Raw genomic sequence first — 72,089 nt, 5'->3', positions numbered from 1 at the left:
GAAAGTATGGCATTATGGTGGCAAATCCCGGAAAAAAGCTGGGTCTGAATACTGGTGGTAATACCTGGAATATATAGGCCCTCCATAGCGCAATGGTGCCAAGCTCTGCTGAAGCTGTTCCAAGAAAAAGTGGTACTAATTCTTAGCATGCTGGCAAAATACTAGTCATGCAAATTGGCAGAAATTCTTGGCATACTGGAGGCATACATAACCTAGCGATGTCTCCAGTGGCTAAATGCTGGCCCTGCATTTTAGTAGTAATTCTTGGCACAATGGGGGAATAAATGCCATGATGGCATTATGATGTTCCTGTATAATAGTGGTAATTATTGGCATCTGTGTGGCTTCCACAGCATAGTGGTTTCCATCTCTTGAAAATACTGGCACTGTATAACAACTCTTGACAAAATGGTGACATCCATGGCATGAGGATACTCGCTAACAATTCCTGCTGAAAATCTAGTTTGCTTTTTAGGTGGTAGTCTTTGGCATAGCTGATGTAAGCATAGTATGATTATGCCCACCCGTGGAAAAATGCTAGCCCTATATACTGGAAGCAATTATTTGAATATATAGGGCAGCCAGTGTATGACTGTGTGGATCCTGGCAAAAGGTGATTGAAACATTTCCATTGTATTTTTGGCATATCAGATGCATTCATGGCATGATGGTGCCAACCCTTACAAAATGATGGTCCTGGCATTTTGGTGGTAAATCGTGTTATGTTGTGAGCATCCATGGCCTAATGTTGACCATCCATGTCAAAATGCTGCCCTCCATACTCGTGGTAGTTAGGAAGCAGCCATAGTTTGATGGTCCAAACTCTGTAGAAATGCAAGTCCGTGCATATTTTGGACAAGGAGTAGCATATTGAGAGCACTTATGCCAGACAGTCTCTAATGTACTACCTGCACTTGTGAAAATTCAGAATCCTTCTTTTCCATCTTGCTCCTTCCAATAAAATTCTCAGTCATAACACATGACTGAAAATCAACTTGATAGGGGGCAGGACAAAAAACGGAAACAAAGTAACATGTAGACATGAAGAAAGTGGTTATTGTAAATGAAACGTGAAGCATATTTGATTTTTTAGCAGCCTTTATCACCTATGGCTTTTTAGAATTGTGTTTATGAAAGTGAGTGAAAATGCCCCATTTTGCCATCATTTTTTTAAAACTGCTTTACAGTAAGTGAACCTGAAGCATGTTGCCCTTCCTTGCACACCATGAAAGTAATGGCAATTGTAATGAGTGCCCTTTCATGATCTATTTGTTTTAGCAAATTCATGTCTGTTTTGCATTGCAAAATAGACAGTTTGACCTTATGTTTTTAAGAAATTAAATTGCTTAGGAATAGCCCTCATGAACTCCCCTTGATGATGTCAGTCTTGCTTGCTTTCCTCCCTCTCCTCAAAGTAGATGAGCTAATAGTCCATAAAACTTTTAAAGATCACAAACCATCACTGCTCATCAATGGAGGTGGAAATACCCCAAATTTAATTCCATAAAAATCCAAACAATGTGGTTTTTGCAACGACTGTAAGTTTTTGAATGCTGAACAGTAGAATTAGGGGCTCATTACGAGTTTTGCGGGCCCAACGAGGGACAACCAAACTTGCGGGGAGGATGCCACCGCCGTGGCGGTAGCTCCCCCCACCCTATTAAAAGATTTCCTCCAATCAGACCTGGGTGACCAGCGGAAACATTGAAATAGAGGGTTAACAGTGCTACGAGATAGCACCCGGCTCCCTTAAAGGAGCTGAGTGCTAACTCATAGCACAGAGGGGTCCGACCAGCACCCTTGGAATGTGCACTGTCTGCAAAGCAGACAGTTCGCATTCTGAAGGTGCTGAGCGGGGGGGCTGCACTGCCCATGATATGGTCTTGGGCAGTGCAGGGGCTCTCCTGTGGCTCTCTGCACTACCTTTCTGCCAGCCTTTTCATGGCGGGCTCCCCACCCTGAAGAGGATGGTAGAAAGTGATGCTTTAAACAGCCAGGTGGCGCTGAGTTCAGTGTTGCCATTTCTGATTACAGGCCCGACCTCCTTCATGCCATTGGGAACCATGTTCCCGGTGGGAACAGCGGTCCGTTGGCAGTCTGACTGCCAAAGTTGTAATTTGGCAGTCAGACCGTGAAAGCCGCAGCAGTCTGACTGCGACCGCGAGACTAACGGTCTGAAGACCTGCAGACTCGTAATGAAGCCCTTAGACAATTACATTTTAGTATATATAACTTCTTAAACTAGAAACCTAAGAATTAATGTTTTACCAAACTGTCATAAAACAAAGCATTAAAGGGCAATTACTTTGAAAAGCGGTTATTAATTCCAAAAGTGACATAAAATTAGATGTGTGTAGGAAAGTACCTTCTTGCCTGGTATGTTGCCCCCATATTTCACTGTATATATGTTGTTTTAGTTGTATGTGTCACTGGGACCCTGCCAGCCAGGGCCCCAGTGCTCATAAGTGGGCCCTGTATGTGTTACCTGTGTTATGACTAACTGTCTCACTGAGGCTCTGCTAATCAGAACCTCAGTGGTTATGCTCTCTCATTTCTTTCAAATTGTCACTAACAGGCTAGTGACCAATTTTACCAATTTACATTGGCATACTGGAACACCCTTATAATTCCCTAGTATATGGTACTGAGGTACCCATGGTATTGGGGTTCCAGGAGATCCCTATGAGCAGCAGCATTTCTTTTGCCACCCATAGGGAGCTCTGACAATTCTTACACAGGCCTGCCACTGCAGCCTGAGTGAAATAACATCCACGTTATTTCACAGCCATTTTACACTGCACTTAAGTAACTTATAAGTCACCTATATGTCTAACCTTTACCTGGTAAAGGTTGGGTGCTAAGTTACTTAGTGTGTGGGCACCCTGGCACTAGCCAAGGTGCCCCCAGATTGTTCAGGGCCAATTCCCCGGACGTTTTGAGTGCGGGGACACCATTACACGCGTGCACTACATATAGGTCACTACCTATGTGTAGCTTCACAATGGTAACTCCGAATATGGCCATGTAACATGTCTAAGATCATGGAATTGCACCCTCTATGCCATCCTGGCATTGTTGGTACAATCCCATGATCCCACGGGTCTGTAGCACAGACCCTGGTACTGCCAAACTGCCTTTCCCGGGGTTTCACTGCAGCTGCTGCTGCTGCCAACCCCTCAGACAGGTTTCTGCCCTCCTGGGGTCCAGCCAGGCTTGGCCCAGGAAGGCAGAACAAAGGACTTCCTCAGAGAGAGGGTGTTACACCCTCTCCCTTTGGAAAATGGTGTGAAGGCAGGGGAGGAGTAGCCTCCCCCAGCCTCTGGAAATGCTTTCATGGGCACACATGGTGCCCATTTCTGCATAAGCCAGTCTACACCGGTTCAGGGACCCCTCTGCCCTGCTCTGGCGCGAAACTGGACAAAGGAAAGGGGAGTGACCACTCCCCTGACCTGCACCTCCCCTGGGAGGTGCCCAGAGCTCCTCCAGTGTGCTCCAGACCTCTACCATCTTGGAAACAGAGGTGCTGCTGGCACACTGGACTGCTCTGAGTGGCCAGGGCCAGCAGGTGACGTCAGAGACTCCTTCTGATAGGCTGCTTTAGGTGTTGCTAGCCTATCTTCTCTCCTAAGTAGCCAAACCCTCTTTTCTGGCTATTTAGGGTCTCTGCTTTGGGGAATTCCTTTGATAACGAATGCAAGAGCTCATCAGAGTTCCTCTGCATCTCTCTCTTCACCTTCTGCCAAGGAATCGACTGCTGACCGCGCTGGAAGCCTGCAAAACTGCAACAAAGTAGCAAAGACGACTACTGCAACTCTGTAACGCTGATCCTGCCGCCTTCTCGACTGCTTTCCTGGTGGTGCATGCTGTGGGGGTAGTCTGCCTCCTCTCTGCACTAGAAGCTCCGAAGAAATCTCCCGTGGGTCGACGGAATCGTCCCCCTGCAAATGCAGGCACCAAAGAACTGCATCACCGGTCCCCTGGGTCTCCTCTCAGCACGACGAGCGAGGTCCCTTGAATCCAGCAACTCTGACCAAGTGGCTCCCACAGTCCAGTGACTCTTCAGTCCAAGTTTGGTGGAGGTAAGTCCTTGCCTCCCCATGCCAGACTGCATTGCTGGGAACCGTGACTTTTGCAGCTACTCCGGCCTCTGTGCACTTCCGGCCGGAAATCCTTTGTGCATAGCCAAGCCTGGGTCCACGGCACTCTAACCTGCATTGCACGTCCTCCTGAGTTGTCCTCCGGCGACGTGGGACTCCTTTGTGTAACTTCGGGTGAGCACTGTTTCACTCCTCTTCGTAGTGCCTGTTCCAGCACTTCTGCGGGTGCTGCCTGCTTCTGAGAGGGCTCCTCGTCCTGCTGGGCGCCCCCTCTGTCCTCTGACGCAATTGGCGACATCCTGGTCCCTCCTGGGCCACAGCAGCATCCAAAAACCCTAACCGCACGACTTGCAGCTAGCAAGGCTTGTTTGCGGTCTTTCTTCAGGAAAACACTTCTGCACGACTCTCCACGGCGTGGGGCATCCATCCTCCAAAGGGGAAGTTTCTAGCCCTTGTCGTTCCTGCAGAATCTTCAGCTTCTACTGTCCAGTAGTAGCTTCTTTGCACCCACAGCTGGCATTTCCTGGGCATCCGCCCATCTCCGACTTGCTTGTGACTTTTGGACTTGGTCCCCTTGTTCCACAGGTACCCTCGTTTGGAAATCCATCGTTGTTGCATTGCTGGTTTGTGTCTTTCCTGCAGAATTCCCCTATCACGACTTCTGTGCTCTTTGGGGAACTTTAGTGCACTTTGCACTCACTTTTCAGGGTCTTGGGGTGGGCTATTTTTCCAACCCTCACTGTTTTCTTACAGTCCCAGCGACCCTCTACAAGGTCACATAGGTTTGGGGTCCATTCGTGGTTTGCATTCCACTTTTGGAGTATATGGTTTGTGTTGCCCCTATCCCTATGTGTCCCCATTGCATCCTATTGTAACTATACATTGTTTGCACTGTTTTCTAATACTATACTACATATTTTTGGTATTGTGTACATATATCTTGTGTATATTTGCTATCCTCATACTGAGGGTACTCACTGAGATACTTTTGGCATATTGTCATAAAAATAAAGTACTTTTATTTTTAGTATATCTGTGTATTGTGTTTTCTTATGATATTGTGCATATGACACTAGTGGTACTGTAGGAGCTTCACTCGTCTCCTAGTTCAGCCTAAGCTGCTCTGCTAAGCTACCATTATCTATCAGCCTAAGCTGCTAGACACCTTATACACTAATAAGGGATACCTGGGCCTGGTGGAAGGTGTAAATACCCCTTGGTACTCACTACAAGCCAGTCCAGCCTCCTACATTGGTTGTGCAGCGGTGGGATAAGTACTTTGTAACTACTTACCACTTTTGTTATTGTACTTTTCATAAGAGAAAAATATACAAAACAAGTTCAGTGTATGTACACCTAACCAAAAAGTTTTGCATTTCTTTTCTCACTTCTTTTCTAAAGTGCTGAAAAGTACCTCTAACTTTCTAAAAAGTTCTTTAAAAGTTTTTAAAGTTTTTTTCTGTCTTTCTAAAAGTTCTGAAAAACTTTTTCTTCCTTTTTCTATCACTTAAACACTTTCTAAAATGTCTGGCACAGGCCAAACTGTTGATCTGTCCAAACAAGCTTATGATCACCTTAGCTGGAAAGGAGCAAGGAGTCTCTGCATAGAAAGAGGTTTAAGTGTAAGGAAGAATCCCTCTAGAGAACTGTTGGTTAACATGCTTGTTGAACAAGATAAAGCCAGAGGTGGCACTTCTGGTGAAAAATTAGCTGATGGTTCCCACTCTGATTCTGGGGCACCCCTAGCAAAAGATGTGGGAGGGAAGATTTCTAGCCTGCCCCCTAGCAAGCCACCTAGCATAGCTGGTACTGATGTAGAGTCACACCATACTGATAGTGTTGTCTCACATCACAGTAAGAGTATCCCTTCTCATCATAGTAGAAGTGCTGTTTCTGTTAGCCAAGTTGTTAAGGTGCCCTCTGTTAGGAACAGGTCTCCTTCTGTTCATTCTCATCATACTTCTGTTTCAAGGAATGATCCACCCACCCACCCTGATGACAGAGTGTTAGAAAGGGAGCTCAGTAGATTGAGAGTGGAACAAACCAGACTGAAGCTCAAGAAGCAACAGCTGGATTTGGATAGACAGTCCTTAGAAGTGGAAAGAGAAAGACAGAAATTGGGTTTAGAAACCCATGGTGGCAGCAGCAGTATTCCCCATAGTCATCCTGCAAAAGAGCACGATTCTAGGAATCTGCACAAGATAGTTCCCCCTTATAAGGAGGGGGATGACATTAACAAGTGGTTTGCTGCACTTGAGAGGGCCTGTGTTGTACAGGATGTCCCTCAAAGGCAGTGGGCTGCTATCCTATGGCTATCATTTAGTGGAAAGGGTAGGGATAGGCTCCTTACTGTGAAAGAAAGTGATGCCAATAATTTAGCAGTTCTTAAGAATGCACTCCTAGATGGTTATGGCTTAACCACTGAACAGTACAGGATGAAGTTCAGAGAAACCAAAAAGGAGTCTTCACAAGACTGGGTAGACTTTGTTGACCATTCAGTGAAGGCCTTGGAGGGGTGGTTACATGGCAGTAAAGTTACTGATTATGAAAGCCTGTATAACTTAATCCTGAGAGAGCATATACTTAATAACTGTGTGTCTGATTTGTTGCACCAGTACCTGGTGGACTCTGATCTGACCTCTCCCCAAGAATTGGGAAAGAAGGCAGACAAATGGGTCAGAACAAGGGTGAACAGAAAAGTTCATACAGGGGGTGACAAAGATGGCAAGAAGAAGGATGGTAAGTCTTCTGACAAGGGTGGGGACAAATCTAAAAATGAGTCTTCATCAGGCCCACAAAAACACTCTGGTGGGGGTGGTGGCGCCAAATCCTCTTCAAATCAAAACAAAGAAAAGAAACCATGGTGCTATTTATGTAAAATAAAAGGCCATTGGACAACAGATCCCAGTTGTCCAAAGAAAAGCACCAAGCCTCCTACCACTACAACCCCTACTGCTACACCTAGTGTCCCTACTAATAGCAGTGGTGGTGGGAGCAAACCTACTAATAGCCAATCCAAGGGAGTAGCTGGGCTCACTTTTGGTAACTTAGTTGGGGTTGGTCTTGTTAGGGAGACCACAGAGGCTGTGTTAGTCTCTGAGGGGGCTATTGATTTAGCCACCTTAGTTGCTTGTCCCCTTAACATGGATAAGTACAAGCAACTACCCCTAATAAATGGTGTTGAGGTTCAGGCCTACAGGGACACAGGTGCCAGTGTTACAATGGTAATAGAGAAACTGGTCCACCCTGAACAACACCTACTTGGTCACCAGTACCAAGTAACCGATGCTCACAACAACACACTTAGCCACCCCATGGCTGTTGTAAATCTCAACTGGGGTGGGGGTGGGGGGGTTACTGGTCCAAAGAAAGTTGTGGTTGCCTCAGATTTACCTGTAGACTGTCTACTTGGAAATGATTTAGAGATATCAGCTTGGTCAGATGTGGAGTTGGAGGCCCATGCAGCAATGCTGGGCATCCCAGGGCATATTTTTGCTTTAACCAGGGCTCAGGCCAAAAAGCAAAAAGGACAGGGTGACTTGGATCCTGGAAGAATGGACCAAGTGCTCCCTAAAGCTAGGGCTAGTAGAAGTAAAGCACTACCTACTATCCCTCCCTCTACAGTGGATTCTTCTTCTGAGGAAGAAGAATTTCCACCCTGTGCAGAACCTACACCAGAGGAGCTGGAAGCAGACACTGCTGAGCTTTTGGGTGAAGGGGGGCCTGCCAGGGAGGAGCTGAGTGTGGCACAGCAAACCTATCCCACACTAGAGGGTTTAAGGCAGCAAGCTGTCAAACAAGCTAATGGGGATGTCAGTGACTCTCACAGAGTTTACTGGGAGGACAACCTCTTGTACACTGAAGCAAGGGATCCAAAACCTGGAGCTGCCAGGAGATTGGTGATTCCTCAGGAGTACAGAAAGTTCCTCCTAACTCTAGCCCACGACATTCCCCTGGCTGGGCATTTGGGGCAAATGAAAACTTGGGACAGGCTTGTTCCCTTGTTTCATTGGCCTAGAATGTCAGAGGACACAAAGGAATTTTGTAAGTCCTGGGAAACCTGTCAAGCCAGTGGCAAGACATGTGGCACCCCAAAGGCACCCCTTATCCCACTACCTGTGGTTGGGGTTCCCTTTGAAAGGGTAGGGGTTGACATAGTTGGCCCCCTTGACCCTCCTACTGCTTCAGGCAATAGGTTTATCTTGGTGGTAGTGGACCATGCCACCAGATATCCTGAAGCAATTCCTCTAAGGACCACTACAGCTCCTGCAGTGGCAAAGGCCCTCCTGGGAATCTTTTCCAGGGTGGGCTTCCCAAAAGAGGTGGAATCAGACAGGGGAAGCAATTTCATGTCTGCTTACTTAAAGGCCATGTGGAAGGAGTGTGGTGTTACATACAAGTTCACTACACCCTATCATCCACAAACAAATGGACTGGTGGAGAGATTTAACAAAACTCTCAAAGGCATGATTATGGGACTCCCTGAAAAACTCCGCAGGAGATGGGATATCCTATTACCTTGCCTCCTTTTTGCTTACACGGAGGTACCCCAAAAAGGAGTGGGCTTCAGCCCCTTTGAACTCCTATTTGGACACCCTGTGAAAGGTCCTCTAACACTTGTTAAGGAGGGTTGGGAACAACCTTTAAAAGCTCCAAAGCAAGACATAGTGGACTATGTACTTGGCCTCAGATCAAGGATGGCTGAGTACATGAAAAAGGCCAGTAAAAACCTTCAGGCCAGCCAAGAGCTCCAAAAGCAATGGCATGACCAGAAGGCTGTTTTGGTTCAGTACCAACTAGGGCAGAAAGTGTGGGTCTTGGAGCCTGTGGCCCCAAGAGCACTCCAAGATAAATGGAGTGGACCCCACACAATTGTTGAGAAAAAGGGTGAAGTCACCTACTTAGTTGACTTAGGCACTGCCATGAGTCCCCTTAGGGTGCTCCATGTCAATCGCCTGAAACCCTACTACGACAGGGCTGATCTCACCCTGCTCATGGCAACAGATGAGGGACGGGAAGAAGAGAGTGACCCTCTCCCTGATCTCTTCTCTTCCACAGAACAAGATGCTCTGGTGGAAGGGGTAGTACTGGCAGATTGTCTGACTGCTGAGCAGAAAGACCACTGCATAAATCTCCTGGGTCAGTTTTCTGAACTCTTCTCTACTGTGCCAGGCACCACTTCTTGGTGTGAGCACACTATAGATACTGGAGACAGCTTGCCTGTCAAAAGTAAGATCTATAGGCAGCCTGACCATGTCAGAGACTGCATAAAACAAGAAGTACAGAAAATGTTAGAACTGGGAGTGGTTGAGCACTCTGAAAGTCCATGGGCCTCTCCTGTGGTACTTGTACCAAAACCTCATTCCAAAGATGGAAAGAAGGAAATGTGGTTTTGTGAAGACTATAGAGGTCTCAACCAAGTAACCAAAACTGATGCTCACCCTATACCCAGGGCAGATGAGCTCATAGATACACTGGCATCTGCCAAGTATCTAAGCACTTTTGACTTGACTGAAGGGTATTGGCAGATCAGATTATCAGAAGATGCAAAAGCAAAAACAGCATTTTCAACCATTGGAGGCCATTACCAATTCACAGTAATGCCTTTTGGATTGAAAAATGCACCTGCCACTTTTCAGAGGTTGGTGAACACAGTCCTGCAAGGGCTGGAAGCTTTTAGTGCAGCATATCTAGATTATATAGCTGTCTTTAGCTCCAGCTGGGATGATCACCTGGCCCACCTATGGAAAGTTTTGGAGGCCCTGCAAAAGGCAGGCCTCACTATCAAGGCTTCAAAGTGCCAGATAGGGCAGGGGAAGGTGGTTTATCTGGGACACCTGGTAGGCGGAGAACAGATTGCACCACTTCAGGGGAAAATCCAAACTATTATAGATTGGGTTCCCCCTACAACTCAGACCCAGGTGAGAGCCTTCTTAGGCCTCACTGTGTATTACAGGAGTTTCATTAAGAACTATGGCTCCATTGCAGCCCCTCTTAATGACCTCACATCCAAGAAAATGCCTAAAAAGGTATTGTGGACAGCTAGCTGTCAGAAAGCTTTTGAGGAGCTGAAGCAGGCCATGTGCTCTGCACCTGTCCTGAAAAGCCCCTGTTACTCCAAAAAATTCATTGTCCAAACTGATGCATCTGAATTAGGGGTAGGGGCAGTCCTTTCACAACTTAATTCTGAGGGCCAGGATCAACCTGTTGCTTTTATCAGCAGGAGGTTGACCCCTAGAGAAAAGCGTTGGTCGGCCATAGAGAGGGAGGCCTTTGCTGTGGTCTGGGCACTGAAGAAGTTGAGGCCATACCTGTTTGGCACTCACTTCATTGTTCAGACAGACCACAAACCTCTACTTTGGCTAAAACAAATGAAAGGTGAAAATCCTAAATTGTTGAGGTGGTCTAAATCCCTACAGGGAATGGACTATACATTGGAACATAGACCTGGGAGTACCCACTCCAATGCAGATGGACTCTCCAGATATTTCCACTTAGACAATGAAGACTCATCAGGTCATGGCTAGTCTTATTGTCCTTCGTTTGGGGGGGGGGGGGGTTGTATAGGAAAGTACCATCTTGCCTGCCATGTTACCCCCATATTTCACTGTATATATGTTGTTTTAGTTGTATGTGTCACTGGGACCCTGCCAGCCAGGGCCCCAGTGCTCATAAGTGGGCCCTGTATGTGTTACCTGTGTTATGACTAACTGTCTCACTGAGGCTCTGCTAATCAGAACCTCAGTGGTTATGCTCTCTCATTTCTTTCAAATTGTCACTAACAGGCTAGTGACCAATTTTACCAATTTACATTGGCATACTGGAACACCCCTTATAATTCCCTAGTATATGGTACTGAGGTACCCAGGGTATTGGGGTTCCAGGAGATCCCTATGGGCTGCAGCATTTCTTTTGCCACCCATAGGGAGCTCTGACAATTCTTACACAGGCCTGCCACTGCAGCCTGAGTGAAATAACGTCCACGTTATTTCACAGCCATTTTACACTGCACTTAAGTAACTTATAAGTCACCTATATGTCTAACCTTTACCTGGTAAAGGTTGGGTGCTAGGTTACTTAGTGTGTGGGCAACCTGGCACTAGCCAAGGTGCCCCCACATTGTTCAGGGCCAATTCCCCGGACTTTGTGAGTGCGGGGACACCATTACACGCGTGCACTACATATAGGTCACTACCTATGTGTAGCTTCACAATGGTAACTCCGAATATGGCCATGTAACATGTCTAAGATCATGGAATTGCCCCCTCTATGCCATCCTGGCATTGTTGGTACAATCCCATGATCCCACGGGTCTGTAGCACAGACCCTGGTACTGCCAAACTGGCTTTCCCGGGGTTTCACTGCAGCTGCTGCCAACCCCTCAGACAGGTTTCTGCCCTCCTGGGATCCAGCCAGGCTTGGCCCAGGAAGGCAGAACAAAGGACTTCCTCAGAGAGAGGGTGTTACACCCTCTCCCTTTGGAAAATGGTGTGAAGGCAGGGGAGGAGTAGCCACACCCAGCCTCTGGAAATGCTTTCATGGGCACACATGGTGCCCATTTCTGCATAAGCCAGTCTACACCGGTTCAGGGACCCCTCAGCCCTGCTCTGGCACGAAACTGGACAAAGGAAAGGGGAGTGACCACTCCCCTGACCTGCACCTCCCCTGGGAGGTGCCCAGAGCTCCTCCAGTGTGCTCCAGACCTCTACCATCTTGGAAACAGAGGTGCTGCTGGCACACTGGACTGCTCTGAGTGGCCAGGGCCAGCAGGTGACGTCAGAGACTCCTTCTGATAGGCTCCTTCAGGTGTTGCTAGCCTATCTTCTCTCCTAAGTAGCCAAACCCTCTTTTCTGGCTATTTAGGGTCTCTGCTTTGGGGAATTCCTTAGATAACGAATGCAAGAGCTCATCAGAGTTCCTCTGCATCTCTCTCTTCACCTTCTGCCAAGGAATCGACTGCTGACCGCGCTGGAAGCCTGCAAAACTGCAACAAAGTAGCGAAGACGACTACTGCAACTCTGTAACGCTGATCCTGCCACCTTCTCGACTGCTTTCCTGGTGGTGCATGCTGTGGGGGTAGTCTGCCTCCTCTCTGCACTAGAAGCTCCGAAGAAATCTCCCGTGGGTCGACGGAATCGTCCCCCTGCAACCGCAGGCACCAAAGAACTGCATCACTGGTCCCCTGGGTCTCCTCTCAGCACGACGAGCGAGGTCCCTTGAATCCAGCAACTCTGTCCAAGTGACTCCCACAGTCCAGTGACTCTTCAGTCCAAGTTTGGTGGAGGTAAGTCCTTGCCTCCCCACGCCAGACTGCATTGCTGGGAACCGCGACTTTTGCAGCTACTCCGGCCTCTGTGCACTTCCGGTGGAAATCCTTTGTGCACATCCAAGCCTGGGTCCACGGCACTCTAACCTGCATTGCACGACCTCCTGAGTTGTCCTCCGGCGACGTGGGACTCCTTTGTGTAACTTCAGGTGAGCACCGTTTCATTCCTCTTTGTAGTGCCTGTTCTGGCACTTCTGCGGGTGCTGCCTTCTTCTGAGAGGGCTCCTCGTCCTGCTGGGCGCCTCCTCTGTCCCCTGACGCAATTGGCGACATCCTGGTCCCTCCTGGGCCACAGCAGCATCCAAAAACCCTAACTGCACGACTTGCAGCTAGCAAGGCTTGTTTGCGGTCTTTCTTCAGGAAGACACTTCTGCACAACTCTCCACGGCGTGGGGCATCCATCCTCCAAAGGGGAAGTTTCTAGCTCTTGTCGTTCCTGCAGAATCTTCAGCTTCTACTGTCCAGTAGTAGCTTATTTGCACCCACAGCTGGCATTTCCTGGGCATCTGCCCATCTCCGACTTGCTTGTGACTTTTGGACTTGGTCCCCTTGTTCCACAGGTACCCTCGTTTGGAAATCCATCATTGTTGCATTGCTGGTTTGTGTCTTTCCTGCAGAATTCCCCTATCATGACTTCTGTGCTCTTTGGGGAACTTTAGTGCACTTTGCACTCACTTTTCAGGGTCTTGGGGTGGGCTATTTTTCCAACCCTCACTGTTTTCTTACAGTCCCAGCGACCCTCTACAAGGTCACATAGGTTTGGGGTCCATTCGTGGTTCGCATTCCACTTTTGGAGTATATGGTTTGTGTTGCCCCTATCCCTATGTGTCCCCATTGCATCCTATTGTAACTATACATTGTTTGCACTGTTTTCTAATACTATACTACATATTTTTGGTATTGTGTACATATATCTTGTGTATATTTGCTATCCTCATACTGAGGATACTCACTGAGATACTTTTGGCATATTGTCATAAAAATAAAGTACCTTTATTTTTAGTATATCTGTGTATTGTGTTTTCTTATGATATTGTGCATATGACACTAGTGGTACTGTAGGAGCTTCACTCGTCTCCTAGTTCAGCCTAAGCTGCTCTGCTAAGCTACCATTATCTATCAGCCTAAGCTGCTAGACACCCTATACACTAATAAGGGATACCTGGGCCTGGTGCAAGGTGTAAGTACCCCTTGGTACTCACTACAAGCCAGTCCAGCCTCCTACAATGTGTCATTATTAAAAATGTAAAATATGATAAATGATGTAATAGATTTTAGAAGGTGTCATTTATGAAGACATCAGCAATGTTTTTGGTATTTATGACTGCATGGGACAATGCTTTTCAAATGGCTTTACTTTTGCATTGTGAAGAGTGTTATTATAACTATTTTTTCTTCATTTAATTTCACTCTGTTATAAACATTATAAATAAGGCTCCCAGTTTTTCGTTTTGAGTGATTGTTCCAGATAAGTAGAGACAGAAAACACTGTGCATCCTGTCTGTATTTTATTTAAAAGAGAAAAATACTGAATATTGACTTCTTGTGAGTAACTCTCCATGCGGTCTTTCTCATGTTCCAGCTCAACAGCTGAGCAGATAGACAGCATGGGGAATTTAAAAAATGGGATGCAATTTCCTTAAATACATGGCTTATGTTAACATATATTTGTAGAACAATGCTTATATTTACCTATGACTGTAGTGTTTTGTTATATTTGGCTACTTATTTTGTTAAAAGTGACAGACATTACAGTATGAGTGCCTTTATCAGTTTAATAAATGTGAAAATATACAATTTTACATTTATTCTCAAAACACAAAATAAATATGGATAAATACCAAGAGCCTGGATTCAAAATAAATGTAGATAAATACAGACGGAAATGTAAAAAAAGAACCACCATAAAACCGAGAGGACGAATTATAAAGTTGAGTAGAAGAGAGGGTGAAAGAGGGCTACATATTTTAGGACCCTGCCTCAGTCACCACTCACCCACAATTGCAACAGGCCATCGCAATTGTCAAATAAATGAGAGTAGGTATTGTTTACTTATGCATATATTTTATTGCATATTATTTCACATAGTTTAAATGTTTTGGGTTACGTGATAATTAACATTATATAATTTGTATGTGTATATGGAGTTCCTGGATACAGAAAGCATTCCTAAAAATCGGAAGTGGCACATCCAAATGTTGCTGCCTCCCTTGCCCCTCAACACAACTGCATACCAACCAGGAACCTTCACTCAGACAACACATAGAAAACCCACAAGCAGAGGTTTGAAAATCAGAGACATGGGTGCAGGTCCCTGGACAAATAGGATTTGAAATTCACCAACATTTCACTAAGAATAATCAACAAATCTCATCTGCAGGAAACAAATCTACTAAATTTACCAGATATCAAGTGACTCAAACTAGATAGAATACATTATTTCGTTATGGCCAGAATACGACTTCATATGATAAACCATGTGCAATCTTCACCTACACTCATTTATTAATAAGGGTAAAATATTTTCTTTTTAAAACTTTTATATCATTATATGCATGAGACCTAGCCACTGAGAGGTGGAGTCCTGAATAAAAATGAACTATGAGTGGTGTATAAGTGTTGGGTGTATGTTATTGACATATATTGCTACCACGATAGCACAGTTTCACTGAGAATTTGTGGAGCCAGTTTGGTTCTTTCGAGGGTTCTTGCAAACCTCCCTGTCTTTGTGTAAAGTGATGTTTCTCACGGCATGTAGCACTGGGGATGGCTCCAAACAGAGGTGCCCATAATATGGACACAATAAAGTATGAGATTTCTGCACCTGTGCTGTCATTAATCTTTACAAAGCAGCAATAAGAAAGAGACAAAGGCCAGGCTTGGCCTCAAAACATCCTCTCTTTGAACAACAAAACCTACAGTCCCATCACTCGCCTTTATCATCTATCAAACAGCAAGGTCAGAAAGAAAGTATTTAGCACCCCCTTGCTAACAAATTTAATGGAGTTGTAAAAAGGAGTCTGGCATGCTCCTCATTTCAGTTTCTGGTCTCCATGCTCCATGCACAGAAATGCAGGTAGATCACTTCCACCTTCTAAGGAAGCTATCCTTACCACAATGCCAAACCCAAGGGTATCCAACATGGGTCCCACTTTGCTTTTGTGATTAATACTCTGCACCAAACTTTAAGATTGAACACCAGAAGATATATGTCCCAGGATATAATCATCTATGTTTGCATTATTTACCCTGTATACCCTCGGCTTTGCAGCAATCATGAGTTTGCTGCAGAGCTTGAGAGCAGCAATCTCCATATTTCCCTATACATGGGTCCAAGCGTTACTTTATGCTTTCAATCCTTTGAACTGATCAGCTGTTCTTGCTGGCATTGTGGTCTTTCAAGGGATAAAATGTTTGCCTGATTCTAGTGCCTGTCTGCCATGCAAAAAATTGTGTTTCTTTCCACACCTCTGCATCCTCGAATTGCATGCCACCTAAAAGAAAACCTCCTCTATATGCCCCTGAAAATTGACCTTGACTTAAAACTTCCAATTGTTGCCTCTCCTTATCTTTCAAATGGCCCTCTATTTACTTTGCATCATCTGCATGCCTCCTTTCTATGAGCACAGCTCGGAACACAATTTCATCTTGTTTGCCTGCAGGTTTGCCTTAATCCATAATATGATATTCATGTCAATTGCCCACAACTAATTTCAAAGATCACAACCTATCCTTTAAAACTCGTACCCCTGAAACCTAACAATTACTAATGCCCTGTTTCTCAGCTATTAAGACCATCATTCAGTTACACCAGTCCACATACTCCCTGTGTCCCTAAAAACACATTTAACACCTATACATTTAATCTACCACATAAAAACTGGAGTAAATGCATGTGACGGTTTCTCTAAAAGCACAAGTCTCAAACCAATAACCAACAAAATAATTGAAAAAAAACCATTAACCTTGGGTTTTGGAGCAGGGTGCTGCCTAGTGTTAAAGCACTGTAATTCTTTGTCAAGGGTAGTGTGTTCCACATAAATGCAATTAGCATGCAATACAAAACTTTCCATGCTCGCACCAACATTAATACCATAACACTCAGTGGCTGGGTAGTCAACTGTAGTTCATACAGGCTGCATAATAATTCCCTTATAATGACTGACACTTTCACATCCACATTAGACAAAACTGCTATGGGTCATGTCCATCACCCAGCAGTGTATCAGTCTACAGCAATACACCACTTATTACCAACTGAATAGGCATGGAATAACTGAAGAGATCTGCCACATGTCGCTGACCAATGGAGGATTTTCATTTACTACCAGTGCAGGTCCCGACAAGCTACATACGAGTACCATTTCTTGACATAAAAAAAATCACTTTCAGAAATGAGGTGATATAAACAAAGTTTATCCCAGGAGCTGTCTCCAGAATTTCTCCCGCAAACCTATGCCTGTCCAGGACCATAAACTTTGTACAAAATATCTCAGAATGGATAACTATTGAGCAACCAATTAAGTGGACTATGATGTTAAAATATACAAAAATAGACTTGAGGCCTGTTCAAAGCAGTTACTTTATTGAAAACCATAAACTGCACTCCTCTTTCTCACATTTCTTCATCGATCACACTGCTAAGCGCTGCATCCCTTAATACATAACTGCAGATCAGTGGTCATCACACGCAACAAAGGAACACTATCCACATAGGTTTAAAACACAAACAACACACCAAGGCAGTAGCCAGAAAAATAAACTTTAAACCAAAGCTCTAACAACACTAATTGAGAGAAATATTAAATCTGATGTTTCTTAGATTCGTTCTGTTTACTTGTACATCCCCTGATCTATTCATTCATCCTCCCCCCTCTTCTATCCATCCATTATTTGTCCTTTACTCCATCATTTCATTTTTCCAACACTCAATTGACATTCCTTCCATCCATTGGACCACTCATTCATCCTCTCACTCATTCCTCCACCCTTTCAACCATCAATCCATCCATCCTTTCATCAGTCCATCCATTCAGTGACCATTCCCTTCACACATTCATCAACTATCCTTTTACAATTCCATCATTTCATTCAATCCTTCATCCACCAATCCATCTTTAATCCTTCCTTCCAAACTTTCAAAAATTGACCCTTTCGACCCATCCTTCCAACCATTCAAAGTTACCCACTGTCTTTGTTGTTTCCACCATTGCTTCCTGTCACTTCTCCTTTCACGTATCTTTTCACCATTGACGCGCTCCTCCTTTCCAGTTTCTAGCTACCATATTTTTTTATTTTCCCAAAATATTTTATCAAACTATTTTTTCTGCATGAGGATTAGGTTAATCACAAATTCGATATTTAGTGGGGCCCAGATTTGGAGTTCATTGGGTGCAGTGGCTACCCCCCACTTAAGCTGCCAAAGCAGTGGGTTCCATATGCCACGGCAACACACTTCTGAACACACAACGTAAATGATGCAGCATGCTACCCTTGTAAACAAATGTTCCAGCTCCCCAAGTAGGGGGGTAGTAAACGCTATAAAATATGATACCGTACCACCAATGATTCTATCGCTAATGATACATCTCATAATAGCCATAGTCAAAACACAAAGACTCACATTCACTGAAGCTTTGTGCCTATGAAAAGTGAGATAAACTTTTGCAAGGGTATTTACTATTCAACACAAAAGGTGTTTTACATTGGAAAGGTGTATTTTCCTTTATGCAAGAACCCTTTTGTTCTGCCTTTCATGCTTTGCATAAAGGAAGTGTTCCTGGGGTGGATCAGCACATATACTCTGAGGTTTAGATGCAAAACTCAATCTACTAAAATAACCAGATTGGACTTTGTGTCAAAACTAACACCTGTTTGAAGCAGGTATAAACAAAGGGAAATGCGCTTAGTTCTCAAAAAACCACAGATTGCATATGTAATGCTGTGCACAGCACACATCCAATGATTGGCATCCTTCAGAGTTTGTCTAGGAATAGGACGTTGTACTGGAAGCGTGTGCATCCAGTACAAATCCTGTGCTAGACATCCACAATCACTTATACACCATGGTGCAAGGCTGTGGGTTCCATAGGTCAGCTTGGTTGAGCGCCGACAGAGGCAGTACAATGTTTTTTCTCCCTTGCACACCACAGTGCAGTAAATTTGGTTGCTGGGCAATGTGAAATATTAGTAAATAGGACCAAAAATGTTAGGAACCTCAACAAAAACTTACTTATTCAGGTAAAATAGGTTGATGACCTAAAGGCCCAATATTCTGCTCTCTTATCTGTGTGAATGTTGCAACTGATTGTAACGAATCACCGAGGAGAGTTGGACAGATTCCTGGTCATGGTTTGCCAGGATTTATGCTGTGTGATCTTCACTGGGCTCCCTATAAAAACTATTGACAGAATGCAGCTGAAACTGAATCAAGAGACCAAATTTGCTTCAATCAAGAAATAATTGCCCCAATTAGCCTGCCGTAAAAGTCCTCCATTTGGCTTTCTCTTGAATCCATTATCGAATTCAAAGTCATGTGTATCATGGAGAAGGGTTTCTGGAAAGGGGCCAAGGGCACCTATAGAAGTTACCCACAGTACATACCAATTATTCAACCATTGCCCTATTTCTCTAGATGCAGACAGATCGACACTGTGGAACACCTTCAACTTCTCGACACCTACAACCAAGCGACCTCATGTCTGAGAACTAAACTAATAAAACGAATGGCAATTGTAACAACCCCAAAACACAGAAAGTGAGTAAAGAGGTGTAACTTGATTGTGAATGCCTGACTACAAATGTTACCTCCGTTCTGCACTGTGGATCCTCCTTTCATACACATGCTAATTAACACACACTCAAGAACAAAGGCCAATGACCCTCCGCGTCCAGATGCCTAGAATACATGTTGCTTTACCATAAACACACTAATCCTGCACAGGTACCCATATGTTTCACTTGAATCCATCATTTCGGATGTCCAATTGGTTCTGTGCAACAAAACGCTCTGATGATGCTGCAAATGACATATTAGCGATATAGGATCATCACAAATGCCTAGTTTTTTTTGTTTAACAAAAAATATAATTTTTTTGTTTTGTGCAAACATTTGTATTTCCTGTGAATTTAGCTCACACATGGAATAGATCAAAACTATGAGGGGCAACATGGTTCCCCCAAAGCTCTATTCCAGCTAGATTACCATTGTACGCTTGTGTGTGCCTGTGTGTGAAATTTACATTAGCAAAGCCCTCGAAAACTTTTTTCAACGTATTTTTTATTCAAAAGCTAAAATGTAAATCTGTCAGAAATTGTTCCCTGCCATTATGTCACCCCTAACCCATTACCACCCCATACACAACACACACACACTTAAGAAATAGAAATGTTTACAATAAACCACATGATGGATGGTAGATAGGCCATATTAAGCCGACATGAAACCAAAGGTCAGTGGAAATGTGTCTTAATAGAGTGTCTCAAATGAAGTGTGTCTCCTTTGAAAGCAGCTTGCAATTGCTCCAGTCATTACCATAGAGATCTTAACGTGGCATGTTGACGCGCCATAAAACTCCCACTTTCTCCCCATCCCGGCCCCCACCTTCCAGAAAAAGAGACTCTTTGAACAACCCTGGCTTCATTAGACCTTCTCCTTTTCTTTCCCTTAAAATCCGTTTCCTCGCCTTTAGAATCGCGCCATCAAATCAAAATGCCTTCTCTGATCACTGCAGAAAGAAGAAACTAAAGTTAACTGGCGCCTGGATTCAGAAGGCCCTTTCTTCCAGACATTATTATCAATTTTTATTGTGATCTGGGAAAAGTGCCCAATCGCGTGTTTTTTATTTACAGGAAATCTAATGTAAATGATTTAGCTCTTCGCGATAAAAAAAATACATATACTTCTATACAAGGGGGGTGGGGGAGTGGGCCTGTTAGACGTAAATATTATGTAGCTGGTGAAAAGCCTGGAAAGACTCCAGACTTGGGCTTTCGGTATTTAAGTATGACTCGTCTATTGCCATAGAAATCCTAACTTACCATGAAGATGCACCGTTGGGAAGAAATAGGTCTTTGTAGAAGGGCGGCTTTGATGTCTGAGGCACAATATTCAGGCTTTCAGCTGCGGCTGTCTGGAGTACCTTCAGAGCAACGGGGAGGACATCTGTAACAAGCAAATGAAAAATTAAAGGTGATTACCCGCAGAACCAAGCGGGTTTGTAAAAAAAAAAGAAAAAAAGAAAGACCAGAAATAAGAAGAGGAGAAGAGGGGGGTAACAAATTCAAACCTTGATCCATGGGAAATGTCTCCTGCAGATGCCAGACTTGCTTTTTTGGCCCAAGGTAGAATTTTATGCTTCAGACCTAAAAGTCTGGTTCACTAGCCAGTATAATTCTGTTGTACAGAACCGTAGGGGACAGACACCAACTCGACCTTATGCGCTACAGCGTTTTATTTTACATGCGCCTAGAAGTCTTGCAAAGATAGAGGCATGCTTAGGGTGCTAAAGCCTCTTTTGGAAGTTGTTTTCTGGAGAATTTCGGAATGGAATCGGGTTTAGGCAGGATTATATGTATTTTATACAGCTGTGCAGACTTTTTGGGGGCAGCTACGAGCTTAATCCCGCTTTATATTTCTCACAGCGGCTCGATTGTTCGCACAGAGCAGGGCGCACATCTACCGCTGGGATTTGACTGAAAAAAGAGGAAGGGACTTGGAGGCTTCGCCATGAAGTCTGCATCCCAGAGATCTCTGTAAGTGTGAAGGGAAAAACAGCAGTGAAGTTGATTCTCGTACATCAACAAGGAGCTCATTCAAGTATTTCTCTCACAAAATGATCTCAGAGATTACGTGCACTAATTCAGAAAAAACAAGTATTACAATAATGCAAACCTCGGGGTGTTTTATTTACAAATGGAGAAAATAACTTACAAGACATCTGCTCTGCGTTTAGAAAGACTGTTTTACCCATTCCATTGTTAATTCAGAAAAGGTAAAACTTACAAATGCGTTTAAACAGGATTTAAACTGCACAACAATGTAATTAACAACATTCATGAAGATTTTGACCTGGTGACCTCAACGCCAGCTCCGGGTCATCATTTTCTGACACCAAAATATGTTTAAAAATACACGTGAAGGAAGAAACATTACAAGTGTGTAAGGGTAAAATGCAATTAGGCCATGCAATGTCATTGGTTTTACTTTTGTCAAGGATGAGCAAAATATACATACCTGGAATTATAATGAAATTCGGTATTTACAGTACGATAATAAGAGGGTCGTTTCCCTTGTTTCTATACAAATCGGTAACAAATAATTGGTTTAAAAAAATCACATGAAAATTCCAGCTATCAAAATTGTTGGTCAATAAAACACAGCCACTGGATTTCAACAACCAATTAAATCTGTACACTGTTTAAAAATCAGTATTAAAACACTTTGGTTCCTTGATGCAAAAAAAAGTGTATAAGTGGTGATTCGTAAACATATGAGCGAAAGATATGAAGGTCAGTTTATCGCGCCCCTACACAAGATGGTAGGCGAGGAGAAGTGAGTGTGATAATCATGGTTCACATACAAATTATTTTCTAAAAACCACGCCAAGAGGACACAAAGTACTTAGTTCTACCCTTCTCGTGTCGTGCGTCTACACTGGCCGTCCCTTTAAGTGAAGCTTTCCTGTGTACTTTTCCGGTGCGCTACTTCCGGGTCATAGGTCGGTGTCGTCTGCCAGCCACTCCTGGGAGACCTGAGTCCTAGTAGTTGGGCCTAGGCTCGCAGTCTGGGTAGCGGCTGTCCACGGGCTCAGGCGACGGCGTATTGCTAGGCGGAGTGGGCATGCCTGCAGCCCCCGAACCCTGGCACACGTACCACTCACTAAGGTTGGCCGCCCGAGAGGATGGCAAGGGTTCCGAGTGAGAGGAGGAGGCTGGAGGCTCCTGGCCCGAGTCCGAGGAGGGGGACACCAGAGAAGGGATTGACGACTCGTAGCCCGAGCTTGGGGGAGGGGACTTGCAATGCACTTTCATGTGTTTCCGCAAGGAGCTGGGGTGGGTGTACGACTTGTCGCAGCCACGCACTTTGCAGTTGTATGGTTTGTCGCTGGTGTGGACGTGAGAGTGCTTCTTCCGGTCACTGCTGTTGGCAAAGCGTCGGTCGCATCCCTCGAACTCGCATTTGAAGGGTTTTTCGCCTGAAAAGTGCAAAAAACTAACATTACAAACCGGTAGGTTTTCAGCTCTGACAGGTTTGAGCACAAGGACAATTTAAGGCCTTTGCATAGAAGGCCGTTGCTTACGAATGACACTGCACTCACGTCAGCCATCCAAGTACACACACTGTTAATTATAGCATCTGTGTAACCCTACATAACTTGTCAAAAGCCAAGTTTGCAGTCTTGCAGTTTCTACCAGCGAAATATGTACAACTTCTGTGCTTCGGTGATGTGGCCCTGTCCTCATTCTCTGCGTTATACTGATTTAATGATTGTTTAAAAAAGTGTTTCATGGCAAGCCAAAAGCCTACCAAATTGTTTCTTAGCGCTTTATACACGAGACTATATATGCATTTACTCCAAGTGTCTTGAAGTTGCAAATCCAAAATGTACATGGAAATAACTTACAGATCTACATAAGCGTCAGTGAGTGTTTTGATAATTGCAAAAACCTTATACACGGTGTAACAGATTCATTATGTGGCTAAAATAATCATCCCAATTTGAAAGTGTTGGATAAAGCTGTGCAACGACAGAACAGTCTATAACAAACTGAGAGTAATAGAATGGATCTTCCTGATGTTAGGGAGCTTAGTCAGGAAGTGCTATTTAAATCGATTCTTTAAGGAAGGGATGCATGTGTGTGTCAGGTTGGGGAAGTGGGGTTTCTCTCATATGGTGGGGGGTTTCAAAAACTAGGTAGGGTATTGTTGTAATGAAGCCATGTGAAAATAAGGAAACCCCTTCAGAATTAACCAACTGCCATCAATCCTTACTATTATTACCGATCAGTTATTACGATTTTTTTAAATGTTCACACCATTTCTACATTTATTTGAGGTAACCCCCAAATCTCCATATCACATCACCCCCCTAATTCTGTAGGCCACTGTAGGTCTAGGCACCCGCGCGTCAAAATAACGCTTTTGGTTATCTTGGTAATTATTCTCGAGATACAGTGTTTCTTGCTTACCGGGAAGTGTGTTTTTTGCGTGATGCTATTTCAGTAAATCCAATTGAAAAAATAGTCAACCTTCCTGCACCTACTTGATCCAAAGATGCTGAATGGCTGATGTAAGTAGCTGTGCTTATTTGGAAAACAAAAACAATAGTGATTAATGGCAGATTTTCCAGTTTGTGTGTCGTTGCAACTAAATTTTACTCCAAATCACATTTTTCTCTCTCTATTGGCACTGTTAGTTCCAGTTCCTCTGTACTTAGCTGTCGGATAAGGCAAGCCAGTGAGGCCATAATTAGGAAGTGGCATCTATGCTATTGCTCGCGAAATCGCTTAATTAAAATAAAACTACTGTTTCAGATGTCTACAATTACCGTTGCCGTGGAGGGCTCAGTTTTAGGCCACGGTGACGTTTTGCCAGTTAGGACAAGGCTCTAATTATCGCTAACAGTGGTGCCGGGGTGAGGGACAGATGAGAGGGTGTTATTGTTGTTTCTTTTCGGCGCACGCCACACTGAAGTCACTCCAATGCGCGCATTTTTACCATGTGCATCAATCGCGTTTTGGAAATCATCCAGCGCGCCTCTTAGCTAAGCAAAGAACTGGTCCATTGACGATCTGGACTCGGGGCTGAGGTGTAGCGCCCTATAAAGCGTATGTTCCTGAGGGACAAGCTACAAACCAACATAGTGTATGTAACCTTCAGTTGGAAAACAATGTTTTATTATCTCTCTCTCTCAAATTAACTTGAATATAATTCACATTATTCACAAGTGCAAGGTACCTAGTGCCAGAAAACTTACAAGCAGCTAGATTCAAAGTGAATAGTAAAAGATGCCTGAAAACAGAGTAAACGCACGAGAATACTTCAGAGGGCCAAAATAGTTGCGCTCGTTGTCATTACAGGACGATTGCAGTATAAACACGGGTCAATAAAACTCGCATGACGCAAACATATGTAGGATATAAATCAAAGCCAGGTATATTTTGTCTCATCACATACCTGGGCCCAAAGCATGGCGGCACTACTAATGGGTGGACTAGGTTTAACCCTTTTGTGAACCTACTGACTTCGACGCCTCCCCATTAGACATACAGGGGATTATTTTTCAAGGAACATAATTTATTGGGGAGTCGTTGTTTCCCCCTTCCCTTTTCAATTATCTTTATGCAAATTCGGTTGTCAGACTTCTTCGGAAATAACAATGAAAACCCATTGGCCTATCTCCTCTCGCGTTTCCAAATGTAGCTTTCAGGGGAAGCGATGCTGCTATTTAACCTCGATTGGGGGGCACGTTTTGTGGACATATCTTCAGAAGCTACAAGGAGGCGCCTGCTTACCAACAACTGCCCTGCAAGTGCAGCTCTACATAAAAAACAGTTTGACCCCGAGCCTCTGGCGCTGAAACCAGCAATCAGGCATGTTAGTGTAGAACAAGCAAGCAGTAAGTTAAGAGCCCCCAGGGAAGGAGGCGCGCATAAACCCCGCAGCCCTGCAGCACGCCGTGCACTGGGTGAAGGGTGCGCGCAGGCTCAATCTGTCAAGACGCCTCGCGCGACTCCATTCATTCCACACCTTGTTCCCTCTTCAGGAAACGGAGAGGTGTTTTCAGAGGGGGCGCAATCGCCTGCTTTTCTCAGGATTTGTCTGACGGCACGTTTTATTCTGTTTATGGTACACACTTTTTTTTTTTTTTTACTTTTTATCACGCACTCACACGTCCTGAGACTCACACGCGTAATATTTACAACAGACACGCTTCGTCTTGAGTCGCACGCATACTTTAAGTTTTATCCTGTAAACTTGCATGTTTTCTTGTCAGTGACACAGGCGTAGTACCTCTGTTTTACAGGCACATGAACTTAATTTCTTCCACACTACGCACTGTAGGTTTTATGATAACACACTCACACACATGCAGTCACACCCACATTATCTCGTATCTCGCAAAAGTCACATCATTTTTTTCTTATTACATTTGCACACTTCATAATTTGTTATGCCCGCTGTATTTTTTTTACACTGGCGCATGCGCATACGCGTGCAATGCTTAGTAATCACACACCTAGTATATGCATCGAAAGCACTATATGCCTACGTCTCATCCATGCATCCGCACGCACACGTGCGTACTTTGTTTTTTGCCAAATCCTTTATGCTTTTTATCGCTCACATTTCCCGTGTCCCACACAAACACACACCACATTTGTTGTAACACACTCAATATTATATCACAGTTCATATTTGTAAGTTACTCGTCTACCACAAATATACGCACACAGACATACACAGATCTGTAGCAGTTACTCGCCTACCACAAGCACAGCCACGCAATCACACGGACACGCATATCACCGCGCACACAAAAAACAGCACCGTTGTTGTTGCTCTCCCCACATAGTCATGTAAAATATTGCACCGTTGCGGACATGTAAGTGCACAAGAGCCTAATCCGCCATTTTACACCAGTAAGCGTTACAACGGTCCACATGTACCAGTGCAAGGTTCCTCGGTGCAAACTCAACGTTTATGTTCATCATGTGTTTGGGAAAGAGTCGCGTATATTGCTCCACCGAGTGTGTTTGTGAGATCCTGTTATCTACTTTCCGGTGCACCTGTCGAGTTAAACCCTGGTGTGTTTTGTTTTCACAGGACCTACCACTTCATCTAAAAAAAGTAATTCTAGAGAACACACATTCTTCGAGGCCCTCAAACGTTTAGTGACACTTTGATAAATAGTGTATGCGTCTATGTGGGAAAACAAAACAGTGTCCGTGGACCGTACCACTGTTTTATAGGTGGACCAGAGCAGTCGTTAATGTTAAAATTTGAATAAATGTAAAGATAATCGCGTGGGATGATCACAGAGGCTCTAAATGTACCTAACAGAAGGAAGGCAGTTGTGGCCAATATTTCATGGCTCTATTTTCATCGACATCAAAGCCGGGTGTCTTCAAAGGAAACACTAGGTTGTTTATTTAACAGTGCCTTCCTCAAGGGTGGTGTGTGTTAGTTAGGGGTGGGGGTTTCGTGCAGCTTGTAAGACTTCGCCAAGCTGCAAGCCCAATCCAGGCGGTGTACACGGAAATAGGAACAATCAAAGCATATCTACAGCACAAAGCAACGTGTATCAACGAGCTTCATAACACAATCAAACAAAATAGAGGAAATTTACCACAAAGCAGAAAGTAAGCACATCGCAATTTGCAAAAGAATTATTATATTTAAAGTATCAGTCTATCTTGTTAATAATCTGCTGCTCTGTCGTCTGCAGTTATCATTTTTGGGGATGGAAGGATAATTTATTAGCGTACGTGTTTTTGGTTTTGTTTGCTATTTTGTTTCACCATTAGAAAATATTAACACTTTTGAAAACTCCGCTGACGAGTCAAGAAAACACAAATTTTGAAATTGCGGTAACAGATAACAGAACAGGAGTTGAGAGAATAGGTTTTCTCAAGACATGGCATTAATTATACATGGTTCATACGAGGGGTCCTCGGAGCTCCGGTCTGTGCTCACATTTCATCTCCAACCATCATTCAGAAAAGACAGATGTTAGAGTAAGTTTCACTGAACAGATTTCCTGGAATACAATGTTAAACCAATAGCGCAAATTCAAAACTCTACCCAGGCACTACACATTTACGAGCAAGCCACATATTAGTGTGATCTTTAGAGACATTTTGCCAACATTTAGCTAAACAAATCTAAAAATAGTTAAAGGAAATTGAAAAAGGGGAAGAGATATACATGCGCAAATCAGTGATATATCCACCATGATAGAAGTATAAATAATACCATGCAGAACTGAGTAAGAAATAGATTAAAAAAACAAATGGAGATGACTGCTCATACTGTGTGCTTGTAAAAAGAAAGAAAAAATCAGATGATGCAATCTATTGATGGAATAACGATGGCATTACACGGGAGGACGACTATACTGACCTGTGTGAGTTCTTTTGTGAATTTTGAGGTTTTCCGATCTTGCAAAGACTTTGCCGCAGGTGGGGAAGGGGCAGGGGAAGGGCTTCTCGCCCGTGTGCACTCGGATGTGGTTGACCAGTTTGTACTTGGCCTTGAAGGGCTTTCCCTCCCTCGGACACTCTTCCCAGAAGCAGACGTGGTTGGGCTGCTCGGGTCCCCCGACGTGCTCCACCGTGACGTGCGTGACCAGCTCGTGCATGGTGCTGAAAGTCTTGGAGCAGAGGCTTCGGGGCGCCGGGCCCTCCTCGATCCAGCGGCACAGGAGCTCCTGCTTGATGGGCTGCCGCAGGTAGCGGAAGAAGGCGCCGGGGCCGTTGTGCGGGGCCAGGTTGACGCTCAGGCTCATGCCGGGGTAGCTGTGCAGGGCGGCGGGGGCGAGAGGCTCCGTCCCGGCAGCCGGCGCTGGACTGAAGTGCTCCGCCCGCGCGTACATGTCTCCAGGTAGCCCGAGCCGTATTTGTCCGTTCAGGGGGTGACCACCTGGGGCTGCGTGAGCGGGCTGCTGCTGGTGGTGGAGGCCGGAGAAGAGGGGGTGGTGGAAGGCTGCGGCCTCGGAGCGCTGCTGACCATGGTGCCCGCCGGAGCAGCTACCTGTTGTTGAGACAAACATGCCGTGGTGAGTGCGGGGCTCATGCTGCTGCAGCCCGGGGTGCAGGAGCAGCTCCCGGCCGGCGGACAGCACCTGGGCCGGGTGAGGCAGGGAGTAGGGACCGGCTGACTGCGCCGGGAGGAAGGCTCCCGAGTGGCCGGGGACGGCCTCGGCGGGGCCGTGGTGCTGGTGCTGCTGCTGCGGCTGGTGGTGGTGGTGGTGCTGAGGCGGGTGCAGGTGGTGCAGCTGGTGGTGGGCAGGGCTGACTCTGAGGGCCGCGGGGCGCTGCTGCTGCCCCAGGTGCTCGGGCCGGAGCGGGGGAGCCGGCCCCGCGCACTCCCCGGGGTGCGGGGGAGCCATGGCGTGCGGGTAAGCGCCGAACCCCGGGAAGCCTGTCATGCTCTGAGGGGCAGGATGATGATGATGATGGTGGTGGTGGTGGTAGGGGTGAGCCCCCGCTGCCAAGTCAACTAATCTCAGCGCCGGGCTGCGGTCGCAGAGCGCAGGCTCTGTGCCCGGACTCCCCCAGGCGTCAAAACTCATCGCCCCTAATCTAAAGTCACCTGACAGCGGGAAAATAATAAAAAAAAAAACTTTGTTTCAAAGTTCGTCAAGTTTTTTTTTTCTTTTAATGCGTACGTGGGATCCCATACGCTTGAGATGCAGCAGCAGGAGACTTCGAGACCCTGAATAGAGATTCATGGGCGCTTCTACGGCCCAGAGAGTTGAACAATAACGGCGCGCGCTGATTGGCCGGCGCCGGATGATTGACGTCACGGGTGACAGCTCCCGCTGAAGCCTGAAAGGCATTAGCCGAAGGGATGTACGCACTGCGCCTGCGCGCAACCCACACGACGCGGCGCTCAGTCACAACACACTTCTTTTACTACTGTTCTGTGCCTGGTGTTGTTTTTTTTTTTTCCTTCTGCCGCTGATATTTTTGTGGGTCTATTTTAGAAACGAAGAAGCACCAGCATCTGGTATTAGAGGCGAGAGCTCTTTAAACATTTATTTGCGTTTTTATTTTTACAAAAGAGAGGAAAGGGCAATCCTGCAATTCTGCATCACACGCTGATTTCCGTGAAAACGTTCAGTTAACAATAGACTGCAATTAATGAGAATATCACGGTTTCATTATTATATATATATATATACTTTTTTATGCATTTGTCACACATTGGACTGGGACATAAAAATAAAATATATAGTCCCAATATTTCGTTCGACCCCATTCAGTAAGGGAAATAATAAAATTAAAAAAATACACTGGGCAATACTACTACTATAACATTTAACAGTACCTCAAACTACATATGATTAAGTTAAATCCCCCCACCATTCTGCCAAAGAAGCCAACAATATTTTTTTTCGGAATAACTGTATTTTAGCAGGTGCCACACTTAATGTTTTAAAATGTATGGAGATACACATTTCCTCCCAGAGACAGGAGAACCTACACTGTGTTGGAACCCAATGTCTTTGAAATACTTATAGTGTCAGCATCTTTAAGTATCCCTAGCTTTCATTGTCTGCACTAGAAAAAGAAGGACAATGGCGGATTGCCTGTCCTACCATCTGCATACAGAGTCCATTAATTTTATGCAGTTTATCGTCATATCGTAGGCCTGTCTTAGTTTAATAAATTGCTTACTGTGTACATGGGCTATTAAGTAAAATATTAAAGCTACCTCCATGTTTTTCCTAAATGCTTTATTACATTGTAGTAATCTAATTTTTGTCTCTATAGCAACAGCTGACAAGCAATAAAATTCTCAGTTTCTGTGTATGTATATTCCAATTAGGAGCTTCAAAGCTTCTCCTATAAACTTCCACATTACAGAATTTTAACGATTCCGAAAAGCGAAAATCGATTAAGGAACTGTAAAACAAAAATTATCTATGGCTTGTTTAGTGAGATGACATATGGCGACGAAGATGAGTGATGAGGGGCACTTGTTGGAGACGTAGGAGCGAGAAGTTGCATAACGTTGCACATAAATTCTAAAGAATCACATAGGTATTTTATCTGGCAAGACAACAGATCTTATTATCTTGGCACCTGATTTTACGTTTCAACGTAGAGATCATTCCGAGTCGGGACAAAATTGGGTTTTCCCCATCTAGAAAGTGTTTTCGCAAGTTTTATTTGTGTGCAGTCTGACGCTGGAAAGGCATCATTCATTAAAACAAAAAAACAGTGAAAAATCTATGTGATTCTTACAAATTTAATGGCTGGCTAGTGACGGTTTTGTGGGGAAAAAAGTCCTATACTCAAAATGGGATGGTTCGACGTGCTTATATAGTATGCTGTAAATTCAACAAAATTCGAATGGAGATCATTACATTTTTTGTGGCGGAAACAACTGTGGAAACATTTGTAGGAGAGAGCTTTTGTGGTCAAAAGTTCACAACCCTCAACATATGCAGTACGATCGTTTCCGGGGAAACAATTCCACGAGTTTAGTTGTCACTCCAAGTGCTGCGTTGAAATATCTGCTCAAATTTGCGTTTTATTGGTCGGCTGAATGTACAGGGTTCTCATTTACGGATCATTGCTTGTAGGAGAAAAAAAAATCTCACTTTCAGAGCACTCCTATGTTAAATAGATGTCGCTATCTGATCCTTCCTTGTTCATTTAATCCACCGAGCCATACATCTATTTATCTGTCCATCCGGGCAGTGGTCTAAAAAGAAAACCTACACAAACCGTTCGTGCGTCCCTCCGTCCGTCTATCTATCTATCTATCTATCTATCTATCTATCTATCTATCTATCTATCTATCTATCTATACCATATTTCACCTACCCACTGCTATATCACCTCATAAGTCTATAAACCCATACAATCTAGTCATCAATCCTCATTCATAATTCATTCCATCCATTCACTGATCTATCAAATCAGTGTTCTTATCACCTTATAGAATCTATCCATTCATTGATTCCTCCGTCCATCCACGCAAGTACCGAGACATCCATCCGTCCGTCCGTCCTCCCATCCGTCCATCCATCCAACCCACCCACGTCCCTACCCATCCATCCATCCATCCATGTTGTCTTTGCCTCCCTTTTATTCTGCCCGTCTTTTCATCGTCAGGTTTATAGCTTTATGCCTCCCTCGTTACCCTCCAACTTGCCTGTATTCCTGCCTAACCCTTTCTACACACCTAACCTACTCCTCCTACTCGCCTACTCTACTCCTTCCTACACCCCTACCCTACCTCTTTCTACACGCCTAACCTACTCCTATCTACACTCCTAACCTACTCCTTTCTACTCGCCTACCCTACTCCTTCCAACACACCTACCCTACTCCTTTCTACACGCCTACCCTACTCCTTTCTACACACCTACCCTACTCCTTACTGCACACCTACCCTACACGCCGACCCTACTTCTTTCTACATGCCTACCCCACACGCCTACCCTACTCCTTTCTACTCACCTACCCTACTCCTTCTTACATACCTACCCTACTCCTTCATACACACCCACCACCCTACCCCTTTCTACACATCTACCAAACTCCGTCCTACGCATCTACCCTACTCCTTCCTACAGGCCTACCCTACTCCTTTCTACTCGCCTACCCTACTCCTTCCTACACACCTACCCTACCTCTTTCTACATGCCTAACCTACTCCTTTCTACACACCTACCCTACCTCTTTCTACATGCCTAACCTACTTCTTCCAACACACTTACCCTACTCCTTTCTACACGCCTACCCTACTCCTTACTGCACACCTACCCTACACGCCGACCCTACTTCTTTCTACATGCCTACCCCACACGCCTACCCTACTCCTTTCTACTCACCTACCCTACTCCTTCTTACATACCTACCCTACTCCTTCATACACACCCACCACCCTACTCCTTTCTACACACCTACCCTACACGTCGACCCTACTTCTTTCTACATGCCTACCCCACATGCCTAGCCTACTGCTTTCTAATCGCCTACCCTACTCCTTCCTACATACCAACCCTACTCCTTCCCACACACCTACCATACCCCTTCCTACATACCTACCCCACTCCTTCCTAGACACCTACCCTACCCCTTTCTACACACCTACCCTACTCCTTTCTACTCGCCTAACCTACTCCTTTCTACACACCTACCCTACATGCTGACCCTACTTCTTTCTACATGCCTACCCCATGCGCCTACCCTACACCTGTCTACTCGCCTACCCTACTCCTTCCTACACACCTACCCTACTCCTTCCTAGACACCTACCCTACCCCTTTCTACATGCCTAAACTACTCCTTTCTACACGCCAACCCTCCACGCCTACCCTACTTTTTTCTACATGCCTACCCTACACGCCTACCCTACCCATTTCTACAAACCTAACCTACTCATTCCTACACACCTACCCTACTCCTTTCTACACGCCTAGCCTGCTCCTTTCTACAGGCCTACCCTACACGCCACCCTACTCCTTTCCTTCTCGCCCACGCCCCGAGCCCTCTGCCTGGCTGCATCCCCTCAACACTACCCACCACCTCGACACACAGATAAGTCCAGATCTTCCATTCTCCGGGTCTGAGGGTTTGGCTGTGGCTGGTGTATTAGGCTGACCAATATGACCACATTTGGCCCAATTTTGCGCAGCCCACGATAAGAAACAGGCGACTGTGAACTAACTGCAGGCAACGCTACAGCCGAAGCAGGCGTGGGTGAAGGGTGTGTTCACTGCACGTTGTCGCATCGATCCCAGGCCCAGTGTGTGCTCACGTGTTTTCTGTTCGGCAAGGGGCGGCTCCTGACCTTGTCTGAGGCGGACACCTCTTCTCTCGGGATGCAGTGCACGTTGTATATGCAATATTCAATCTTCTACCTCGACATGCACTGTCTGACAGTAAATGTGAACCATGGTTCTATTAACTGCAGCAATTTGTCAACGTCTGTTCGGACACATTGCAAGAATGTGTTCGTGTGAATTTGTACGTGTTTCTGTGCCCATACAATCTGTGCGTCTGTGAAGAAGAGCTGGTTTGTGGAGTTTTGCGCGCGCGTGTATGTGTAAGGGAGGGTGCCGTGTGATTGTTCCTATTAAGGTTATGTGTGAATATGCCTTTTAGTCAATGCCCTACCCACCACGCTCACCCATGCTCGGATCTTTTACAAGTGCCATCGCATAAAAAATAGCGTGTCTGTACGCGCTCACAGATACACACAAGCACGTTCACATGCACACATGCATTTATCGACTTACAGACACCCACGCAGACATAAATGCGCGTTCTCTCTCCATCTGTCTCTCACACACACATACACACAGACACACATATACACAGAGATAGACACATACACACAGGTACAACACACAGACACACTCGAACATATGAACAAAGACCCATAGAGCCACGTACTGATACCAATACTTAGAAAATTCACACTCACACATACGCACAACCATGCACCCACACATACATAAGGGAACAGCACCCAGAAAAAACGCACACGCACATGTGCACAGTGGCATACAGAGTCACGTACGTATTCTTGCCAATACATGTACATTTCCACACAAACACACGGGGGCGTTTGTTCACATACACATAAACACACGTGCGTATACACAAAACACACGTGCAAACACACAGTCACACGCAGAAGCACAAACAAGCGCACTAGCACACACATAAGTGCACTGGACCACACATACAAGCATGCACAACACACACGCATGTGTGCATAGACAATGCAGGATGCGCCCATTTTCTCGCATGTTCAGCACCGAAGGAAGCACACAAGCAACAGAAACGAGGCCATACTTACACATATGTGGACGGGTAAAAAGCCTCCCACGTGGCCCTTGACGCGTGTTACATTCTTCGCATGTCTTTACGCTTGTGGTTGTTTTCAAAGAGCGAAGAACAGCCTGTGACAGATAAACCCACCGAAAACATTAGATATATTACGCTCTCAGTTCTTTTAATTGTAACGCGATAGCGTGGAGTAGCATGCGGGTCCATTTTAGTTCGAGGTGGGCTGATCCAAACCAGATATCTGGGTACCCACTGCATCTGTACAGGAAGTCCACTTAGAGTCTCTGTACTAACCCCATTCATTGTATGTGGATATCTAGAAAAACTGAAAATCTGGGAAAAGCCTTGCCAACCTTAACCTATGTTGGACACCCGCAGACAATCAAACTAGAAGCAGGAGAGATCAAAAACAAACAGGAAGAAACGGCCACGAAGAGACTGCATTTATATAAACCGTCAGTCGGCCGACATTACATTTGCATCTAGTTTATCTCACAAAAGCAAATAACCGGACTCATCTCCGGAAACGCTTTCCGGAATACAAACAAAGGAACAATAACTGGTGGTTGTGACTTTGCTCCACGTGCATAGACAGGAAGCGAGACATATATGAGTGTTAAATGCATCTTTCCTGTTCCCCACTTCCTTAGACTGTGTACCTGGTGGCTGGTTCTTCGCAGTGTGCTTTATTGAAGGCCCCCAGTTCACGTCCATGGCGTTTCAGACTTCCTCAGGTAGACTATAAAATTGTAACAACGCGAAGACTCGCTAAAGTGTGCATGTCCAGCAGTGTGCATCCCAGCTGCACTCTTCACTACGGGCGCTTTGAAAATCTGTGCCAGGCTCCTTCCTCAGTCACACATTCATCCATGCACACACTGGAGAAACATCCACAATTTCTAACTGAGGTTAAAGAAAATGAGAGCATAGTTGAAGTATTCAGGGGTCGTAAGTATTCACAATTTACAATAACGCTGCCTTGGCCGGAAAAAAAGAGGTTCTTGTTAGACGCAGCGAGAATGCAAGTGGTGTTTCCCTATATGGTTTCGAACGCATTTGTATAAAACGTGGGCAGTCTAAGTCCATTGTTGTAACAACACAGCAGCACAACGCTTCTGTGTGGTGCACACACAACAAGCACACCTCTCTAAATAAGCGCATCTCTCTTAAACTTTGGCCAGAGCATCTGTTTGCACTTTACAGGTGAGCAATTTCAATAAAAATAAGATAAAGAGTGGACAAAACAGCCTAGTTTAGAAAAAATGACTTTTCAAGCAGAACAGCGAAGGTACAATGAGTAGTGGACATCTAGCACATTTCAAACATGCAACCTCATGTAGGGCCCTGTGGGGCAGTCACAGCAACATAAGACTAGTAAACTGAGGGGGGAATGGGGAATTTCGGCGTCTCATTGGGTGCAGACTGTTTTTAAGTGCAATGACGTGGGCTAGAAGTGTCTTAGCATCTCTACCTCTCCTAGTCATTATATTGGCAAGGAAAGATTCTCGTTTGAGTAATATCTCAGGAAACTGTACAATATTTTCATCTTACAAGCTTACTCCGGGGTTAGAAGAACTCGGCTGGGCCTCCTTTTGATGAGAGAATGCCCTTTGAAAGGCCTCAAAAAGCACCAATCTATCTGAAAGGTGTTTACCCAATAAGTAGTAGTACATAATAGTTACGAATAACTGTTAATAGTAAATAGTTAACAGGAAGTGGTGAAAGGCAAAGGGTAAGTCTGCCCACACCTGAAAAACCAAGACTTTCAGCCTCGCCTGTCCAAAATCAGAAACATTGGAATCATCCACCAAAAAATTAAGAGTTCACCCAAGCCTGCTGTCCTTCTGGAAAGGTCTCAGGGTTCTCGTTTTCACATTACACCAAATAGACTGTTTTCAAGTCTCCTCAGAGTATCTACTCCGCCTTTCCTCTTTGCTCTGGAACTTTAACGACTACCCCTGGTCATTGTAAAAATTCTCGCCATAAAGAAAACATTTCAATAAAGACATTAATGCGTAATATATTTATAAAAACACCAAGTACCAATCATAATATGACATAGAGCCGTGTGGAACATAATTGGATCAGATAAATTACACAGTGACGTCACTCAGCTGTTCCACAGATACTAAACCACTAAGTGACTCCGTTCCTTCATACACAAAAATACCACGTGACTTCAATCGGCCACGCAACACATATGAGACAATCAGTTGAAGTTGTTTGTCCCTGCAAAAACTGCGGTGTGAAACATGTATTAAACTACCAAGTGACGTCATTCAGTCGTGCCACATATACTAAACTACGGAGTGAAATATATATTAAACTACCAAGTGACGTCATGCGACCGTACAACATATAACATGCCGCGTGACTTCTCTCGGCCAAACAATAGATAATAAACCAACATGTGACGTCATTCAATCGCATATAAGATAATAAACTGCCTCTCCGCCATCTTACCATCTATCGTGTTAGGGCTAATGTGCCGCTTGAAAAAAAGACACCGGGCCTACTTCAGACGTGATCCCCGGTGTCGACCCTGCAAGATTAGAGTAGTTCAATCTTAAAAGAAACGGCGGCTGGAGGTCACCACACCTAAAGGGCGGCCCGGACAGTGCCCACATTAAACACCATACATATCATGAAAACCAGGAAGGCGTCATCAACGTGCTCGCTTTTAATAGGCCCTGATACGTGTCACGCCCGATTCCAATCAAACCGGCAGCAAATTAATTCGGGACACATATGTCATGGGGTAATGTGACAGTGGGGCACAGGGGTCAGGCGTGGCAGTGGCGACGAGAGAGTTGTCAAATATTAATTCCGGCCCTTCCGCCTGACCCGACATTGAGCGGGATTAACCAGCTGCTGGTGGGGTGGGGGTCCTTGATTTGTGAGCATGCGGGGCTAGCGCATGCTACCGAAAAATAAATGCACTCCCTATGACCATCCCTCCCCACACACACATTACTGCGGCACATTTCAAACTTACTTCACTCCTTGATGTTTTTTTCTCGATTTCCTGGTGGTTTCCGCGCCGTTGGACTCTGAACTGGATCTGTCGCTTATGGTTTTCAGTTTTCAAGCAGGATATGTTCTACTTGCTGGCAGAGTTTGTGTTCCGCGGACTTAGAGAGAAAGGCAGAGAATGTTTTTACAAGGTGGTTTTTAACATTAACCGCTTAGGTGGCGTGAAGTGCGGGTGGAGAGCTTCGCACACACAAAGATTCCGGTTGGATATTAACGCTATATTTTTCGAACATTATTGAAACAAAAAGTGACTTCAAACAATGAAATAATAATAACGGTGAATGTTTGAAGTGAACCCAAAAAACTAATATTTCAGCCAAACTAGAATCTATTTCCCCCCAAAAATACACGGGCACATAAAAACTAGTGTAAACGATTCAGTGTAATTAAATTCAAAATGTGCTCGTCGCAGATTCAATTTTGTATCCCTTATACAGTGTGGTAATTGGAATATATTGTATTGGCGTCAACATTAAATTTTCTGCATGGACCCTCTGCCATACTTGAGACATATTAAATGGATTTAAATATGGATTTTTTCAGTACTAACATTTGAATTTAACATTGAAGCTGAACATGCTGTGATGCCCCAATCGTGTTTAATGATGATTTTATATCACTGTGGCCTTAGAAAGGTCAGTATTGGGCCAATGAATGTTTTATTGGGGGTGGGGGGGCAAGTACTAGATACACATATGTTAATGTCGTGTGAACATTTTACTTTGTATGGCCATGTCCTTACTAATTACCATTCATCCTAGGGACAAGTGAGTATAGTAGAGGCGAGGCTGGGCGTGACAAACTATGTGTTTGTGTATGAGAGCTTGTGTGTATCTATAGAGAGACACCTAGACAGGAAAAGGCTACACAGAAAAGTGTGTGTGTATTTTTGTATATAAAACTCAACTTCTATTTATTATCTATTATCTCTCTCTCTCTGTACAAATATATATACATGTTCTAATTGCTGGTGCTGGCAGATATATATATATATATATATATATATATACACACACACACACAGAGCGAGAGAGACAGCGAGAGAAGATATATCCATTTAGTGTTAATTACTTATATGTATATACAGTCATATAGATATATTTCTATTTTACAAAGTGTTTGTAGACTGACGATCTGCGAAATTGAATCAAATGTTTGAAGTTAGTAATCAGCACGAAAGGACACGCACATCTGGGCACACTTATACATTTATTATATATAGGTTTATTTCTATATAGTCTCTGTAGCTAGAAGTCCCTTTCTATCTAGTTCATTCATTGATGGTCGACACGTCACCTTTTCAGGAACACAGGACAGGGCCTTCTTCGGGCGTGGGTGTTACGCACAGATGCATTGTCTGCCTGTTGTATCCGGGGACAAGGCTGGGGTGAAATCAAGCCATCTTGCGACCGCTTCCCACAGTTTCCGGTATCCGTAAATCTGTTGCAAAAAAATGGAGGCAGTCAGTGTAGGACAACCACATAAAGAACCATCCAGAAAGAGTTACCTGCACCCGAACTTCGCCCAAAACTGTACTGTAGGAGTAGGCGAACTGTGTTGATAGCCCCCCCACTACACTAGAAGCGGTCAGAAAATTCTGATGAATGACTTCCATTAAGCATATTTTTGCAAAACTGAAAAATTACTTTTACTTAATTTTAAAGGCCCTTGCGTCGAAGTCACTGCCCTTGTGTTTTTACAGTTCGGCCCTAATGCGAATTAAAATATCTATACATGTATGTGTGTGTGTATATATATATATATATACATATATATATATATGTATATATATATATATAGCTCGACAACACATTATGAGTGTACAATGTCACAGCTTTAAACCACACTACAGTAATTCATGCGCGTTAAGTACAAGCACACTGCCCAGAGGCTATGCCCAGTAACTAGCAAAAATGGACCCACGATGCAGATCTTATTATCGATAGATTTGAAGGATCATTTCTAAATACTGAACTGTTTGCGATGCTGAGCCATGACCCAAGCACGCTAAATTCCCATACTTTTCCGGTTTAACTATGCAGAGAGCAGCTTGTAAAAATATGACTGTTAGAGTAACAATGACGTGGAATCATTGTTGCAATACTATACACACCTCCTACATCTACACAGCATTCACATACATTATTAAAGTGCATGTTATTTTGTGTCTGGTTCCCCTAAGAAAACCAGTGCCCTGCGGACGGTATAAGAACCAAAGGTAAACGAAATATGAAATAAGGAAAAAAATGTCCAATACTATAGAAAATGGCATTTTTTAAAGAAAATTTAACATCTCGGGAATCGTTAGCTCTTACACAAGGATAAAAAAAATGTTCAACAAAAAGAAAATATGGCTTCCTGCTCCGCCAGTGAAGTTAACAGGCGAAGACACCCCAAACCCATGGCTCATGCGGTGACCCGGTTATCTGTTAGTGGAAGGCCAGTATAATGTTGTGGACTCTAAAAACGGGAGCATGTGGTCGGTCACAGGTCAGAGGTCAAACTTTACTGGCTTTGAAGTGTCGGTGAATTCAATGGATGCCCTCTCCCTACTCTTTCAAAGCGATTTCACAATGTCCAGTAACATGCAAGGGAGAGAATGAAAAAACGGCCAGACACCAAGAGCTCCCCAAAGCCTGGGCCAAAAACACATGATGGGTGTTTCTGGTCACCATGAGACATTGTGAAGACATTTTTACATACAGGCTGAAAAATAACTTCCCTACTATCAAACAAACGTATAGGCATTAATCTGGAAAGCAAACGATGTGATAGACGCATTAAACCACAGTGTCTCTTCCTTCACTGACACACTTAACCCCAAATATTCAATAGCTGTTTTTGCAATGAAAAACGAGATATTTGCAACTCGGAGGTACATACTCCGAAACTCGGAGGTACATACTCCGAAACTCGGAGGTACATACTCCGAAAAGAACTTCTTGCATCTGGAAGCAATAAGGATGTTTCTCATATTCTCTCACACCCAGCCTCACGGATAGTTCTGCAATATGCAGATCGATCTGTGTTTGTGTCTATACGGGTGTCTACTAAAAGCATTCCAACAAATTAAGCCCTACAATCAAGTTAGCTGTTTTCCCAGCTCCAGCCCTTCGGATGCAGGAAAGGGTCTGCTGGACTCCGCTTCTCGAAGCTTGAGAACAGCAGAAAGTAATCACAGGCCCGAGAGCAGTGGGGGGGAAAGGTCCCGCTGACCCGTGGCCGCCAGCTCTCCCTTTTACTCTCCTCATGGTCTCTTCCAGAAGAGATTACGTGCAGGGGGAAGCCTGAGTAATCTCTCTATCCAGTCAACCTCCCGGGTCCACCCGTGCAGTTGCGCGGAGAGGGCCCACCAGGCTCCTCTCCGTGGAGTGTCCATGGAAGGTACAGGGGGTCATGGGTCGGTGAAGGGCACCCTGCCCCCTCTCAGAGGCCCGGCTCCCTTACCGGCTGCAGTGCACCTGTTGAACCCTCGGAGCCCCTCGGGGGCGACGCCAGACTCCTGGGCAGCTCCACGCAGGCAGCGCTCCCTCGCTGCCCCCTTCCCTCTGCTCTGGGCGGACTCAGAGACCGGATGATGGAGCAGAAATGAGCCGTCAGGGTGATATTTTAATGGCTTATATGACACGTCGGTGCGCGCGGCTTTGAACTGGAGCAGCTTTCGCTCCCTGCAGAGAGCCCCGCAAATCCCACTCGATAACGTCCACTACCCACAACTTTTTTAGAAAAACTTTCACTCTTGCTCTGTATATTTAGACACACGCCCTAAAAATACACACTGGCTGTCTGCAGCGCACCCTGGGAGCACTGAAACATCACCTCATAGATTGGCAAACGGAAATACATCTGTATCAAATTATTTACATATTTAATACCTCTCGCGCCTCCTCTAAGCGAGATCACTAAGTAGAGTAAGTTCTACACGGAAGCAAAATGGCAGGCTTAAATATATATATATATAAATATATACATATATATATATATATATATATATATACATATCTATATCAATAGCTATCTGTGTGTATGTGTCTGGATAGCGTTTATTCATAGTTCTCAATTTTTAGGCACTAGGAAGCTCAATGTCACAAACAGTACTGTTAAAACTTTACAGTTGTACTGTTTCATCGAAACACGCATAGCAGAAGGCACTTTTTTGTCAAAAACGTCAGATGACTCCAAGATATGAGAAGTAGAATATAAAAATAGCACGCCAAACGAACTTGCCTTTCAAAACTGTTACTAATGTGGTTATTTTAAGAGGGTGATGATAAATAAATCTGCAAATTATGGGAAAAGAAAAACAAAAAAAAAGAAGATAAAAGGAGGAGGTCGGTGGGCAGATTTAGTTTTCAAATGTACCCACTAAATAACTGGACAAAACGTTAATTCGAACCACCCTGACTTTTCAGTAGCCTTTAAAAGTTTTACTGAGGGGGGAAACAATGAATGCAGCAGAAACGCAAAAGGACATCTCGAGTTTCCATCTTTTTGGTTTAGAAAAGCATTTTTTTACATTCCCAGGCTCATTCACTAGTCACACGCATCGTGAAAGTAAATTACAAACGCGCTTTCCTTCAGCTCAAAGAGCCACAAAGGTTTTCCTTTTTTAAGTGATACAACTAATACCATTCAACAGTGATTTTAATATATAGTCAATGGGTCTTTGAAGCGGTCTCAAAAAAGGGAGCTGTCCACAGAAATTCAAAAGGCTGAACCAAGAGAAGACAGGTTAATCGGGGCTGCATCTAGAAAACAACCAAGTGTTGTATGTTTGCACTGAATTAAAATGTCTGCATTTTCCTGGCTAAATCAAAGGGAGTGTTATTTCTTTTTCTGCTCACTCATCTGAAGGTAAGTAAATTTTCTCTGGCGATCAAAAGCCTCGTCAACAACAAAAGCACCGCCTGCTTCTTCTACCGTCCTGGTGTGGCAAGAGGAGGCCCTTCAATAACTGTGACAAGGGTGACTGATTTGTGAAATAAAAAAGGTTTCCATGTCAGAAAACGTACATTGCTCGTATTTATGGAGCTCCTGAAAGACAAAAAAAGTTTTCGGGACATGAGACGCGCCCCGCCGTTCAACAGAGAACAAAGTGCTTCTGAAAGTCGCTGGCTGCAAGTACCTGAGGAGGGCCCCTCTGGCAATTATATCGTGGAAAAAAACAACAGTGAAAGATACAAGTACCTAGCTAGGAAGAAAAAGACATGACAAAGTTAATTAAAACCTGAAACCCACCTGCGTTTTCCAATGGGCGCATAAAAGAAAGATTTATGACTGAAAACTGAGGAAATCACATATCAGTGTCTTCTCTTGCAAGAAATTATAAGCTGCGGCAGAGCTAAAAAAGAAAACAAACAGAAACAATAATAAACATAAACAGTTCTGACATGAAAAGCTCGAAAACATAAAAAGTGAAATACCCCGTTTCCTTTATCAGAAAACGTGTTGGGTATGTGGGTGAAAAAGTAGACAGAGAACCTGTTCCCACGGTAAACATAAAGTCATTAGTAGCCGCAGAGATCTTGCAAAGATTTTCGTGCAAAAATGTAGCTGAAATAATCACGAAAAAAGTTGCCAGTGGAGGGAAGCTGGCCTGTCAGGGGCAGTGACAATACCTGGGATTGATGAGTCCCCGCAGCCAATGGGCAGCGCTCGACGGCTTCACGCGCCCTTAGTTGGAGCTCGAGCAGGGGGCGTGGGTGCCCGTGGCAGCCAATAACGGGCAGCGCCGGCCTTGTGACGCACCACGCCCCTCCCCTCATCTCTGCGCTGCTCCCTCCTCCTCAACCCAGTCAAGGGGGGACGGTGTCGTCTTTTTCAATTCATTTATCTGCAGGAATGATTGCCGCTATCAGTCTCGCTCTCGCCGCCCGGCTGAGGAGGTGAAAGTTTCTCCCCGGGAAGGCTGCGGAAAAAAAAGCCACCACCAAAAAGAAGGAGAAGACGGAAAAAAACAAAACAGAGAGGCGGCAGAGCAGCTGCGCATTTGTCTTTCGACTAGAAGGGGAATAAAGTGGGGGAACTGAAAGAAAAAAGACGAGAGACGAGCGGCGCCGTCCCACGTCCGAGCTTCAGCCCGGGCGCGCGACGAACTTTCCCACAGCTGCGCGCGCGGAGCCGTCCGCCGCGCGCCTTATCCGCCCGGCCGCTTCAAGACTCTCCAAAAAGTGACAGTAGCGGCGGGCGCGCGGAGTTCAAGCAGGCACAGGAGTCTCCGCAACCCCAGCCGCGGGCAACCGGAGCCCGAAACCACTGCAGCCGGAGGGAGCCATGCTGCTGGAAGCCGGGCCGCAGTACCCGGGCATCGGAGTCACCACGTTCGGCTCCTCGCGCCACCACGCAACCTCCTCCGCGGAGGAGCGCGAGGTGGGGCTGGGCGCGCTACACCCCTTCGCCGACGCCGGCATGGGCGCCTTCAAGCTGAACACGGGCGGCGCGCACGAGCTCTCGGCCGCCTCGGGCCAGGCCGCCTTCGGCTCGCAGGCGCCGCCGGGCTACGCGGCCGCCGCGCTGGGCCATCATCACCACCACCACCACCATGCGGGCCACGTCGGCTCCTACTCCTCGGCCGCCGCCTTCAACTCCACGCGGGACTTCCTTTTCCGCCAGCGGGGCTTCGGCGAGGCAGGGGCGGGGGCCGGCGCGCAGCACAGCCTCTTTGCCTCGGCGGGGGGCTTCGGGGGCCACCACGGGCACGCCGAGGCGGCGGCGGCCGCAGCCGCCGGACACCTGCTCTTTCCCGGACTTCACGAGCAGGCGGCCGCCTCCCCCGGCGTGGTGAACGGACAGATGCGGCTCGGTTTCCCGGCGGACGTGTACGGCCGGGGGCCGGAGCAGTACGGGCAGGTGAGCAGCCCGCGGTCGGACCCTTACGCCGCTGCGGCCAGTCAGCTGCACCACGGCTACGGCCCCATGAACATGAACATGGCCGCGGCGCACCACCACCACCACGGGGCCGGCGCCTTCTTCCGCTACATGCGGCAGCCCATCAAGCAGGAGCTGATCTGCAAGTGGATCGAGCCCGAGCAGCTGGCCAACCCAAAGAAGAGCTGCAACAAGACTTTCAGCACCATGCACGAGCTGGTCACGCACGTCACGGTGGAGCACGTCGGGGGGCCCGAGCAGTCCAACCACGTCTGCTTCTGGGAAGAGTGTCCGAGGGAGGGAAAGCCCTTCAAGGCCAAGTACAAACTGGTCAACCACATCCGAGTGCACACGGGCGAGAAGCCCTTCCCCTGCCCCTTCCCCGGCTGCGGCAAAGTCTTTGCAAGATCGGAAAACCTAAAGATCCACAAAAGAACTCACACAGGTACAGCCTCCTCCTTACTGCATGTCTCACTCTCCTAAGAGCCGCCCGCCCCCCGCTGACAAGCGTGACAGGCCACGCTCACTTGCTGGGCCTTAACCAAAAAAACATCAAAAAGATATCTCTTTGCCTGTTTCTAAGTCTGCGTTCTGTGTTTTACCCGCCGGTATTTTCATAACTTTTTTTTTGTCGATTCTTCCTAATTTTACCATTGGTTTCTAGAAATGTGTTACTGTGTTTTATTTCCCAAAATGTTCAATTCATTGGTGTTTTTCAAACTTTTAGTCTGTTTCTAAAACGTGTTAATATGTTATTTGGGATTTCTTAGACTTTCCTATATTTTCACTCTCTGGATCTGTCGAGGGGGAATTCAGTGTTTGCAAGATTTCGGTCGTCGAATGTATTTTCAGCTGTTATGTTCTGGGAATGAAATAGGCATTCTTTCGTTGCCCCTTATTAACTTTTCCCTCCAAAATATATATGCCTTTTATGCAGTGTCATTTTATTCGAAGGTGCGCAGAAATGTAGATTGCTATGGATTGAAACGTCGTTAATTTTGATGTGTTTGAAGCTGCGATGCTTGAGAAAGGCCTACATTTACTGGCTTATCAAATTTATCGGTTTAATCTCTCATGTCAGTCGACAGTTTTAATTGTATTACTGTGAGAGATCGTGCTAAATACACAATTAACCAATCTCGCCTCTAATGCAATACATTTATATTACATATCTATTTGCTCACAGCCATTTTAAATAACTCAAATTGAACGATCTAATCTATTTTGCTCGCTGTAAATCACGTCTAAACACTAACTTACCCCAGCTCGCGCAGACGGTGATTTAAGCATTCATAAATGTTTTATAAAATTCGTGTCTGGATTATTAGAGCAGGTTTGTCCAATTTAACCACGTTTATTTGACAAGATTATATTTTAAAACGTGTTTTCAGACAAAAGTAACACACATTCTTTACTTGAACCAATCGCTTTTGTAACTAAATATATTAAATCTAGCATGTTCAAAGACAAGCCATTCTTCACAGACTATGTAGACATGGTATTAATACAGCGATATGACATATTTAAGCGAAACGTGGCTGGTGTCTTGCCCCGGGCTAATATGTGTACATAGTAGACAGAACATTTATGTTAAAGTGCACCTGCCCTGCAAATGAAATCAAACCTTGAAAAGCAGAACGGGATTATCTGTAATCTGTCATTCAATGTGTAGTGTGTCTAACGTAAATGTACTGGGCGATATATTTGTTTTAAAATGTATTTTATGTGATGTTCGACACATTTTTTACGGGATCTAACAAAACCATTTTTCCTCCCATACCATAGGTGAAAAGCCATTTAAATGTGAATTCGATGGCTGTGACAGGCGTTTTGCAAACAGCAGCGACCGCAAAAAGCATATGCACGTGCATACTTCGGACAAACCATATCTCTGCAAAATGTGCGATAAATCGTACACGCACCCGAGCTCGCTCAGAAAGCACATGAAGGTAATTAGTAGCAGCGAGGCTCTTGCGAGCGCTTTTTGCGCGTCCTGCGCACGGTTGAATCCCGAGTCAAGCGGTGTCATCAACACGTGAGTGATCTTGCACTTAAGAGATCGCTGTTGACCTTGTTGTAACTGTTGTGCCTGTGAACCACGCGGCGTGGACAAGATGGCTGACGAGTTAAGGTTATTGACACGAGAGTTGTGTGTGTCGTAGTCAGGAGCACGTTGGCGGCGTTCTAACGCCATTTGCTGTTCAATTTTTAAAAGCTGAAACTGGTACTCCATTTATATCGAAATCCTTATTTAAACAAAGGGGAAGGGCTCGATGGCTTTTATATATGTTCTTGTTTGTTGGAAGCATTTCTCGGAACACTGTGGATAGTTCGAACTTTATATTCTAAAACATGCTGTATCCATCTTCCTTTGTTCTTTTAAGCTGCCTTTGATATTGTTCGACATATACATAAAAGACTAGATTGTTCGCAATACGCTTGCCATGTTTTGTGTTATTCTTCATTAGATGTTGTTTTGCTCTTGCACATTGCAGTTTGTGGTTCGCACGGTGTTGTGCTGCTAGTCATGTTTGCGCCTACCCCCTGCAGTGTGTGACGAACCTCGTGCCTCGCATTTCACCCATTTTTAAAGATGTTTTTTGTTTGCTTGTTTCTAGGTCCACGAGTCATCCTCGCAGGGGTCCCAGCCTTCCCCGGCAGCCAGCTCGGGCTACGAGTCTTCAACTCCCCCAACGATCGTGTCCCCGTCCACAGAAAACCAGACCACGAGTTCCTTATCGCCGCCGGTGTCGGCCGTCCACCACACAGCCAGCCACAGCACGCTCTCGTCAAACTTTAACGAATGGTACGTTTAAAAACATTTTTAAAAGACTCAGTACCCGAACACTTACCTTCCGAATTAAAACTAAAGCTGCCAATAGACCCCGGAGAGAGTACAATGGCAAGCGACCCTTTCTATCTCAAAGGCTGGGTAGAAAATGGGTTGCACTGTGCGTGAGAGGAGGAGGTTGCCAGGCCACATGCCAACTGTGTAGGGCTTTGTGGAACCGCTGATTAGAGGTCTCAGACTGCATGTCTCCGCTGGCAGCAGCCTTTTTGTAAATACAGAATTATTAGCATAAACTGTACTGCCTGATTTTGTAAATAATTATATTACAGTTTAAAGGGTATGTGAAATTGTGGTCTTTGCATATATATGTGGGGGCGGGGGATGGCAAGCTCTACTCTTTGTACTGAATCGCAAGAATGTTCTAGTCCGTGTGTACCAAATCGTGAAATACTTTGTATTATTACAGTCTAAGCGTCGATCTAACAGATTATTATTGGTATTAATGTGCTTCTTTTCTATAAAGTGCAAACATTTTGTCCACAAAGTCCAGTCTGAGTAGTGCTGTGAAATGTTGTTACACGTCCTGTCAAAAAATTCGTATAGTGCAAGCTTGGAACTGCGTGTCAAACTGTTTCATTTTTTAATGTAAAGTGATATTAAAAAAATATATAAACGATACCTGTCCATTACTTTGGCAAATACACCAACATATTGTATAAAATTCATATTTCCATATTTATCCGCATGTAAAGGGCCGGTTATATGTGTTACAGATATTCAGTATTTATGGATAGAAGAATTCGTATGTAAAATTTAGTTTACATAACTGTTTGGTAACATTTCGTACCTTATTAAAGATTCTTAAATCTCAAGGTTTGTGATAGGAATTTTTGCTCGCTGGATAACTTTGCTTGGACTTGGTTTAATGTACTGTAGTAAAAGTGAACCCGTTTTTCATTGCTTTTCATTATGTCCCCGCCAGTGCAGCATCGGTGATATAAACTTGACAAATGAAAGGATCCCTGCTGATATTAGTGTGCAGTGTAATTAGCAGTTGGATAAAAATGTATGAAACACATTTTGGGCCGCAATATAATTTAAATGACCTTTGCCGAGGTAGAATAACAGCCGTAAAAGAATGAAAACATACTGCAACGGGCTGCTAAATATTAATATATTCCACACTGAAGCCTACACGATTTAAACACTAGGGTTTAAAAACAAAACGTAAGAGGTATTGCAGTGGGGTTTCTCTTGCAAAATCGAGCACACAAACCGTACAGGCCAATCCTGAAAAACACCAAAAAAATGAATTTGAATGAAAACATTTTGCTACTTTGTACACTTTCTTGCAACAGTTCATGTATTTTGCCTACCTATAAGAATGCAACGTGGCGCACTCAAATTTCACACCCGGTTTTCAATTTTTATCTGTGGGAGCATACCGGTTGATAACAATACGCACCCTTAGTAGAGTTGAAACAGGAAAACACGGCTTGTTTTTGTTTTGCTTTGCGTCGAAGATATATATATATATACATATATAGATATATATAGAGAGAGAGATTTCTCTTTTTACTTCAGCGATGAATTTGCTTGGCTTGCGTCCATTTAGTGTAACTGAGGAGACAATATAAGATTTCCAAATTACTCGTGCTTAATGACTGCAGCAGGCACAGTCTCAGATCAAATTGTCTTCGTCGCAGTTTAGCTTGATATATTTGCGAGCTAGTGCGCGCCCACTAACTTCGCCACTCGTGTTGGGGCTGCCTCGCTTTGTTCCTCGTGGCTTGCATGATCGCCCCATTAGGCAGACAACATGGCAACAGACAACACAAATCATCAGCTTGGGTAAAGCTGAGAGAGCCCGTGATATGTCACAGAGCGGGTGCAGGGCTGACCCTATAACGTGCTGTCCTGACACTTTACCAGCTTATTAAAAAGATAATGGGGTTTCGCCCAATTCATTAGGACTTAATGCAGTTTTTAAGACAATGGAGAAAAGATCGTCGAGTTAGTCATTTGGAAATGACGCCCTCTTATCAAATGAGGAGGCTTTTATTCATAACCTGTTTAGTAAACGTCATATAACATGTTTATCCGTATATTATATTTATTCAGAAACTACATCTTATTCAGCACAGTACCTGGACAGGGCAAGGTTTTAGCTCCGATATTTTAGTTCTAGAATTTAGGTTCTACCTGCCGAATTGAACTTTTATTTACAAAAAAAATCAGACCTTATTATGAAGCCCAGAGGGGAACAAGAGCGCCACCTTGCTGTGGTTTGCCGAACTGGATGCCTCGCCGTCGGCACTCATGAAAAGTGTGTTCATTTTTTCCCTAAGACTCCTAATCTTCTTTTTTGCTCCCGTGTCCAGTGGGAAATACGTTTAGATATAAGTGGAAGTCTTTTAAGAGTTGTCTCAGTAGCGTTTGTTTGTGAAAAGGGTGTCCTAACGTGTGGCGTAGAGAATACTTTAATAACCGTGAATGCTTTTCACATAGTGTGAGGGTCTTTAATATAAAACTAATGTTTTAGGATAAACACATACATGATATCGCAGTCTCCTGGCTATCGCACACATGAACTGTCCTCTGCAGCTTGTTATTCAATACATAGCAGCATTGGTTCACTAGGGAGAGTTTCTTCGGAATAACATTTTTTTCATTGAAAGTAACATAAGCTGCTTTAAGTACATTTTCGGGCCAGTGTGTATCAGCTGCTATTGGGTGTAAATTGCTCACCTTGACATGAAAATGAATCAGTGGAAACGCTTCCACCGAACCCATCTTAGGCTGTGTGGGTCTGGATACACCGTCTGCTCTGACATTAATGAGGCAGTGTATGCAGAATGGCCTGTGCAACTACACTCCGGAGCCTTTCATTCTGTTTCCACCTTTAATGTCTGCACCGCAAAATGTACTTCTCATATTTTAGGCCATGGGCCATTAGCTTTGGAAGTACATGAATGTTAAACAGCGAAACAGTTGTTTCGACCCTATTTAGCAGAGATAGAAGCCTGCTTGAGTGACATAGGTCGTGCACATCCATCAATTTATGTTTAGATGTTATAAGAAAAACACTATCTTTTGAGGCAGAAGCACTCATTTCTGGACCCACAAAGGGATTGTGAACGCCTACCTGCAGTACAGTCTGTTTTGTGATGTTAACTATTTTATAATAATCTGAGCTGACCTCCGTAATATAAAAGTTATAAAATAGATTATAGTGTAATATGCAATGTCAATCAAATACTACTGAAATATAAACGTTGTAGGGTAGATTATAGTGTAATATGCAATGTCAACAAATTTCTACTGAAATATAAAAGTTATAGGGTAGATTATAGTGTAATATGCAATGTTAACCAAATACGACCGAAATATAAACATTACAGGGTACAGTGCAGTGTAATATGTAATGTCAACCACATACAATTTTCACTGGAGGGAATGTACCATTGTTCACCATAATCCCGGGGGTCATTTAATAATTCCATGAAGTTGACATGCACACTATTCAGAGTATAAGCAACATACTAAAATTCACAATAGCGGTAGAAAAATATCAACCTCGACAATGTAATTGATAATATTCAAACCATTTATCATTAATAGAACGGGCAGATTATGCATTACAATGCATTGATTTTATAATGCCACGGATGCCCCTGACGTCATAATGACCTAAACTGCAGGAGCGCGACCTACACGGCTTCGATATCTCAACAGAACCAGTGTTTTACCGTACTGTACAATATTGTTCTATGTCCGGTGATTGCAATAAGAGCATAACTAAAGGTACTGCATAATTCCCACGAATGGTTTGAAACCCTCGCTTTCGTACAATAACAAAAAGACAACAGAGACAGTTTATACCTCCCCCTCTTTCTCTCTCCCTCTGTGTCTCTCTCTTTCTATCCCCCCCACCCCCGATAAGACTAAAAACGTTTTACATGTCCACTCTGGTGGTGAGATTCAAGCGCATTTTAACATGCTAACAGGTTTCAGAGTCCCCTCGAATGCTGAGATTCAAACTGATATTCGGAGAGCGCACCTTCACACCCAGAGATAGTCCACAATTCGCATTTTGTGTGGGCAGGGCAGGTGTTTATATGTAGGGGTGTCTATGCGGACTCTCTATACCTGGTGATGGCAGTCATGGGCGCGGAGCTCTTGGTCTACCTTGCTATTTTGGGCCTTATTTTATTTTCAACCGCAGAAACATCCTTTTGGAAGCTAAAGATTTCACAAATAGAATGCATCACACTGTGCAATGTCTCACAATGCACTCCGTATTTTTAGTATAAGTTTAACTCTTGAATGGCCCACCCCTCTTTGTGAAGCATTCAGCTGGCCAGAACATGGCTGACACTCACTAAACAGGAGGTGCGCCAAACACCGAGGATGCGCTATATGAACGGAAGTGACGTATTGTCTTTATAATGTACTTCCATTCAACCATTAGGAAGCATAGCATCACATTTCAAGTTGTATTTAGGCCTGGCCTTCAGTGAGTATAGCTTTTCCCCAAATAATCCAGACAGACCCCTTTAGTGCCATTAGTATAGACTGACTGGTCACTAAGCAGTTTAAGAACATCCATAGTTTTTGACTGGCTGTTCCATGAGCATATCTATTTTTGGTGCATACATATGATGTACCGGGAGCTCAAGCATGCCTATCCTACTGAACAGTGTAACCCTCTTCAATAAAGACTGGGCCATGGCTTGCCTCGATAAGTCACGATGATACACTAGTCAGACATTTTGTTTCTGTCTATCTCTAATTTTGGCTCGGTTCCTTTCTCGTTCGCCTTTTACAACTCAGCATTCTGCCCTTTTGTTTCTTTTATTCAAATTCACCTGCTCTGTTTCTCTATTGAGACCATTTTTTTTAGTTCGTCCCTCCTTTTTCAGTACAGTCTGTCTTGCTTTTTCTTTTAACAATGTACTGAGTCTATTTATCTCAGCATATAACTGTTTCCTTTCAGACACGTTTCTAATTAACATTCTCAGAGCGCTCATAATTATATGTGTTTCATAGCAATGCTTGTACTTTTCCCATATTGCCTCCCTTCCATCTGTCTGTAAATCTATTTTACAGATAAACAAACATAAACTCGCTTGGGCACACTTTCGAGCTCCATGACATGTTGGGCTGTGCCATGGCCATAAAATAATCCCATAAACATATGCTGCTTCGGACTCCAGGAAACATGATCGTGCACTGCGTGCTTGTGCAGCTGGAAACTGTCATCAATTGCTAGAATTTACTACAGACACAGAATGAAAAATATGAAATACAATATGCTGCTTGAGGGCTGTCACACAGCACCCAACCGATATGCAAATAAATAAAGCTATCAGTACATGGGACATACTTTTGGTAAATGAATGCTGAATAAATAGAAATTCATTTGTATGGTAAACATGCGAACATGAAGATTTAATACTGGTATATTTACATCAGTGCAGAATATTGAATCCATCTACCACTATAGTTGTCTGACTTTCACTCTAGTATGTCAAGATTCAGATGTTTGATTTTAATATTTCCAATTGTTGAAAAATGCTGCAGTTCTGGGAAATAGCACCGTACCTATTCATTCCTAATTCACAGGCCTAGTATAATTCTTGTGAAGGTTGTGTCTCAGTTCACTATTACAAAATTGAATAACTCATATACCAGTCTCTCCGTCAAATGCATCACCCCCTTCCCCACTTACACACTCACACACACACGAGGTTGGCTGGTCAGTGAGAAAAGCCAGTCAAACATAATATAAATAAACACTATTTTCTCATGGATTGACCTAGTTGTGGGCAAATCCTTTGTGCAGTTTCACATTTAAGAGTTACTTGTGGGAAAAGTGACGCATCTCACATTTCAGTTCCATATATCTTTTCCAGGCATCCTAGACCAGGCCTCTTATGTTATCATGGCATTTCCAGCTACAGTCCTAGGTCATGTTGTAGTGCATAGTTGCAAGACAGGCAGATTTTCGAGATATTTTTTGGTATTTTTTTGGATTCAATTAGTTTAATTTGAACTTCTTCCTAGACAGGGATATGCCTTAATATGTCACTGGAACCCCCCACTTGGATCTACTTTGGACACCCATACCCCTGGTGTACATAGATCACATTTCTTGAGTTTTCCCTTTTATTCGTACTCTTGGCTTCAAGGAATTAATTTTCTTTGAATGCACAATATGAATCACGAGTTCTCAGAGACTGTCCACAAGATCCTCAGTGTTGTTTATTTAGCATTCATGCTATGATTTTGTTTATTTGGGTCTACCCTTCTTTAAAACGCGCAGGTACACACGTTAAGACACTAACACACTGCAGGCTTACAGATTGAAATATACAACCTTAAGACGAAAAATTGCTCGGCTTACCTTTAACTTATGTTCATTTTGAAATAATACTTATTTTAGATGAAAGGATCATGTACTAAAATTGGAAATCTATAACATTGATTTGCAGTAAGTTTCTTCTCCTTTTTTCAGCATCTCAAACGATATATGTCTGCAAGGCAAACATGAATGGTGTGTTTCATGTGAGGTAGAAACATTGAGTGCAATGGTTGTGTTGACAATTAAAGCTTGAATTAGTATTAGTGTTTCGCATTCTATTTTCTACATGCTCACCCAGATAAATGGTTAAATTTTCCTAAGGAAATTTTCTTAAACTCTAGCTCATGACTTTTGCAGGTTTGTAGTTGGTGTGGGCCATAGAGAGAGGAAATCCATTCACAACATTGTATAGTCATTATTGACCGTAGAAGATGTTTTCGGGTAGTTACTGTATTGTTGGAAGCTGAGTTTTAACTCGGAACATAAGTCACCAAGACAATCAACAAATGAATGCCCTACCAGGAAAAACATGTGGTTTTGTAGAGATTAATTATGAAAAAAATAGAAAATAGACATGTTGTGTTATTAGCATTAAATTTACATTTTGGAAAGTACATGTATTTCTAGACGTTTTTTTCCCAGGGACCTTTCTTAACTACAGATACATCTATACTAATATTTAGGAGGCCTTTTATAGAGCCTAGATCTAGGTCCAAGGACTAATGAGGTACTTGCAGTTTTTATTTTAACAGGAACATCTTAAACATGAGCTGCTGTACATAGACCATTCCTGATGTTTGTGGTCTGGATGAACCTGGATTCCATAAACCAGGATGTAAGGGTGTGCAAAAAGTATATATGTTTCATAAAGTTTCATGAATATTTTGCATAACTACCCATAAATGTGTTTCTAGACCAAATCGTAGTTTACTAATATCTTGTGTTACCCCTCCTGTAAGGGCATAGTTGGTGTAAAAAGTCACACCAGATCGATTAACTCAATCAGAAAATGTATTTTGGCTTTCCTTGTTCAAATCAGTCTCCTATGGCTGAAAAATTAGCAAGATTGCATAACATAACATTTTAAGAATTTTTTTAAATCGTGTGTAACGTGAAATATGGAGATTTTGTAAATTTTACCAACATAATTTAATTTTGGCCAGTCTCGAACTAGAAGTGATGCGATTGGGGGGGGGGGGGGGGGGGAGCGGGGGGGCATGAGCGAGAAGGGATAGCAACATTTTATTGGAAGGTATCCGTTCAAAAAAAGCAAATTTTTACATTACCATATTTTTACATTTGATTGTCAGTATTCTTTGCCTTTTCTACTCCAAGCCACCTAAAATTACATGCCCTTGCAAACGGCTCTTGGAATCAATTTTGCTTATGCAGATCTCACAATAACATTGAATGTCAACATACAATCCTTGCTGTAGTTTTATTTGCACTTTCTTTAAATTCAGGTCATTTATGCATACATGCAATTTTTCCCAAAAATGCTATGGTCCCTGGATCGTGGGACACACAAAGGTGCAAAAATATATGTTTATATTGCAATGCATAGTCAATATGTAGCCTTTATGGTCTGCTTGCTCCTGAAATCCAGCTATAAGTATTTTAGTCAGATCAGATGCATCAAACTTTCTGCAATATACACATCATTATATGTATAAAGCCCACCGTGGCCTGCAGCCAGCGTTCTGATTATAGTTTGCTACATTATGATGAGGGAAATGTCGAGGATGCTCAGAGTAATAGGTGAACAAAGCTGGATGGAAATACCCCTTCTAAATGTTTGGTATTTTTGAAAAAAAGGGAGGGGCTCAATAAAATGCCCCAAATCTCATGAGAAAAAAACCAAACAAATTAATGTTATATCAATTTCAAAATAATCAGTGTAATATTATGTCACTGTGTCTAATGATATGTCATAAACAATGTTGTTTTCCAGTACTTTTCCATTGTATGTCCTAACTTCATTTAATTACTTCCAGTTTTCTATTATCTCTATGGAAGTGTACCCCCTTCATAGAACTGTATCTCCTCTGAGATTATCCTATTACAAGAAAATAACCCATTTAAAGTGCTGTCCTCCACCTTCGATCGAGTTTCACCCAATACCAACCTGAAATTAAAACTAGATCCATAAATTAAAAAAGATTCTCGGGGGCTATAAACACCTCACTAAACTAAAGGGCGTAGAATGGCTCCTCACCCTAAAATTAGGGTTCGAATTGCAGTGTTGGTACTAGTGGAGGTTTCCCTATGTGTATCTATAGCTGCATGTTGCCTGTGTAAAGTGAAGGCATGCATTTTAAAGAGAGACAAAACGTTCAGGAACGGCAGACCTTGTGGCTGTAGTCCATTAATTCCAGCACAGAATGCCAAGACCACACGAGTTCACCAAAAGGGGAAAGCGTGGATGATACAACGTGTCTCAAGGGGAGCAAGAGGACTCATATTTCACAATTATAAAGGGAAAGGATGAGAAGCAAAAGGCAGGCAGCATCATTCATTTTAAACATTTAACAATTGGGATGAGTCTGACATTTTTTTACATTTATTTTAGAAATAGACTAGGTCGTTCGCCAAACGCTGGTCATGGTCATCATAGCATCAACATTCGGTCTTGGTTTGAAGCAGGGTAAGGCAACCTTTCCTGTATTTTATGTTCACCAGTCCCCCGGCAAGCATTGGCCAGAAAAGAATGAAGAGGCCCTCCCACTGCTGACGGCAGAGGGGAGAAAACATGCTATTGCGGTCTGGGGACTAGAAGGACTTCGTAATATAAAGAATGGATGGAAGAAAAGCCAAAAACAATGAGGTTATTAAATGCGTAGTGATTCAAGACAGAGTGAGCAGCACTGATCAGGCAGTTCCATATATGAACTACGAATATATTTCTGTAGATCTTAATAGTATTATGCCCTCTTCTGCAAAAGTGAAAAAAGATGGAAAAACACTTACCTGTATTTCCTCCACGTCAATGGCTAGAGGAAGCACTGTTTATAAATTTTAGAAATCAATTTTAAGGAATTTAACATTCAAAGGGTAATTTCGCGCAAACTTTCTAAAAAAGTACACATAAACAGATTTTATAAGCTGGGATGAGCATTTTATGTCCAAGGGAGCAGATCCATGCCAGATTCCCAGGTTAACCCTTGACTATGTAAAGGAGATCCGTGTAGACGATTGTATGTAAATATGATCTCAAGCGGATATTCTGAACATCTAGCATGGATTCTAACAAACAAACAAGGAATTATGTGGACTTGTTAGGGTCAGGCCCTGTGCCAAGGACCGTAGGACACATTTTGGTGGGACATTCATATAGAATTAGACAGCCATGTTTTCTGCAATGTCGAATATATGAAATCTGCCCCCAGAGACATGAATCCTGTTTTGTGCTATGTCAACAAAAACAGATGTAACCTGTACATCGACTATATCTATACCAACATATCTTTTTGCTTCCAAGCATGGCCATCCATCCTCTGTTGCTTAGTTAAGTACTTAACTGTGCTATATAAACACCCAGGATTAAACGAAATAGAAATAACACGTTTCTCGATCGATGACGGGCAGAACCCCTGTGATTGCTCAATATCAGATGTATAATGCTGCTGGTTAATACTGTGGCCTGAGTGAGTGTTGGACAGCAGGCTAAGGCCCTAGTATCGTTAGTGACCTGGTAGGTTACAGCTACAACGTGATGTGGGAAGCTTATTCTAACTGCTAACACAAAAACACGTCTTCAGCGTTAAAATACACACCGATGAGGCAGTTTCAGACTGTTAACTGTAAAAACAAGCCTGTGTATTTTCCGCCCTCGAAACCTGACACCGAGGGCTGTATTACACCAGCTTTAAGCGCGAGAAAAACACCATGTACACTATGCTCTTTTTTGCTGCCTGTTTCACATGCAATGAAGCAAACACATCTTGATCAAAGTAAAAGTGAAACATTTGTAACTTATTTTTTTGGCTTATAAATCATCGTACCTATGTGATAAAATGTTAATATCAACGGTTCATTGAATACCTTCAACAATAGAACCCCATCTTCCCTGTTTTTGCTGCTTATGTAATGAAAAACACCCAACAGTGTTTTCTTCAAACGTAGTTCTACTCATCATATTTGAAAAATGAAATGTCTATTTCTTGTGACATTATTTTGAAAATGTGCGTGGCCGCAGTTTGCTCGTTGCTTTCCACTGGTACAGATTTGCTCTTTTCCTTATGCAATTAGCGAAGGCATGCACATTGGGCTGCCTTCTTTTCTGCATCAATGCAAAGAATATATGACGTGGCACGTGCGTGGCAACTTTGCAGAGACCCGACCCAGATGTTCTATGAACTATGCTCCTAAAACTTGCGAATTTCCTGTCTCCCGAAATTCTAGAAATTTCACCGTATGCAATTTTGTGTGCCTATGCAGAGGGCACGTTTAAGAAGGAAATTATTAACTGAATGACATTTTCTCCTCGAACCACTCTACTTCTGGTTTCTCACGTGACTTTTTACTGCAAGGTATGCTCTCACATTAAACGTTCTCACGAGATAAAGAGAAAAAAACACGCTTTTCACCATTTACGAGATTACAAATAATTTAATATGCTGAAAAAATACACACTTTTACAAAGTCCTAGTAGGGATCATCCATTCTTTCAAAAGTAACATTTTTATGGGAACATATTTATTTCAGAGTACCAGCCCCCGCAGGCCAAAAGGAAAAGGGTCATGTTAACAAGCAGGGAACTGCGATGCTTAAGACTTATGGGAACAATCCTAGCATTTATGATTCATACTTAAGAACTGGGGTGCTCAGTTCCATCACCATGATATAAGGGGCTGATGATTCGCAAAAATATCATCAGATCTAAGTCACGCTTGTGCTATATTTCATTATTGTGTATTAGTGACGTAGATATCAAACTACATCGCATGCCATCTACTCATATTTAGATAGCGATTGCAAGGAATATGTCCAAAGATTCACAAAGCACATTATTTTATGGCTTGGACTCATATATTAATTGAAACAAATATAACATTAATGGGAAACTTCAAAACAAGAAGATATGAAAATCAGGGGACAAAAATCCGTATATGAACTTCCTTGTCTAATGAACATTTCATGTGCTGCATAATAGTACGTTTCTGTGCAGAAAGAGAAAAATTACAAATTAAATCAAATTTATTTCTGGCACACATTTTCCACAGACCACAGATATGTGAGGCACTTTAATTATTTCAGGCACATATTTACTTAATCCCAGAACACTTTTAAATATCAACTATATTCAATATTAGTGGTTCACGAAATGCTATTTTAAATGAGTGCATTTTAAAAAGTATGTCATATGTCACACTCTTTATTACAATATATAACATTTTAATCAACATGAAATAAAAGTACGTGGTTATATAAAACCTGCTTAATGTTTCCACTGCTACAATTTGTAAATACAATATTAGCAACACACATTAAATGTTTTTTGTTTTTTTTACATTTGGTAAGCACACATTCATTTTTCCTAAAGTCGCTTAGTGCTTGCTATGATAGTAATACAATCAGCTTTAAGTTTTATATATACTGTAAAGATTTTTCATTTTGTTATATATACTGTAAAGATTTTTCATTTTGTTAATACAAACACTCATTCTTTCCTCATATCAAGTTACTGACTCTCTTGTTCACATTCCTTAAACCCAGTGTGATGATATCTGAGTACCCTGAATTGCTTGGGATTTCCCAGTAATTTTACGATGCCCTGTTTTAGTATTAATAAAATTACTTTGCAATGGGGATTTCAAATATTTTTTATAAAATATTTTGCATTCTTTTTTGTTCCTACTTTTCAAATGATATTCTTGCAAATGAAAAAGTTAACCTGCTTATATACTTTAAAAAAGTTTTCATGACATTTTAAAAATATAATTTAACATTTAACAAAAAAATACTGCATAGGTATCACTGTTAGCTATGTTAACAGGGGCCAAGGCAATATAATAAAATTAGCTGGGAAAGGAGCATGGTGAGACATTAGAATAAAATGCACTATAAAAAGCCAATTCAAAAGAAATTGTAGCGCGGGGAAAGCAAACATCATAAAATAGCCATGGGTTTTAAACAGCTTGAGCTAAACATGCATAGTGGAGGTAGCCAACTTTGAATATAGAGGTGTGTTTTTCTGGGGCTACATTTGAAAAGATCAGATGTAAATAATCAACACTGGGTGGCTTATTTACAAGACCCCTGGTGCAGGGCAGCACAGCAAGTGACTTTGTTGCGCTGCCTTGCGCCACAAGGAAAGTGTTGACCTGTGCTTTATCTACAAGATACAGCTCATTTCTGCCCTCTCCCCTTGCGCTGGTGCAAAATGGGCTGCACAGCACCAACAGAGGCACACTTGCACCATGGTGCAAGGATGCCTGCATCACAGACAGGATTTTGTTTCTGTGAAGGAAGGGACACCTTTCTGCACAAAAAGAGTCCATGTAGGCTTTTTCCACTTTTTATGTGTTCTGCAGAATGTAAGGCAACATGGCAACTTGCGTTGCATTACTTTTCACCATATCTACAAGGCCATGAAAAACCACGCAAAGTGGCTTTGTGTAGCCTTATAGATATGGGCATGCACTGTGTGTCGCCAGAGCGCCACAAAAAGAGATCAACTGGCGGCACACAGGTTTGTAAATATGCCCCTGGGTTTCAGCGCTGTAGCTTGAGATTGCCCTAGTTCTGGATAGCCCTGGCACTCCTAGAGATGTGGAGATTCATGTCCGGACAAGTTGGCTGACACAGGATAAGCATTATATAAGTTGTAATACTTATTGAATTACATGTGAAAATACAATTGCGGTCAGTGAAGCTTAACTATACGGTGCTAGAGGTATGATACATTTTTGTGCACTAATAATTATTGAGGTTCAGAGCTGAGAACAGCATTATCACACAAAATAAATCAGAATGGAAGTCTTGTAGGAAAAACATCTCTTTCTAGATAAAAAGTTTTAGGCTTGCATCATATATCTAAAACCTGATGATGACAACATTTGGCTGTTTTTTAATGTGAAAGCAAAGAATGCAACTGTTTTGGCAATGTTAGCCTCAACATCGGGAGCTGAAGCGATCATAATAATGTATCGTACTAACTTTTATTCTGTCCTAACACTTGCAAAGCCCAAAGTGCTTTCTGGATAGTAGAGAAAGAAACTATTGCATATGTATCCTTTATGTAGCTCTTCATAGCTCTCCTGTGACCATGTAGGGTTCTGATTTGCAGTGGGTTATTGAGTGCCTTTGCCAATGTATGGTTGAAGGGCTTTCTGGAGAAGTTTGGCCTAATGGCAACAGTTGAGTCTTGTATGTTTGAGGGTTGAGGCACAGTAGGATGCATACACAGAAGGGGTCTTATTTACGAGGCCTTAGCGGCACACTGCACCACCGGAGGGTCGGTTTTTTAATGCTCCGGTGGCGCAGTTTGCCAGCCCATATTTACAAAGCCACACAAGGCCACCTTGCGTGACTTTTCATGGCCATATAAATATGGACCCCTTTCATGTATAACAATGAGGGAAAGGGGCGTTCCATGAGTGCTGCTTGGGGTGTTTCCACGCAACACCTTTGTAACCAGAAGGAATCTGACACATTCCCGCATTTACAAGTCTGGGAATGCTTCAGGTTTCTATACCACCTTAGGGATGGTGTAAAAGTGATGCAAATATCTTTATTTCTCCCTGTTTTTTCCTCTTTCTGTGTGTGCTGCATTTAGCACATAGAAATAGGGAAAACCTCTTATGATTGTTTTGTGCAGGAAAGAGTCTGTTTCTGCACAAAAACAATCATCCCTGCAATGCAGGCATCCTTGCACCAATGTGCCTGCATTGGCACATGGCAGCAATATATGCACCAGCACAGGAGGAGTGGACAGAAATGTACCAAATCTTGCCCTTTTCCGTTGGCAGAGGGCAGCGTAGCAAGGCATTTGCTGCACCGTCTTGCACCACATGCCTCGTAAATGATCGCCCATGGTCTGATAATAAAAGGAATCATAAATGCAATGGTGACTTCCACAGTTTAAAATGAGTAAAATACATAAGCAAATATATAGCACATGTTCTGGGAAAAATAGTGATGAACGAGAAGCAAATACTAATAGAAAATGCAAAAAAGATCGCCTTTCTCATAGATTGATTTTACCAAAATTGAGGGATATCCAATGTTCAGTAGTTGTAAAAGAGTCATACATTCAGTGTATGTTGGCCTGGTCTGACATGTTTAGATATTGCTGAGTGTAGATAATAAATTGGCGAACTGAAATGCAATACACAATCTCCTAATAGCTCCCTGCTGACTGTAAAAAAGCATCTATCAACAAGTGGGACCCTTCAAGAGTACAGAACTGACAGAATGCCCCATGGCGCACTATAGCGAAGACCGAGATTGATCTGAAAATACCAGCAAATAGGCAAACTGCTCACCCAGCACATGCAGGGCATGAGCCACCACCTCTAGAGTTGCTCTATTACTTTAGTGTCAAAAGTCAGACTAATATCTGTTAACCAAGCAAAATTAGTCAGAAATTGCATCTGAACATCTTTCAATTACTTTTCTAGAAAACCAGATCAGTAATTGAGTAACAATTATTAAATAGGCAACAACCCTGTAGGTGCTGTTTAATTCAAGAGCGGATGATTCCCCTTTGCTTTGAAAGAGACACACAGGCCCAAATCTAAGAAAAGTGGCTCTGCATTCAATGCAGCATCACTTTTTTGCACCCCTTACCACCCCCCGCCCCACACTGCCACCATGTGCTAATCCTGTAGAAGACATACATACCTGTAGAGTACAATGCATGCTTTGTGCTACTTTATAAATAGGCCCTGTGAATTTGGCCTTGGGCCACTTAGCATCTTATAAAATGACACCGATGTGGTGCAAGGAGGCAATAGGCCCTCTTAAATCTGGGCCAGATTATTTATATAAAAGATGTGTAAATAAAGGGGAGCCTAAGAGGTATAACAGCCTAAGTGGTAAGCATGCCTTAATCACAATGCAGGTATGCAGTCCTTACTGTAAAAAAATGCACTTTTAGGTTAGAGGCAGCTTAGTTGTGTTAAGTACCTTAAAATTAATAATATAAGCAATGGACATAAAAACAATGCTAATAATAACAACAAACTTAATTTAGCCACAACAAAAATAATGATGATGATACAAACAATATCAACAATGACAACCATAATAACAATAATAACAATACCAACAATAATAATATTATTATTAATAATAACAATAATGAAAATTTGACAAAAACAGATTTTTAAGAAGTAAAAAATGGCTTACATGTTATAGATTCACTTCTAACATTTTAACAACTATCTTGTACACAAGCTCACCTTGGATTTATATCTGTAAACACTATAGGACAGTGGATTCTACATTGGTATTTCCATATATATTATAAAAACAGTCACATATTATGCGTTAATATATTGTAAAGGAGTTCCTTGGCCAGCAGGCTAGCCAGCAAGCAGAGATCTATCGCTGAAAAAGTACTTTTAATACCATTAAAAAACAAAGAATTGGTGAAAAGAGCGAAAGCTAATCAACAGATGATCAGTGGCATAGTAGAGTAGCAATCATAATTTTGATATTAGTTCAAAACAAATAAAAGCATGTTTGCTTCATCTTTGGTGTCCAATGACATCTAAATATTTGCACCACACACACATTTTACTTTACACTGCTAGAAAAATCAATTTAAACACATTTTTGCATTTCAAATGAAAGACATATAGAACCATCAATGGGTATCAGGGATACACTTCACCAATATTGTTCTGAGTTACATCAAATACACAATAAGAGCAAACCTCAAGTTGTCTCTGATGTCACTCAAAAGCCCCAATGTGAAAAACATCATAATTATTTTGGGTTATCCTATTACAATCTGATGTTATCATCTGCCCCTGATTTCAACTGTTATGCCAGGGCAAAGGAATAATGGGGAGCCAGGCACAACAATGCCTACCCTGCCTCAGCCCCTTCCACCCATTACATTTTAGTGTCCAAACGCCCAATTCCACCAAATCTGGCTTCCGTCCCACCAAAAAAATAATGCTTGTTATCTTGCCACCAATCCTTACCAACCATTGCATTTACCACCTCCTCCATGCCCAGTTTTGAAAAAAAACTGGTTTCCTGCCACCACGTCATATCACACTCATGGCAATCCTCTTCCCACCCAAATATGGAAGCATAATACCTGCTGTCCTGCAGTTCACCCCATCACCTCCGTGACCCCCCCCGTAAAGTGATGCCCTCTGCTCTCCTATGGAACAGTGAAACAGTGATGCACTGACATGCTCTGTGAAAGCCTTGTCACTGCAACCTGGTACTTCTTTTTGATGAGCAATAGTGGGAATCAACTTTTGATTCTTGGTGAACGAACATATCTAGTAGCTGGTATTCATGATAGTGGTTTTCGGGGGGATTCAATCAAAATGGCTTACATGTTAAAGATTCACTGTTAACTTTTAACAACTATCTTGCACCAAACCTCAGACTTGGATTATTATGTGTAAACCCTGTAGGACAATGGATTCTGCAGTGGTATTTCAGTATCTATTATCAAAACAATCACATATTATGCTTTAATAAATTGTAAAGGAGTTCTTTAGACCAGCAGACTATCCAGCAAGCACTCTTCTATCACTGAAAAAGACCATTAAAAGACAAAGAATTGGTGAAAAGGACAAAAGCTAATCAATAGATGATCAGTAACATAGTAGCCTAGAAGTCATAATTTTGAAATTGGTTCAAAATAAATAAAATCAGATTTGCTTGATTATATGGCACCCAATGACATCTGGATATTTGCACAAGTGTATACAGTTTCTTTTTGCAATTTCATTTCATTATAAGAATAATTAACTATTTGTAAGCAGTGTCATGATTTTCATTCACAATTAAACTTTTATGATTGAAACCACAACCATTTTAGACTCCAAGCTATCTGTCAAAACATATTAGTAGTTATAACGCACACACAACATACACACAGAGACACACACATTACCTTACTACTCTAGAAAAGTCCATATAAACACGTTTTTGCATTTCAAATGAAAGACATATAGAACTATTGATGGGTAACAGTGGACAAAAGAGATATATTTCACCAATGTTGTTACATCAAATAGACAATGAAAGCAAACCTCAAGTTGTCTGTGATGTCACTCACAAGCCCCAAGGTGAAAAACATCATAACTATTTCAGGTTATTCAGGTACAGTTTGATGTTATCATCTGCCCCTGCTTTCGACTGTTATGCTGGGTTAAAGGAATAATGGGGAGCCAGGCACCACATGGTCTATACTGCCGTAGCACCTTTCACCTTTTACATCTGGTGTCCAAACACCCAGATCCATGAAATCTAGACATCACCACCACCAAAACAAGAATACCTGCTATCCTGCCACCCATACTCACCACTTTGCATTTACCACCTCCCCAGAACCCTATTTTGGAAAGAAACTAGTGTCCTGCCACCACCCCATACCACTCTCCAGGCAATCCCCTTCCCACTCAAATGTGTAACCATAATACTTGCTGTCCTGCTATCCACCCTGCACGCTCTGTGATTCACCTCCATCTCTGTAAAGTGGTGTTCTCTGCTCTCCTATGGAGCAAAGAGCCAGGGCTACACTGATAGGCTCTGTGAAAACTTTATCATTGCAACCTGCCTCTTCTTTTTTATCAGCAATAGTGGGACTCAACTTTTGATTCTTGGTGAATGAACAGACCTAGTAGCTAATATTCATGACAGTGGTTTTCAGAGAGAGTCATATCTATCAATGAAGTATTCTATTATACTTGTAACCATTTTCTAATGGACGTGCTTAAGGCCTCATTTGCAAGAATCTGACGGATCGACTCCAATAAGTCAGATTTCTCGCGTTGCCCTATGGCCCCCTGTTGGACCTGTTGTTGTTGGCTTTTGAACTCTGGGCACTTTACCACTGCTAACCAGTGCTAAAGTGCATATGTCCTCTGTATAAATTGTACTGTTGATTGGTTTACCCATGATTGGCTATTTGATTTACTTGTAAGACCCTAGTAGGGTGCACTATATGTGCCTAGGGCCTGTAGATTAAATGCTACTAGTGGGCCTGCAGCACTGGTTGTGCCATCCACTTAAGTAGCCCCTTCACCTTGTCTCAGGCCTGCCATTGCAAGGCCTGTGTGTGCAGTTTCACTGCCACTTCGACTTGCCATTTAAAAGTATTTGCCAATCCTAGAACTCCCCTTTTTCTACATATAAGTCACCCCTAATGTGTGCCCTAGGTAACCCCTAGAACAGGGTGCTGTGTGGGTAAAAGGCAGGACATGTACCTGTGTAGTTTATATGTCCTGGTAGTGTAAAACTCCTAAATTCGTTTTTACACTACTGTGAGGCCTGCTCCCTTCATAGGCTAACATTGGGGCTGCCCTCATACATTGTTGAAGTGGCAGATGCTCATCTGAAAGGAGCAGGAAGGTCATATTTAGTATGGCCAGAATGGTAATACAAAATCCTGCTGACTGGTGAAGTCAGATTTAATATTACTATTCTAGAAATGCCACTTTTAGCAAGTGAGCATTTCTTTGCACTTAAATCTTTCTGTGCCTTACAATCCACGTCTGGCTAGGTTTAGTTGACAGCTCCTTGTGCATTCACTCAGACACACCCCAAACACAGGGTACTCAGCCTTACTTGCATACAACTGCATTTTGAATGGGTCTTCCTGGGCTGGGAGGGTGGAGGGCCTGCCCTCACACAAAGGACTGCCACACCCCCTACTGGGACCCTGACAGACAGGATTGAACTGAAAGGGGACCTGGTGCATTTCTTAGCCACTCTTTGAAGTCACCCCCACTTCAAAGACACAATTTAGTATAAAACAGGGCCTCTTCCCTACCTCATCAGACACTTTCTGGAGAAGAAACCTGAACCAGAACCTGCATCTTGCCAAGAAGAACTGCCTGGCTGCTCAAAGGACCCACCTGTCTGCTCTCTACAAAGGACTGCTGCCTTGCTGTTGGCCTGCTGCCTTGCTGAACTCTTGTCTGGCTGCCAAAGTGCTCTCCAAGGGCTTGGATAGAGCTTGCCTCCTGTTCCCTGAAGTCTCAGGACCAAAAAGACTTCTCTTTTTCATTTGGACGCTGTCCGACGCGACGCCTACGGGGCAACCGGAACTTTGACGCACGGCCTCGCATGGACAACGCCGCCCGGCTTCCAGAGAGGAAATCGATGTGACGTCTGCCGTGAGAAAGAAAATTCCACGCATAGCCTCCCGGAACGATGCGCAGCCGGATAACAAGCCGATGAATCCACGCACAGACCCTGGGACATCTGGTAATCCCGCAAACTATAGAAGGAGTCGGCCCGCGTGCCGGAAAACAACGCACGTCTTCCCCGAGTGAAAAATTATGACGCAAGTCCGTGTGTGAAGGGGCGAAACCGACGCACACACCATTTTTCTTCCCGCAGAACGACCCACGTCTCCCAGCGTGAAAAATAACGACGAAAGTCAGTGTGTGAAGGGGCGAAACCGACGCACACAGCATTTTTCCACGCATCTCCTCCTCTGTGGCCATCTGCGGAGATTTTCCACTCCAAACCAGGTACTTTGTGCTTGAAAGAGACTTTGTTTGCTTTTTAAAGACTTAAGACACTTTGGCGGTCATTCTGACCCTGGCGGTTGAAAACCGCCAGGGCAGAGTGCCGCGGAAGCACCACCAACAGGCTGGCGGTGCTTCATGGGCAATTCTGACCACGGCGGTAAAGCCGCGGTCAGAAAAGGGCAACCGGCGGTTTCCCGCCGGTTTACCCCTGCCACAAAGAATCCTCCATGGCGGCGCTGCTCGCAGCACCGCCATGGGGATTCCGACCCCCTTCCCGCCATCCTGGTCCTGGCGGTAAAAACCGCCAGGAACAGGATGGTGGGAACGGGTGTCGTGGGGCCCCTGGGGGCCCCTGCACAGCCCATGCCACAGGCATGGGCAGTGCAGGGCCCCCCTAACAGGGCCCCATAATGATTTTCAGTGTCTGCCTAGCAGACACTGAAAATCGTGACGGGTGCCACTGCACCCGTCGCACACCAGCAACTCCGCCGGCTCCATTCGGAGCCGGCTTCATCGTTGCTGGGCCTTTCCCGCTGGGCGGGCGGGCAGCCTTTTGGCGGTCGCCCGCCCACCCAGCGGGAAAGTCAGAATGACCGCTGCGGTCATTTGACCGCAGTGCGGTCTTCTGGCGGATTGACCCCCTTTATATCACTTTTCAGTGATACTTCTACAAATTCTTATTGCATCTTTTATTGTGTTGATCTACAAATATCCAGATAAATATTCTATATTTTTCTAAACACTGTGTGGTGTATTTTTGTGCTGCTATATGGTGTTATTGTATGATTTACTGCGCAAATACTTTACACATTGCCTTCTAAGTTAAGCCTGACTGCTCGTGCCAAGCTACCAGAGGGTGGGCACAGGATAATTTGGATTGTGTGTGACTTACCCTGACTAGAGTGAGGGTTCTTGCTTGGACAGAGGGTAACCTGACTGCCAACCAAAAAAAACATTTCTATAATTGGTGATCAGCGGTGAGGATAGGACTTGTATTTGTGCAGTGACATACAGTAGCTAAGTATTTCACTACCTACCCACAGTTGAAGGTCAACTTGATTTTTCATCTTTTTTCTTTTGGTTCTCTGATGTCCTCCTGGATATATTATTGATTTTGGACTTTGATTTTTGGTTTTGCCTGTGATACCTTGCCAGATTGGGAATGGATTCCAGCTTCACAGAAGACTACGATGTGTCAAACCTTGTACCTGTTGAATCCCTCACTAAGGCTGAGCTGAGTGGGCGTTGCAGAAAATGCGGACTTCCCATGTCAAGGAGATCCACTAAGATGGAACTGCTAGATATCTATGTAGCCTGGGGAGAAGCACAATGGGCAGAGGAACAGGCAGCAAAGAACCAAAGGAATCATAGCCCTGAGAATGATTATGAGGAGGAGGACTACTCAGATGAGGAAAGAGAACCAGTGAGAGATGAATGGCTCCTAGCTCAAGAGCGGCAGGTGGAAGAGCTAGATGAGTTTATTGAGAGGGCTGAGGCAGCAAGAGCCTTAGCCCTGAAAAAAAAAAAAGAAAGGATTGCAGCTCAGGAGCTGAGCTGTGAAGAGCTGAAACTGGAAGCCGGAAGGGCTGAGTCCAGTTCAGATGGTGGCAGCAAATATCTTGCATCTAGTACTGCTGAAGAAGGGCACAAGCCTAGAGATGTGGTGCCCACCTTGATGAAGGGAGTTGACACACCCCAGGCGGTTCAAAAGTATGAGGTAGTTCCCATTATGCACAGGGTCCCTGAGAAGGATTGGGGAACTGGCACAGGGACTCATATTCCTACTTGGGGGAGGGACACTTTACTGGCTCTAGAAGAGTGTGACAGGGAAAAGGGTTCCCCCCTGGTGGATGTCCTGGATATAGAGTGTGGAGACATCCCAGAAGAGTATGGGTTGAGTGTCAGGGACAGTCAGATACTGTCTCACCAGTCTCAGGAGGGTGATGTAGAGTGCTTTTTCAAGGCTGAGTCACTGGATGGTTGGGTGAAGGGTACTGTGGTTAATGCATGTGAAGGGCAGAGTGATGTAATTGCTGGAGAGCATATGTCTGGTCCTTATTTTCCAGAGCTACACCAACACCCCCTAACAATGCCATGGATGCACTGCATTTACAATACAGAGGTCCGTGGCGCACGTTTTCACAGACGTGTCAGAAATTCTGATGCATCTTTGGCGCTAAACTGATGCATTCCTGGACTAACATGAAAAAAATTATGCTACTCCAGCAATGCTAGGAAGGCTCCCATAGAGAAATGCCCTGCATCAGTTTAATGCCTGCTCTAAACACGTGCTAAAATTCTGCTGCAGCGAAGTCGCAGAATGACACAGTGAAATGTTGTAAATTTCCCTGCATCAGTTCTGCATGGCTCTTACTGAGGGAACACCTACCTTGCATACATTATAGCGGGCGCAGGTGTAATGTGACGCAAAGCTTTACAATCTGGCACATTGGGCCCAATGTGTCAGTTTGTAAATGTGGAGGAGTGTAAAGCACTGCATGCTCCAGCATTGTGTAAAAAACAAATGATGCGATGGTGGCACAAAGGCCTTGTAAATGAGGCCCATAGCCCCATATTTAAACTTTTTAGAGCCTCATTTGCTTCATTTATTGACGCAAAAGTGGCGCAAACTTGGAAAATACAATTGAATTTTGTAAGTTTGTGCCTTTTTGCATCACAAAGCGGTGCAAATGCAGTGATAAAAAAGTATAAATATGGGCCTTAGTGTGCTTGTAAAGTCAAATGCCACATTTACCACCATCACAGTAGGACGTCTGCTTTTTGACTCAGACTGGGAGGACAAATATAATTGAATAAAGATATATGAGCATTCACACACACACACACATACTACATTATAATGTTTCAGCACATATTTACACATATCTTTGAGCTGTTCGAAAAAAAGCTGAGGTTGTCAATACTAGAGGTCAGACAGTTTAGTCGAACTGGCGATTTCCTGGTGAAAACATTTTTTAAAAAACACATGAAGGATCATTTCAATTTCAAAAGCAGCAGCTGAAAGTGTATTTAACGAAGAAAGGTTCCAGAGTAAGCAAACTGTTGGGGAAAGATGACATTCATTTGCCCCAATGCATCACCATTTTTTACAGAATGTACATCGACTAATTAGTAAAAAGCACCATGTGCAGCAACTGACCAAAGCGAAACCAGCTTTCAGACTGCATCCAAAGGTCATAACTAGACGACCGTCTCCCTGACCACATGTTGGTAAGGCATACTTTATGGGTTCCTTTGTTAGCATGACTTATGCATATGAAATTTAATTCATCAGGCGAATTCACAAGCCCTATTTGTCCCATGAATCCAGCTTTTCCTGGCTTTAGATTTGGTACATCCATCAACAAAATTTGTAATTTGGCTTGCTTTTCATTTCGGTTGAACAAACATTCTCATTTATGGAACTCTTGGTGTATATTTTACAGATAATGATGCAATTATTTTTTTCGATTTTTTTTTTTTAAAACATCTCTTTACATAAATGAAGAATACAAAATATCACTTGTTTTTGAAAACGGATGAGTTGTTTGCCAAAATGTATGTGCTTTCGTAAATCAAATTGATTGAGTTGTGGGATCAACACTCTATTCAAGACAGCAACTGAAAAGTAAAAAAGGAAATCCTTAATGAAGAAAGGAGGCCCAGAAAGATTTACATAATACATCCGTTTGCACAATAAACGCCGAATTTACACTGAACGATATTTTAAAATGAAACATTCGCACAAACCGACCATAGCACGCACATTTGCTTTCATCAACTAGTTACAAAATTGTATATTTACAGGTTTTACGAAGAATAATTGATGTTTTTGCTTTGAAATAAAAGTCAGTGCAAAGGTGCTCTATACAAATGTAATTTTTTGCATTTGGGAGGATGTGCAGAAGAAAGAAGCAAAAAGATCAACGAATACAAAGCAATGACCAGGAGATACAAAAAATGAAAAGCAAATCGCATTAAACAACCTCACACTATTGGTTGTTTAACCCCTTCGCTGCCAGGCCTTTTCCCCCTCCTGTGCCAGGCCTTTTTTTTGCCTATTTGGGGCAGTTCGCGCTTAAGCCCTCATAACTTTTTGTCCACATAAGCTAACCAAGCCAAATTTGCGTCCTTTTTTTCCAACATCCTAGGGATTCTACAGGTACCCAGACTTTGTGGGTTCCCTTGAAGGAGGCCAAGAAATTGGCCAAAATACAGTGAAAATTTCGTTTTTTTCAAAAAAATTGGAAAAAGTGGCTGCAGAAGAAGGCTTGTGGATTTCCCCCTGAAAATGGCATCAACAAAGGGTTTGCAGTGCTAAACTCAGCAGCTTCCTAGCTTTCAGGAACAGGCAGACTTGAATCAGAAAACCCAATTTTTCAACACAATTTTGGCATTTTACTGGGGCATACCCCATTTTTGCAATTTTTTGTGCTTTCAGCCTCCTTCCAGTCAGTGACAGGAATGGGCATGAAACCAATGCTGGATCCCAGAAACCTAACCATTTCTGAAAAGTAGACATAATTCTGAATTCAGAAAGGGGTCATTTGTGTAGATCCTACAAGGGTTTCCTACAGAAAATAACAGCTGAAAAAGAAAAATATTGAAATTGAGGTGAAAAAAACACCAATTTTTCTCTACGTTTTACTCTGTAACTTTTCCCTGCAATGTCAGATTATGGAAAGCAATATACTGTTACGTCTACTGGACTCCTCTGGTTGCGGGGATATATAGGGCTTGTAGGTTCATCAAGAACCCGAGGAACCCAGAGCCAATAAATGAGCTGCACCCTGCAGTGTGTTTTCATTCTATACCGGGTATACAGCAATTCATTTGCTGAAATATAAAGAGTAAAAAATTGCTATCAAGAAAACCTTTGCATTTCCAAAAAGGGCACAAGATAAGGTGCTGAGGAGCAGTGGTTATTTGCACATCTCTGAATTCCGGGGTGACCATACAAGCATGTGAATTATAGGGAATTTCTCAAATAGATGTCTTTTTTACACACTCTCCTATATTTGGAAGGAAAAAATGTAGAGAAAGACAAGGGGCAATAGCACTTGTTTTGCTAATCTATGTTCCCCCAAGTCTCCCGATAAAAATTATACCTCACTTGTGTGGGTAGGCCTAGCGCCCGCGACAGGAAACGCCCCAAAGCGCAACGTGGACACATCCAAAATTTTGGGAGAAAACAGAGGTGTTTTTTGCGAAGTGCCTACCTGTAGATTTTGGCCTCTAGCTCAGCCGGCACCTAGGGAAACCTACCAAACCTGTGCATTTCTGAAAACTAGAGACCTAGGGGAACCCATGGAGGGGTGACTTGCGGGGCTCGGACCAGGTTCTGTTACCCAGAATCCTTTGCAAACCTCAAAATTTGGCTAAAAAAACACATGTTCCTCAC

General features: G+C 43.4%; 2 protein-coding genes across 4 annotated transcripts; one reads left to right on the top strand and one right to left on the bottom strand.

The window, feature by feature from the left end:
- Positions 1–21,309: 21,309 nt before the first annotated feature.
- Positions 21,310–42,567, bottom strand: LOC138265572 (zinc finger protein ZIC 4-like). Of its 3 annotated transcripts, XR_011199385.1 has the most exons (6): positions 42,475–42,567; positions 42,232–42,334; positions 38,290–38,433; positions 36,956–37,091; positions 33,971–34,073; positions 22,482–22,619 (listed from the first exon to the last, which is right to left on the bottom strand). XR_011199385.1 is itself a non-coding variant. In XM_069213397.1 (2 exons), the coding sequence occupies exons 1-2, from the start codon at positions 28,716–28,718 to the stop codon at positions 22,183–22,185; spliced, it is 1,608 nt and encodes a 535-aa protein (XP_069069498.1). In that variant the 5' UTR covers positions 28,719–31,183; the 3' UTR covers positions 21,310–22,182. The 3 variants fall into 3 exon arrangements, 1 of the variants encoding a protein (XP_069069498.1); XR_011199386.1 differs by lacking the exons at positions 42,232–42,334; positions 42,475–42,567 and adding an exon at positions 40,441–40,681; XM_069213397.1 differs by lacking the exons at positions 33,971–34,073; positions 36,956–37,091; positions 38,290–38,433; positions 42,232–42,334; positions 42,475–42,567 and adding an exon at positions 27,548–31,183 and having other exon boundaries at positions 21,310–22,619.
- A 211-nt stretch (positions 42,568–42,778) lies between these two features.
- On the top strand, positions 42,779–47,327 carry ZIC1 (Zic family member 1). Its single transcript, XM_069213398.1, has 3 exons — positions 42,779–44,305; positions 45,646–45,809; positions 46,479–47,327. Exons 1-3 carry the CDS (start codon positions 43,267–43,269, stop codon positions 46,674–46,676), a joined length of 1,401 nt encoding a protein of 466 aa, XP_069069499.1. The 5' UTR covers positions 42,779–43,266; the 3' UTR covers positions 46,677–47,327.
- Positions 47,328–72,089: the final 24,762 nt, after the last annotated feature.

Source organism: Pleurodeles waltl, chromosome 11 (genome assembly GCF_031143425.1).
Source record: "Pleurodeles waltl isolate 20211129_DDA chromosome 11, aPleWal1.hap1.20221129, whole genome shotgun sequence".
NCBI lineage: Eukaryota > Metazoa > Chordata > Amphibia > Caudata > Salamandridae > Pleurodeles > Pleurodeles waltl.
The sequence above is the reverse complement of the archived record's forward strand: the minus strand, read 5'-3'. Positions and strand labels throughout refer to the sequence as shown.

What these genes read in the sequence shown, in the direction of transcription:
- LOC138265572 (XM_069213397.1), bottom strand. Translation starts at nt 28,718, where the DNA reads ATGAGTTTTGACGCCTGGGGGAGTCCGGGCACAGAGCCTGCGCTCTGC. An exon ending in TCACAAAAGAACTCACACAG is followed by an intron (nt 22,620 to 27,547) that starts GTCAGTATAGTC and finishes TGCACTTTTCAG; the next exon opens with GCGAAAAACCCTTCAAATGC.
- ZIC1 (XM_069213398.1), top strand. Translation starts at nt 43,267, where the DNA reads ATGCTGCTGGAAGCCGGGCCGCAGTACCCGGGCATCGGAGTCACCACG. An exon ending in CCACAAAAGAACTCACACAG is followed by an intron (nt 44,306 to 45,645) that starts GTACAGCCTCCT and finishes CCCATACCATAG; the next exon opens with GTGAAAAGCCATTTAAATGT. An exon ending in CGCTCAGAAAGCACATGAAG is followed by an intron (nt 45,810 to 46,478) that starts GTAATTAGTAGC and finishes GCTTGTTTCTAG; the next exon opens with GTCCACGAGTCATCCTCGCA.